At 42.1% G+C, this 52,146-nt stretch overlaps 8 protein-coding genes across 13 annotated transcripts; 2 read left to right on the top strand and 6 right to left on the bottom strand.

Moving 5' to 3' along the window:
* Positions 1-522: 522 nt before the first annotated feature.
* On the bottom strand, positions 523-6,703 carry LOC131892833 (guanine nucleotide-binding protein G(s) subunit alpha-like). Of its 5 annotated transcripts, none has more exons than XM_059242724.1 (2): positions 6,550-6,703; positions 523-2,830 (listed from the first exon to the last, which is right to left on the bottom strand). In XM_059242724.1, the coding sequence occupies exon 2, from the start codon at positions 2,425-2,427 to the stop codon at positions 1,219-1,221; it is 1,209 nt and encodes a 402-aa protein (XP_059098707.1). In that variant the 5' UTR covers positions 2,428-2,830; positions 6,550-6,703; the 3' UTR covers positions 523-1,218. The 5 variants fall into 5 exon arrangements, with proteins under 5 accessions (XP_059098707.1, XP_059099025.1, XP_059098862.1 ...); XM_059243042.1 differs by lacking the exon at positions 6,550-6,703 and adding an exon at positions 6,392-6,532; XM_059242879.1 differs by lacking the exon at positions 6,550-6,703 and adding an exon at positions 3,293-3,585.
* Positions 6,704-19,085: 12,382 nt separating this feature from the next.
* Positions 19,086-23,517, top strand: LOC131881941 (uncharacterized). 2 transcript variants are annotated; one of them, XM_059228947.1, is made up of 8 exons: positions 19,086-19,318; positions 19,408-19,530; positions 19,645-19,825; positions 21,491-21,700; positions 21,777-22,085; positions 22,152-23,066; positions 23,125-23,160; positions 23,230-23,517. In XM_059228947.1, the coding sequence occupies exons 1-8, from the start codon at positions 19,157-19,159 to the stop codon at positions 23,466-23,468; spliced, it is 2,175 nt and encodes a 724-aa protein (XP_059084930.1). In that variant the 5' UTR covers positions 19,086-19,156; the 3' UTR covers positions 23,469-23,517. The 2 variants fall into 2 exon arrangements, with proteins under 2 accessions (XP_059084930.1, XP_059084921.1); XM_059228938.1 differs by having other exon boundaries at positions 21,774-22,085.
* On the bottom strand, positions 23,457-24,799 carry LOC131881955 (aquaporin-11-like). Its single transcript, XM_059228958.1, has one exon. It carries the CDS (start codon positions 24,342-24,344, stop codon positions 23,526-23,528), a length of 819 nt encoding a protein of 272 aa, XP_059084941.1. The 5' UTR covers positions 24,345-24,799; the 3' UTR covers positions 23,457-23,525.
* Positions 24,800-30,317: 5,518 nt separating this feature from the next.
* Positions 30,318-33,347, top strand: LOC131885404 (uncharacterized). Its single transcript, XM_059233441.1, has 3 exons — positions 30,318-30,791; positions 30,999-31,286; positions 32,977-33,347. The coding sequence occupies exons 1-3, from the start codon at positions 30,615-30,617 to the stop codon at positions 33,145-33,147; spliced, it is 636 nt and encodes a 211-aa protein (XP_059089424.1). The 5' UTR covers positions 30,318-30,614; the 3' UTR covers positions 33,148-33,347.
* Positions 33,306-34,396, bottom strand: LOC131885415 (uncharacterized). The gene is made up of 2 exons (XM_059233450.1): positions 34,056-34,396; positions 33,306-33,986 (listed from the first exon to the last, which is right to left on the bottom strand). Exon 2 carries the CDS (start codon positions 33,970-33,972, stop codon positions 33,433-33,435), a length of 540 nt encoding a protein of 179 aa, XP_059089433.1. The 5' UTR covers positions 33,973-33,986; positions 34,056-34,396; the 3' UTR covers positions 33,306-33,432.
* A 1,636-nt stretch (positions 34,397-36,032) lies between these two features.
* Positions 36,033-37,268, bottom strand: LOC131883682 (peroxisomal membrane protein PEX13-like). The gene is made up of 2 exons (XM_059231202.1): positions 37,040-37,268; positions 36,033-36,951 (listed from the first exon to the last, which is right to left on the bottom strand). Exon 2 carries the CDS (start codon positions 36,944-36,946, stop codon positions 36,125-36,127), a length of 822 nt encoding a protein of 273 aa, XP_059087185.1. The 5' UTR covers positions 36,947-36,951; positions 37,040-37,268; the 3' UTR covers positions 36,033-36,124.
* Positions 37,269-38,590: 1,322 nt separating this feature from the next.
* Positions 38,591-39,826, bottom strand: LOC131883691 (keratin, type I cytoskeletal 9-like). Its single transcript, XM_059231214.1, has one exon. The coding sequence runs from the start codon at positions 39,652-39,654 to the stop codon at positions 38,851-38,853; it is 804 nt and encodes a 267-aa protein (XP_059087197.1). The 5' UTR covers positions 39,655-39,826; the 3' UTR covers positions 38,591-38,850.
* Positions 39,827-48,661: 8,835 nt separating this feature from the next.
* LOC131877380 (keratin-associated protein 19-2-like) lies at positions 48,662-49,570 on the bottom strand. The gene has a single exon (XM_059223024.1). The coding sequence runs from the start codon at positions 49,412-49,414 to the stop codon at positions 48,872-48,874; it is 543 nt and encodes a 180-aa protein (XP_059079007.1). The 5' UTR covers positions 49,415-49,570; the 3' UTR covers positions 48,662-48,871.
* Positions 49,571-52,146: the final 2,576 nt, after the last annotated feature.

The raw sequence follows: 52,146 nt of genomic DNA, 5'->3' as shown, positions 1-52,146 counted from the left end.
ACACAGTTAAGTTTCACATTCACTCAAAATGAGAACAAATTGGAAAAAACACAAGAGTTTGATTTGATCATCATCATCAATCAGTTAGTTTCTTCTTATCTGATTCGTGTTCATGTTGCAGATGAGGAGGCGAAGGTTGCTATTGATGCTGATGATGTCGCAAGCAATGTCGCAACCGATCGGCGATGCGCAATGAACTCTCGAGGTGCCCCTTTGGCAAGGGTGGGAGCTCTCTAGTTTTGAAATAAACAAGGAGTCGAGAATCACCTTTTAACAACGATTTCCAGGCGTCCATTCCATATAGGTAATATATCACACTACCTATCTTCTCGGACCGCTTGGTAGGACTTGAGAGTTAAGGTCGCTCAATTGGGGTGAGAGATCTGGAATCTGGAATCAGGATGGGGGACCAAGGTTGTGATGGGGATGATGACGGTTGATGGCTCACTATTATTGTGTTATTAACTGATGTGACTTGGAAGTTTAGAGAAATAGCATAGCCAATTACTAGGGCTTACACGATATCACCGACGATTCCTAAGTGTTCGCTTCACGGGGGTCACAGAATCGTCAATCATTAAGTGGTCTCTCACATAGGAGATACAGAAGACACTTCCACAATCATTGGAAGAACACCATCAATTTTGTGCTAGAAATTCGAATGTTTCTTATTGGGAAGGAAAATGTATGAGTAGTTTTGTCGTTCGATCTTCTGTAAGAGGGAACAGGATGGCATAGGTAAGGATGGCTCCAGGGGATGATCGAAGTCGAAAGCGGCGAGAAGTAGGGATAACTAAAACTTTCTTAGATTCAGACTCTCGGGATGGCGGTGGAATCAGAGCGCCACATTGCTTGGATGGAACTGATGCTAATGGTATGGTGGTTGTTCTAAGAATTAGCATTTGACGATGATGATCAATGAGTGGTTGTGCATTTGAATCATGATTCACTTGGCGGGAAGAGAGATGAGGGGAGGGCGTCGTGTGACCAGGGTTTTTGTTGTTTGCTGATGTTGATGCAGATGCTTCTTTTTGTTTTAGCTATGGCTGCAGAAATATTAATAGTCATAGTAGACGTTTTTGCTCTTGTTTGTAGAAGAATTAGCACTATAATGATCATAGTAATTGTTGTCGGTTCCTCGTGTATGTGTAGGAGTGAAAGGGCCACCGGTCCTTTTGGGGGAAATTCACGTCAGATGACTTCAGTCCTCTCTGGCCACTACAGGATCTCGTACATCCTCAGGTGAACTCGTTGAATGATGTCTCGACAGTCATTGAATACCCGCCGAATGTTTTCCGTGTCCACGGCGCACGTGAAATGAGGATAACAATGATGTCCACTATGTTGCTTACTGTCTCCTTGACTTGTCTGTTGGGAGAGCTGGAGGAAATTGTCGCGGATGAAATATTTTGCTTTGGTGAACTCTCGATCCGCGCCCGCGTCTATCTCGGGTTGGGCCTCTGGTGGAATCATATAGTGAACGAATTCGGGGAAGTAGTCTTCCAATTTTGACTTTCCTGACTTTATTTTCTCCTCTAACAAATCTTGCTTGTTGAGGAACAAGATCACAGATATGGTTCTCAGCCATCGATTGTTCCAGATCGATCGGAAGAGGTCCAAGGCTTCTCTTAACCGATTTTGAGTGTTGTCTTCCCGCAAGACCATGTTGTAGGAGCTCGAGGCCGCTACGAAGATGATTGCTGTCACATCATTGAAGCACTGAATCCATTTTCTTCTCTCATCCCTCTGACCGCCCACGTCAAACATGTGGAACTTGACCTTTTCTACTCGGAACTTGGTCTCAAAGATCCCAGAGGTCAAAACACGAGCACGGAGAATGTCTTGTTCCGAAGGAGAAAAGCCCTCTTTGCGCACTGTCGACACTTTATCCAAAAAGTATTTGGCACAGTCTATGAGCTGGTACTCGTTGGAGCGCTCGAAACACTCTCGCACCCCTGGATCTTTCCACAGATCTTCCACATGGTCATAAAACTGTTCTGTGTACTCAAAGTCCTCGAGATTAGAAAACTGCTCCAACACCCACTCCCGCTTGGCCTCGTTCTCGGGCAGGCCCACACTCACGGGCGGGTCTATGTTGGGCATGGCTTGTAGTATGGTGGACATGGAGTCCTTGATGTTGCGCTTGATTTCGTGGATCTTCTGTCTCTTTTCCTCGTCCGAGAAAGGCGTGTCCTCGTGCAAGATTCTCATTTGTTTCACCAGTGTCGATTTGCCCGACTCTCCCGCCCCCAAGAGGAGTAGCCGATGCGTGGCACGATAGACTTGTTTGTCCTTCTGGATCTGTCTCTCGATCTCCTTGTTCGTCTGTTTCTGCTTCTTGGCTTCTTCTGCGCCGTCTTTCTCATTGATGCCGCAACAACCCATTGCCTCCAATGCAAAGAAAGGGATCAGGGACGGGCAGCTCATAGCTTCCTGCCCATCCAAGTAGGCAGAGATGGGGGTGGGTGATAGAACAAGTCACAGCCGATCAATCCGAATGACACGCACGCCTCCACAACGAACGAACTACAGAGACGCTGAAGACGATAAAGACGTTGACTACTACTACTACTACTACTGGGATGAAACTGGGCTGAACACGAGGAACACACGGAGGCCGCTGAAACAAAGTCACTCGGGGTGGGCTTAGGGAACAGCCGTAGTTTGAGATCCTGGTCAAAAGAGTTATCCAGTAACTGGAGGTCAAGGCTCATTGGAGCCCCATAGCTCTTCTCCATAGGAATAATGGAACCTCTTCTCTCGAATAACAAGGAACTTGTTGGCCTTTGAATGTGACTGAGGCAAGCGACTCGTCCAGGCGGAAACTAATCTGAAAGACACACAAAAAAACAGAAATGTTAGTGGAATGTACGCCATTGGAACATGATTCGCTCGTATACAAGTATAAGTTTGATTGCACTTCTTTGAACGAAGAGAGAAGTGCGCAAATGAGAGGCTGTCGTCCTCTGGCTCATATACGCCCATCCCTTCCTCCACAGTTGCAATAAAATAAACAAGTCACAAATCTTGATTTCTTCGATGCGTCCTCATCACCAACACCAATATGACCGACCACCAACACCACTACCACCACTATCGCCAACAGCGACAACAACACCATCTCAGCAGCTCCCCCATCTTCAAGTGCTACAAAAACGATGGCTTCTACCTAGTACTAATGCAAGTAGTACTGTACTCATGGACTGGACTGGACGTGCTAGCTTGTTTGGAAGTGTGACAAATACCGAGCTCGTTTTGATACGAGGATATTCCAGCTCCGCTTTGGACTCACTCACAAAACAAAGGATAAATGATTCGCTCAGGGTGCAATAAACCTTGATGCTTGTCAATCAATTGTGATCCCCACCGAACGAATGAACTCGCCCCAAACTCCAGGCATGATGATGGTGAAGACGATAATGCTGATGATAAATTGATAATGATGATTGTCTTCTCAATTGGAATAATAGCTATTAGATCTCCATCAGAATTCAGCTGTGGAGGTCACACAACAAGACGAAGAAGAAGAAGAAGAAGAAGCAGAGTCAACACGTCTCCCAGTTTCCTACATACACCCTCTCAGTAGTTCTAGCTGGAGCTGAAGCTGGAGCAAGAGTTTCAGGTTATGTGGTGGCCATAAGTTTGGACTTCCATATCTGGGCAGCAGAGCAGGGCAATTCTAAGAGCATGTACGACGACTCTTAGGATCTTGAGTCTCCGACTACAGTGTGTGCCACCAGGACAAGTACCATCACCAATTCGGACGCAGCAACAAACTTCCAAGGAAGAAGAAGAAGTCAACAGGAGAAGGTCCGTGAAGCATTACTAGGGCGACTACTACGATACTACGATATAAGTTGTTTCATGGGACCAGAAGGCGAGGCATGGATGGAGTAGAAGCGGCAGTGGGCCATTTGACTCAATCGCTGCCCAAAGTCACCAAACAAAATGACGACTTGGACGTCCATTCGCAGACTGAAAAGAGGACCATGATGGAGTATTACATGACGATGATGATGATGATGATAATAGCGATGGAGATGAGGGAATGGTAGGTTGCAAAGAGGGACAGTAGAAAAAAACTGGGTAGGGCGTCCGCAAGAGCTATTGGTGTTTGGCATATTTGGATTGCAGGGTCTTTGAAACCACAACCAATAGCACCAACAACACAACATGGTTACAAGGTTCCGTCGTATATGGTAAAACTGAGCTCCTCTGACGGTCAGGATCTAGACACGAAGAAAGTTTGCCACTATTTACACGCAGACATACACCTGGCGTCAAAATGACCTGATATTCGACAGCTACAAAGGGGGATGACACATTCATATCCAGGTCTTTACAGTGAATGAACCACACCGTACTACACAGTGCTGCTTATTCGCAACCCTGCCGGAAAAATTCGGGCAGTTCTAAAAATAGATTTGAGAGAAGAAGCCGCAAGCCAGCATTGGTGGACTGGGCTCAACAAGGCCCATAATCGAATGAAGAACAACAGTTCGACTTTATAACGCAGCATGTACTTCGAACTGGCTCAAAATCTCCACTGGTGACCTTAGTAACATGAATGTTTTGAGAAGCACAGTGGCGCCTGAGCAAGGCAAAATCCATCGCAAGGCTCTGATAAAAAAGTTCACGTTTCTACTGAGGTGTTACTCAAAAGCACACGACACAACTTGTGATCAGTCTTGAAGTAGGTCTAATACTTTGTGTGCAGAGCTAATCATTTTTCAGCTCATTGACGTGGCAATGGGCTCATTTGGCGATTCAATGAGAAGTATGCTCAAACATGGATTATGTGCAGACGAGCATTCGTGGAACCGGCAGGAGCCCTTGGAAAGACATACTAGAGCCAATGCACCTTGCCTTGGAGCCAATTAAAAAGCATTTCAGTATGATTTCCCTTTCCTGAGAGTAACAGTTCGAGAGAAAACACGCTCAGGCAAATACATGAACGTATGTCCTGACCATTTCTAGCGCAATCATCAAAAGCCGCCATCATACTAGTCGATATGAGTCAAGCATCTCTTCCTCCCTCCTCCATTTGCCGTAGTTGTCAATGACAACATAACCATGCTCTTCCATCCGTACTACTGGCGAGTGAGTATGTCAGTCGTAGGCCGTGGTGAGGTGGTCCTCCTGTTCTTGTTCCACCATTGGAAACCGAGGTTATCGAAGAGGATTTTGAACCACACAGCAAGGCTCAGAGGAAATTCTTCAGGTGAGAAGACGAACGAGCAAACGAGTGGCAACCTTAGAAGAGGCTCTGGTACTCCTCCCTAACTGTGCGTACGGATGGAGGGACGGACCAACAGTCGGTCGGCATGGGATTGAAATGTGATTATTCTCCAAGGACGAGCACAAGAGAACTGGCTGCGTATGCGAGGAGTACAATGAATAACCGATTCGAAGCAGATTCTCCCCTAAATTGTCTCGCAAGGGCACATTTGTCTTGATAGCTCGTCAACGAGAAGCGACAAGATAGGCAGAAATACCCAAAAATTACAGCACAACCTGCCGATTGCTTTTCATGATTTCCAAAGAAAAAAAGGCATTCCATGCATGTCCCGTCCCTTGACCGCTGAGTCCGGAGGGCAGCGTGTGTTTGATGAGCGAGTGAGCGATCGGGTCAAGGTGAACAGATCAAGAAGTTACGGGCGCAAGAGCCAAGTACTTTCCTTGACCCTGAGCTTAGGCCCAAAGGATGCAAATAATGATGAATTCATAATCATCCTTCCAGTAAAATGGCGGCTGCTGCATGGCTGAATCGGCACTCGACACAGAATACGAGGTGCTAGCTAGTAATACTCGCAGTCTGTTGTTTCCGCATACTGCCGCATCTCTGACCAAGCTGTGGCCTCGCACACCAGTCTCTCTTTCCCTCTGTCAAGCCTTCCTTCCCTTAGTGGGGCTATCTATCTATCCATCCGTCCGTCCGTCCGTCGGTCGCTCGTGGTGGTGGAGATGGTGGGTGGTGGGGTGGTGGTGGTGGTGGGTGGGTGGGTGGGTGCTTGTTTAACATGGCCTAATACTGCTGTTGCTCCACTGCTGCAAGGCTAGTTGGCCTTCTCAAAATCCCGAGTCTTGTCGGGAAAAAAATGAGGTCTGGCCAAGTCCGAGGAGCTTCCCGCCCCACGGGCAACAAACAAGCCATCCCTCTCCGGACTCCGGTCTGAGCCTACATCTGCCTGCATCCCATGGCCGTGAGCACCGCCCAGAGGGTGGGTGGACACACTCAGTCAAGGGATGATGTGTTCAAATGTTCCCGAGTTGAATCCCTCTGACTGCCGCTCTCCCTTGCCTCGGCTGCTGGCTGCTACCGAGGTCGATGCTGTTACGTTTGGCAGCTCCGTAGATAGAGCTAGCTAGCTAGGAGTGGGGCGGCTGCTACCTTTTCCAGCCTTTTTGAAGTAGCAGCCAAACTTGATGAAGGTTCGGATTCCTGGAGACAAATATCACTTCACAACGGTTTCCGTCACTTTTCCCAGCACTTCACTCTCACTGACATTCCCATGGAGCTGTAAGTCCAAGTATTGGGACGCAACTTACCGTCTTTAAGCGTTTCCAAAGTCGGTTTTTCCATGATTGCCTGTTTTCTTGGGCTTTACTTTTGCACTAGGGTCTGGGTCTCTCTCTCTCTCTCCTCCTCTCTTCACCACTGTTCCTCCCTTCCCTTCTCACCCACCAAGAGCCAGCCAGCCCCACTACACACTACACACTAGACACGCGTGCACACCCGACTCCGCCCCAACTAGCACAAGATCTTCTAACTCACCAGGAACACACTCACACACACACGCTCATCACAACAGACCCGCCGAGAAACGTACAGAGACAAACACGTACCTCTCGCTCGCCTACACCCACAGACTACTCGCTCGCCCAGCCGACGACGCCGCTCACCAAAGAATCAGAGAATGAACGCGCGCGACAGAGAGCTACGGAGAGCCACAGAGAGCGGGAGAGAAAGAGTGAGAAAGAGATGGAGACAGAGAGAGTGAGAGGACGACAACGACGACAACGACGCACGTGGGCCTGTTGGCTGGATCTCTATCCACGGCGAGCCGGTCGAAGAGTTCTCCCCGTTTGGCTGGTGGCCGAGGGATGCGTCCTCAAAGTCAGCTCAGAGTATGGGCAGAGGAGGACGAGGGGAGTGGAGCTCTCCTTTTGGGCATGGTTCGAAACATACAAATGACGGAGAGTTACAAAGAGACACATGGACACGAATCCATCGCGGGAACGCAAGAGATAGGGCCAGAAAGACCGGGGGAAAGATGGCCAGTAAGCACCGGCAGGGCCTTGCCTACCTCTAGTCTTGGGAACAGGCCTGTCAGGTCGGATGCGGTCCTGAGACCAGAGAAGGAATGTACATATCCTCCATACGTACAGTACAGTTGTCGGTGGTATAGTTGCCAGATATGTGGTGAAACAGTTGCCAAACAAGTTGCCATCGGATAGAAATAGCTGCCGCATTTGGGCAATACACACATACCGCGGTAAGGGTTCATTAAGCACTCTTTGATTTGATCTTGTCATTACTTCCTCACTTTGGTACCATGGCAATCGTTTTTGTTTTTAACAAGAGCTTTATGTAACTTAGGATTTTTTCAACCAAGTGATAATTTTAGAGAGGGCTAAAAAATTCGATCAATGTGAAAGAGCCATTTTTCAGTTTTGGAGTTGAACTTGTTTTTACTAACAGAACACCTATTAAATGATAGACTGTTATGCAATATACTTAGCTCTGCGAAATGCGTTGCAAATGATCAAATGCCAAATTCTAGGATTTCTTGGCTCCTCAACTCCTTCCACCAACTTAAAATTTCAAGATAATAAGGCTTGAGCCAATGAGATGCATTTCTTGCTTATTGCCACGAAATAAATTCTTCACCCACATCCAAACTTCACGAAAAGACGAAGATGGTCGGTCATTTGGGCAAAAACACATGTGAGATTCTCATCTTTGACACTAACTTTTCGCATTATTAAGGCCAAAGAATGATAGAGCTGCCACACAAATGCCCCCTTTGATAAAAAAATATGCCAAGGAAGAATAGTTGCCTCCAAGTTCTCAATCAAAGTTGAACTTGCCATGGACTGAGATTAGCTGGAATTTTGTCCCCAAAATGGCACCCAAAGTTGTCATCTGACAACTATGGTCGGTGGATGGATAGATGGAAACTGCGGTCCATCAGGCCTTGGAGAGTGCTTTTACCGGCCTGAATCAGTCTTTCAGCCTGTCCGCTTTCAATCGAGTTGCCCAAGAGTGTCTATGGGTGGCAATGCTTGAGCCAGACCGAGAATGAGAATGAAAGAGCAAAGTGTTGTTTCTTAGTCATGGAACATCAATGGCCAAAGGCAAGCAGCGAACCTGACTCGGATCGCTCAATAGGTGTGGAAACATCCATGATCATGGTCTGCCCAATCAGCCCGCTCGCTCGTTGGATGATTTCCTCAGGCCATCCGTGTGCAACACAAGAGAGCCAGTCAATTGGACGTTAGAAAGCTGTCTGGAAAGCCAGCCTTTGCCTTGAAGGTTGCCTCTTCGCTCTGTCCCTGAGTGGGGCGTTCCTAGATTTGATACTGGCAAAAGCGAACCAATCGAATCCGGAGTTGATTAGTTTTCATTTCCAAGTTCGGACTTGCAGAGGGTGCGCCCTTACACGGCCTTACCTTTGGGATAACATTGGGAGCAAACAGTGCCCGTAAAACATGGTATTGGGTTCCTTGGCATTGGAGGCCTTATTTCACATAACGCTCTTAATGAATCTAGAGTCTGAATCAATTCTGGCCTTTTTAAGAGTTCCTAGAGCTTTTAGAAGTCAATGCCCAGGTTTTGATGTAGCTTCGATGCCCTTCAGTACCTTAACCCTGACCTGATCGCCTTGCCAAGAAGGACTTTCATTCTCGACCTTCTCATTTTGTAGCTTGGCCTTGGTCTGAACGGAATGCGTGGCATCACTGTTCCACGAGGACTCCAAGGGTGGAACACTCGGAGCATAAATTCCTTCTTTCTTTCCCACTCACCTCACCCTATTTATTTTTCACTCTCTGTGGAACCTGACATGATTGGTCGTCAATATCCTCTCCAGGTGAAGACAAATATCTTACAAGAACCAGGCAATATTATGGCAAAGACAATGATCATTTCTCCAACCCTCTGAATATGGATGTCAGAGTTTTGTTGGCATGGAACTTGAACTAAAGAGAGTAACTTCCTTTTAACTAGATGGCACACTATAATGCGGATAAATTAAGAGTAGGAGAACGTAAGGAGATCCCGCTGTCGTTTTAATTTTTTTTAGATAAATCCGGCTTACGGATGAATCTGACCACCAAAAGCGCAGTAATTGCTGAAATGCCACCGCTTTTATACTATGATTGGAGACATGTTCATTACACATGGTGATTTAAAAAATCAAGCATCAAACCATGTATTCATTGCCGAACTGAATTTATGAAATTTTGAAGACGTGGTCTATCGATGTAACTGACTAACCAGTTGATGCCATTACTTGCTTTATCATTGCGTCAACGTCACAGATGCAAACTAACAATGACAGAGTGACATGAGTTTGCAGAAAGTTCCAACTATGACTTAATGGACGATATGATTTAACGCTTCATTTATTTTGAATAATACAGTTCAACAAGAAATGTACTTGACGCGCGCCCGCTGTGGTAAGTCCTGGGTTTTAAAGGTTTAGTTTATCCTTTTTTTCTTACCGCTAGCGGCAAAAAGAGTTATACGGGCCGTTACATGTGTTTTAGCCCTTTTTAGCACTGTCATGGCTGAATCATGAATGCTATAATATTGAATCAAAACATAGGTACCCAGGTGTACTATTCATTTAAAAAAGATATCAATTACTTGCCTGAAAATGTTTGCGCTTCCAGTATCTTAAAGTCGTTAAATTAATGGAACTGATTCCCGAATTGAGTTGAGTTTTGCTGCTCAAGACAATGAGGTCAGTTGACTTAACATCAAATAAAACTTTGAGGTTGGGTTGATGGGCAAGTAGTTGATATTCGTTAAATAAAATATGTGTCCAAGCAGGGACCCCTGAAAGGGATAAATGGAGACTCTCTGTCTTGGAAGAACTGATGTGTCCAATGACAGTTTGCCAAAATAAGGAATGTAATTTTTTATACTCATGAAACACACAAGGTGGTTTTTTGATGTCTTTTTTTCCTTGCCTTGGGAAATTTATAACATAGAATTTCAATCTAGCTCTGGCTCAAGAGGGATTGATCAAACCGATCAGTAATGCATATGTCTGTCAATTGATCAAAATTGTTCCAATGACAAAATAAAGCAGATATTTTAGGTCATGGCTTATCCTTCTTATAAACGTTCTCAAAATCGGGATTTTCGCAATATCATTCGTTTTGTTCACTCCTGTAATTGTCAATACCACAAGACACGGCTTTCACTCTCAACATATATTGTGACTTCAAGTCACCCTGGTTATTACCAACCAACTAGTCAATTCAAACAACGATCAACAAGAAAGAAAGGTGAAATGGCGAGAATTGGATATACTGAGAGACTCAGAATCCCTAAACTCGGGCCACTAGCTACCTTCAAAGCCAGATCTCGGGCTAAAGCCTTCGAAATGGTCACCGTCCAGACGAGCTCTCGAGCGGGGCTATATTCAACGTGATGTCCGTGATGTCCACTTTGACGTCCTCAAACTCGGGATATGCACACAATACCACAAAAAGATGCGAAAAAGCTGGGAAAATACGAAAATAAGTTTTTGTTCACTATTTGATATTGGTTTTTGATTGTATCAAACAAATGTTAGCAAATATGGCTAACTCAACTGAAACTCCATTTTTTGCTGACGTTCCCAAACAGAAAAAGGGATTTAAACTTGATACAATTGCTTAACAATTAAATGATCTATCTGGCTGGGAGTTTAATTGTTCATCTGACCATGCTGCATGTAAGAAAAAAAGTCCCAAAATAAGGTGACAATATCTTACCAAATGACCAAACAGTCAAAAAAATCAAGAAATTTGAATACGGGTGAAGAAAAAAATGAGCAAGAGTCAAAAAAGCGTCAAAAAGTGGAAAAAGGCGAAATCAGTTGGAAAACTGGAATTTCTTTTTCTTATTTGGTTTGGGGTGCTAGAGTCGGAGGGTGCACCTCGCCCGGCCAACGAAGCCAGCCATCACATCATCCATGTCCAAATTCCAATAAGCAATCAATTTCAAGTCCGGTATCAGTTTTGGTTCTCCGTCTGTGGGTGTAGCTAGCGTCTAAAAGTTTCATTGAGAAGGGTCGAGGGGGATTTCGAACTGGGGACCGCTCTCATATTAGGCGACTGCGCTAACCACTACACCACGTTTTCACCTTAAATGTGATCCGAATTTTTTTTAGCCTCAAAAAACCATAAAAAGTGTTTTTCATGTATCTACTTTCTTTCAAGGTCTGCATACTTACAAGCAATGAAATTTTGTTGAAATAAGCATTTGCACCTCCATTGGTGTCTTTGGGGGAAGTCATAACTTGGCCCATTTGGACATTTAGGCAAGCGCCGGTACCAGCAAACAAACTTACCTGCCAATGCCAGTGATGCAAAATTGGCGTTTCAAACTAGTTTTAATGAAGCTGACCTTTGCTCATAATGCAATGTGAATGAAGGGTCAGCTTCTTGAAAACGTGTTTGAAGCTCCTAACTTGCATCACTGGCACTGGTACCAGCAAACAAATCAACCTGCCAAAGCTTGCCAAAACGTCCCCATTGCCAAAGAAAACCCTTGTCTAAGTGGAGGAGAGCACAAAGACCTAGGTATATAACACCTAAAACAATTCGATTTGTCTCAGAGGTCCTCAGATCTACCAAAGAAGAGGTCAACTTGCTTTTGATAATTTCGTTAGATCTAGATGAGTCATGTGTTGTGGGATATGGTTAAGACAATATGCAATCTGCTAGGATTAGGGGTTGGGTTTCAATGGCAGGTGGGCAGGTCCTCCGGAAAATGATGCCCACCTCTTGGACTTTTCTGGACTCAGGAGGACTGAACATGTGAGGACGGACAATTGGGCCATTCAGTATATGGTACCCCCATCTCCATCATGATATTGGCTGGACGCCCAAGTTATTATCATCCGTCCGTCCATTTGTCTAAATGATTAAAGATGGGCAAATTTCAGTGGCGGCATATGGCCCAAGATCAAATTGGATGAAACCATCTCTCCCTCTGGCAATGATCCAACTCCCTCAATCAAGCCATGAACTTCCTTTCAACAGAGAAAACCCGAATGCGTTTTGGGAGGTGCTGACAGTTATTGGATTTGGGAGTCAGTCGGACAGGTGGTTACTGCGGTGGCCAGAGAGGGCCTTCAGTCTTCAAAATGTTGTAGGGCCAACCTCAAGGTACGTGAATGACGCAAACGACGTGGTTTGTAGGCCAACTATGTTTGTCTTGGATTTCGATTTGAGACCTGGCCCTTTACGCCATGCAACCAGATGCCATGTCAGGACTTTTCGGACTCAGAGGTTTGAGGTTGCATGACCATATTTGGCCAAGTTTGCATACACTTCGTGTAAAACGGACCGTGCCATTCTTTTTTGGTGATTGGATCAAATAAATTTTTAAAATCAGTATCGCCAGAAAGCTAGGAATCTCAAAGCACCAGCCGTTTCCAACGGAAGGAAAAAGGTTAGGTTTGACCAAAAAATCAACCCTGGTTTGGTAAAAAAAATCAGGGTAACTTTTTGTGATTTACTAACCGATCTCCGATATTCTGCTTGAGATGCCATATGCCACTGAAAATGTAAATTTGTAGCCCTAGCCGCAACCTCCGGAGATTTTTTATTTGATCCCAACGTTGCGCTTTCTGAAAGACTTCAAATGACTTGAATATTGCAAAGCCGTTTGATATTGTGATAACGTCAAACTCACCTTACTATCAATCTGTACAATGTTTCTGGAGCAAGGGGTATTTTTGGCAATTTTCCCTTGAGTGGTGAAGACGGATGAACGGATCTTCGACTTCGAACAAATAAAACTTCAGAAATGACGTCGACGAGGTTTCGTCTACCGTTTTTTAACCTTTTGCGAATTTATCAAGCAAGCCCGATTTTGACAAGTCAATCAATACCTTGCGAGTCTCTGTTGGACACATAATCATTGTGTTTGCTACTTTTGATATTTCAATTTGGTGTTTTAAATCTTAGTATTTTAGAGTCCCAAATGTTTTTTGGCTAAAATTAGGATACTCCTCTTGCAATGCAAATGAAGAAGAGTTCCAGCGTATTCGCATTTATGGACAAAAAAAAATATCAATCTTCTTAAGCAAAAAAATCAACACAAGTCAATTTACATTCATCTTGAGACAAATAAGACTCGTAAAACTGCAGTAATCTGTAAACGACGTTTTTAGGGGCATGGGTCCAATCACGCACCATACTGTATTTGATCCACCGAATCCACCAACAAATTAGAGTTGGTGGATCCGGCCAGCCCTTGAAGATCAAGAATTTTGATCAGAAACTGAACCAAATCTGTCTTGAAATATGCTATTGCATCAACGCAGCCCACGTAGTGCATACGTCTATTTAGCGCAAGAAAAATTAAAAATGAAGAAGCCACCCAAAGAAGAGAGAAGGACTTCATTGTTCTAGGGTTCTCGAGGGACTGCAGTTGCTCTCAGCATGTTAAAGTTGTTCATCTTGAAGCTAAAACGTTAAAAGCTCATGTATCTGAAGCAAAGTGAGCTGACGATTCAAAATTTAAGTTGTTATTGCCGTACAACTTTGAACGCCTCTCTTGAGTTCCCTAAGCCGAAAATAGTTCCATTTTATATTTGGAAAGACTTTTTGGCCTTACAGGGCGGATATGAAGATTGAATACATTCCTTGTTGGAAAAGTAAGTATAACTCTTCATAGAAATTGCTTGAAAGAGGTAAAGGTGTTATTGCTTGGGCTCTCAATTTCGTAGCATGATTTGCAGAGCCAGATGTTTAAAAGAAATGTTTTTGAAACTGTCAAAATAATTTGGGCGTTGCTTTGCTCACCCGGTATTAAGGGCTTAATCTGAATAAAAGTGAATTATTCTGGAGATAAGAATTTTTCCCGTCTATTGTTGGTCTATCTCTCAATTTCTGTAAGTAACTCCACAAACAGAAAGCTTTTCAAATTAGTCAACATTTCTTGAAACTTGGTCACCCCGAAGAACAATGTATTTGTTTCTATTCATGAACAAATAAGGTTCATAGCTGGACAAAATTTGTCTTTACTTTGCCATTACCTTGTTTGTGTATTTATCTTTCCCATATTCTATCTCATCTGAATGGACTATGTAAATTTTTGGGTGACCTCGTTATTGTTATGGATTATTGAATTTTTTCACGAGGTTTTCCAAATCATCTAATGAAGTTGAACGACCTGAACAGCATTCAAAATCAATATGGAGCAAATCTTACTGAGCGTTATATATATTTTTGCCAAATATAAAGGTGCAAAGCATGCTTCAAATCTTTTTCCCCAAGCTTTTGCGAAATTTTTAGAATCACATTAACGCGAATAGTCGTTCAGGCATTTCTTGAAGGAAAAGAGCGAATAATAAGTTAGCACATTTGCTAATCGGGATTGTTTATTTCTTTTTTAATTAAAGATGACACTCAATGACACGATTTATAAAACAGACTATGGGCATGGAAAAACACGTAGAGTAAAAAGGAAGGAAGGAAACAAAAAAGCACAAGCAACGGACAATTCAGACAGGAATGGTCCTTTTCATTCTCCTCTCTCTCTCCTCTCGTGGCAGACAAAGAAACGGAGACATACAAAAATATGCTCTGAGATCCCTTAGAAGAACGATTTTCACTGAAAAAGTTATTGCTGATTTATTTTAAAGCCATTGATAAACCACCAACCCTTTTGAGAGACCTTTCAAATCCTATAAGGTTATAACTACAAACACTTTTGACATCCAACTAGGGATAAACAGAGATATTTATAGTGTTTCCTTGCAACATTGCAGCGAGTCTTAATCAATATCTTTTTCAATTAAATTGTTCTGAACAAGCTAATGGTAAGTTTAGAAAAAATGATGTCTGGAAATTTAGTCACCAAGAACTTGTCAAAATGTACCTAACTTCTTGAAGGACGAGACAGTTTGAGCCAAACAAGTATTCAGAGGAAGAGACTTCCACCGATCCATTCTTGGAACCAAAAAGGAACTTTTTGGCTGGAAATCCTTGGCAAAAGCCTCACGAACCTCTCACTCCACAACACACAGGTCTGATAATCTTTTCTGTCACATCACTGACCATGTAATTGAGATGCCTGACGGAGATGCTAACATGCGTTGCAGGATTCATAGAAGCTGATCAGGTCGCTGTGAATCCTCCTCTGCTCCAGCCAAAACAGAGCCCGCTTGTGCAACCGATCCGGATATTCCAAACCTATGGACTCCACCAAACACCTTTTCATTCTTCCCTGGACAAACTGCAGTACTTCAATCCCAGAGACCAAACAGAAGAAGCATATTCAAGAACTTGTAATAGGGAGTGTATATGGGTTTGAGAACGCAAAGACACTGGGTAGAGAACGTCATCACAATGGATCCCTAGGTCCTTTTTGTGTTCCACCTCGGAAATTGGACAGTCACCCAGGACGTAAATGGGCATGACCCTCTTACTCATCACTAGAAAAAAAGTCACAAACCTGCACTATAGAAAGCCTTTTTTTGACCTTATTGACCGAAAAAAACTTGAGTCAAATTTTCAATTTTTCCCCTTTTAGCCATTTTTTCATATTTTCGACTGTCTGATTTTTTTTCTCTATTTTTCACATTTTAAGACATGCCTTGCCTTTTGCTGTCATTTAGGTCCTTATCTGCTTCCTTCTTAACTTGTTGTTCTATGTTTGGAACTGTATATTTACTTCTGTGCAGCATGCAGCATTTTTAGGGATTTGGGTTTTCACTGGCTTTACTTACCGGGGCAAAGAATGTAATCCCCGGGCTAATTGAAATGAGAGACGATTATTTGTCAACTAGGTGCCAATTAAACTTTATATAATATTTGTTTACCAAATTCAACTCCCCTTTTTCGGTTTGGAAAAGTATGCAAAAACGGGAGCTGCAACTCGGAGCTACATCTGCCGTCATGTGTTGCATCCGACCCAAAATTATTTTGTGAATAAATTTACCCTAAGTAGCATTAACAGTAGGCTTCAGAGGAGCATCAATCGTATACCATGGCATCTGTATCAATAAGAGCCCTTATTTTCAAAGTCAGACAGCCCAAACAAAACGGGAAAACGCAAGGTAGATTGCTAAAAAAACTACTGGTGACGTGCCATGAAAGCAATTTCTTTTCCGGTCGTTATGTGACCCTGATCACTAGTTATACACAAGAATTTGAAAGAATTTGCCAAAAGCAACACAAACGCATTATAATTCAAAAAAGAGAAATCGGCGTTGCCAAGTTTATCAAGTAGATACAATTGTTTTCCTAGAAATTGGCAATAGAAAAAGGCAATAAATAGCACTAACAATGACCTTTTGGCCATGGCAGCAACGTTTTTGCATTTCATGGCCTTTTTCCGTTCATTTCCAACATTAATTTTATTCATTGTTTTCTCGGCTTTTTCGCACTTGCTATTTTTATGAATTTTTGTACTTTTTGGCATATTTTCCAACTTTTTCTCATTCTCTACCAACTAACATAAAAGTTCGGCCAGAATGACTACTGGTTTTTTAAGGTCTACTAATCAGGAGCCAGTATGGACATGGCAAGAATCTGCTTCTTAGGGATGCCAGTTTCAGTTACCGGTGGTGGAAGATATTATAATGTAATATTTCCTTTCATCTTTGGTGTTTGATGTGGAAGACAAAAATTAAGCCCCCCCCCTCGAACGTGTTGTTGCTTATGTTTTGGAAATTTTATTTGCATTTTTTTTAACGAAAAAAAAATTATGCAAATTTTCTGTCAATAAAGACCATATTTATTTCCAAGTTTTGGCCGGCCCTAGTTTTTATGCTAGGAAAAATAAGCGGGAGAGAAGCAAGAAACCTCATATATCTCATTTTATATAAAAGTTGAATTACCTCAATGAAAACGCTTGAATTTCATGAAATGTAAGAGTTGACATAGGTTCATATCCTTAAAATTGTCCTTGACAGCTTGGTTCAGGGTTCTAAAAAATATTCGGTTATTTTTTTTTATACATTCGCTTTGTTTGGTTGGTTTCTTCTTTTTTTGTTTTGGTTTTTCACGGGCTTTTTTAACCGCTACAAGGAATGCAATTCCCAGTAGTATTGAAATGAAAGGTTATTACTCGTCTATTTATTACTTTGCAATCCCTATTTGATATTTGGTCTACCAACGAATTTGAGTGGGAAAACCGAGCTAGTCCTTGAATGTAGGGTTGATCTGGAATGCTACCTAAAAATTTGTCCAAGTCTGACTGGAAAGATGCAACCGGATCTACAAGGCCTACGTATTCCCTACGAATATTAGAGGTAAGCAAATAAAACAATGAAGGAGCCCGAGAAAGAAGAGATGTGGACTTCATTGTTCGAACTAGCCTGGATTCTCGAAGACTTGAAGGTGCTCTCAAAACGCACATTAAGCCTCTACGGTCACTAGAATTGACTCTAAACCCTGGGTGGGGACAAAGCTCATGTATACTTTTGAAAATGTACAGTATCAGATACCTTTCGTACCTTCTCTGAGTACTGTACAATCCCAACCTTTCGAACCTCTCCCACTATGGGAGCTATTTCATACCTGTGATGTTCCTAGTGAAACATCTTTGGATTTGTTCGACCTGTTGCAAACCTGCTGAATTTATTGGAGACCAAATGGGTGAACCATATTCAAGATATGGCTGAATAATCGAATTGTACGGAGTTAGCATCGTGACACTATGTCTGGACTTAAACGGTTTCAGGGGGAGAGGAGACGTGTTGTAGTTGTTGGCGCAGTGTCCAAGCATGGGAAAGTTGAAACCAGCTATGGCCAGTCCCTAGCCGAAGCCAGGTTTCTGTTAAAGAGATGAATGAAATCTCTCTCTCAACGACTAGTTCCTCTAAAATCTTAACTTTTGTGCTGTCTTTTTTAGAAATCGGACAATGTACGTTCAAATAGAGCCCCTTTACGGGCCTCTCTTTTGACGGAGCAAGTTCACAAGATCTTGGACCATCCTCTCCAATCGTAAAAAATCCCACTTATCAACAATGTTCTATTGGAGGCAAAGCATGGACTGATGGGGTAGGTTGGTTTTGGGGTATGGATTGGGCAGCTACATTTGAATTGGAACGTCTTTTGGGAATAGGAGTGGGGCAAGGGATATTGGTGAGGAGAGTGCTTATAGGAATAGGAGTGGATTGGGATTAGGTTTAGGAATAGGGTCAGCTCTAAGGCTACGAAACTGAACTTTCTGTACCTTTGCCTCCTTTGCGTCCCCTCTACATGGACCGAGGTACACAGTGCGTTAAAGCCTTAAAGTCTTAAGTCTCATGGGCAGACGGCAAATGTATGGGTGAAAAAAAGGACAATCTACCTTTGAACATCCCTTCCTCCTATTGTACTTCTCAAGGCCGAACTTGAGAAGCTTTTGCCACCATTTAGGGTGATCAAACTGACAGCCTTTTCCTTCTTCAGGCCAAGGCTGCTTCCGGTAAACACGACTTTTGGTTAGTTGATTAATCAAATATTTTAGAAACAGTATTATCCATTCCTGTAATCAGTTCTCCCATTAAGTCACGTCATATGTGATTCTGTCAGAAAATGCCGCTGTTTTTACCCAAAGCAACGATTAGCGAATAATGCCTAATTTCCGTTACTTTTTGTCAAATTCCAAAGATTAACGACGTTAAGGTTTTCATTGACGAGGCCTACGAGGGAATTTTAATGGATACCCGAATAGTTCGCAGTAATAGGCTTTATTTATCTGTTGCAATTTCAGAGAGCTTCTTAATACTCTCATTATAAGTCGACTTGACCATTCATGATGAATATGATGCATCTGAACCTTTTCCGAACCCATTGTTGGGCAAGACTTGTTGATTCATTCTAAAGCAAGATAAGATATGGTGCTAAACAACACTCTTATCTCTTCTTGGCTAAATCAACCCCATTGATCTGAACCGTGCATTAACAATACTTTAGAAACCTTTTGCAACTCCTTATGGTTAACTGTTACCCAGAGAAAATGTTGCGGTTGTTTTGCTTGGTATTGACGACACATGAGTCATTGGCCTTTATTCGTGCGACTGATTTGATAAAAGCTCAATTTCAAACGCAAGAAAACATCGTCGATTCAGTTAGAGGTTCGTCATTACCACCAAGCGTAAGTGTTAAAATCGTATTGAATTTAAGTTGAATTGGATTTTTCTGCATTGGCATAGTCCTTCACTCTAATATTCATTCTCAATCAAGATTGTTGAGGATCAATGGTATAAAAGTAAGGTGGAGACTTCAAACTGGAACAAAGTCACCGGACTCGAATGGGGCGACGATGTGGATTATTTTGTGAAGACCCATAATGACCATGAAATTAGGGTGAGTGGAGTGACATTTATGCACGATATATTCAATCTTATTGCATTCAAGGGAGCTGACTCATTCGTGCATATTTCAATCACTTTTATATTCTTACTTTCATTCTTGCTTTAGACCATTGAATTGCCTTGGTCGGTGCCATTTTATGGCAGATCAGTTAATACCTTCAACATCACCACTGCCGGTTCCATTATCATGGACCAAGGATCGCCCTTGGTTTTTCCCAGTTACATCGCCCCATTAATGACTTTATGTACGACCACGGAGACAAAAGTCACGTGGACGGCAATAAAGGGTGAGACCAAACAACACTTTATCGCATTATTCTTCTTCCACTCGCAACACATGCTTACTAGTCCTAGGATCAATTGCAATTAAAAAAGCCAAGTAAGGCTAGGACTTAAATAAATAAGACCTAAAAGGTTCCGACAAAGCACAATTGGCAACGCTTAACACTCATTGTGCTTTTAATGCTCCAGGATAATGTTTCAGTCCACACATACATTTATTGGAATTTGATTCCCAGCAATAAACCACGGGCTCAAATTTGAGGAACAAACGTGTTAAAAAACAAGGTTCACTAGGAACACAGGTTTTCTGTGAAGAAACGTGCCGCGCAACAAACATCTAATGACGGATACGAAGGGATACATGTGATTTATTGTTAAACCTAAAGTCAACTACAATTTTTCAGTTGCTGGTTTAAATTCAAAGATGTTCGTGCAGTCAATATTGATTACTCGCCTAGTGGTATTTTAAAAAGAGCTTTGACCAAAGGCATCAAAATGGTCATTTTCAGTTTAATGTTCCAGAAAACCATAAGCCTCTTCTGTGCAGGAAATAGCTATCTGTCATCGCAGGGGAGGGTAACCTGGCCTGAGGTCTGTTTTTTAAAGCTCTTATCTCGGAGTTAGGGTCTTGAACGTTAACCGGTATGAAAATACACACGCCGAAGTGGTGAGCGGATACTCATTCTGGGTAACGGCCAGGCCTTAACTCGGAGGCCTGTACGAGGGTTTAAAAAAACTCGCCTCCGCTCCTTGTCCTCCCCGTGTCAACTGTGATCGAGTTCGTCGTAACTTTGAGGTTTTGGTGGTGGCAAATGAAGGGCAAGGGTCGGCCATTTCGAGTGAGACGCTCTGAACTTCTTCTTTGGATAGTTCTTACTCATTTTTTGGATCCCATCCCTATCGGATAGCGGGCTTAAATGGCATACCAATCTGCAGCCGGTATTTCTTGCCACTCTGTAATCAATAATTTTGAGAAAGGAGTTGAGGAATTCAGGAAATGCTGAAAATACACGAGTATCGGGATGTATGTATGCATGAAAAAAGTTTAAAATACTGGATGATAGGAATCCAAACATGTTTACTCTCAAGCTGGGGATATTTTCCAGTCTTCTGTGCTGCTTTCTTGTGTGCTGCTTCTTCAAAATTTACAAATAAACTTGAAATTGATCTCTTGGGTCCCTCATTGCTTATCTGTGTTTTAAATCAATACAATCTGAGGCTTCAAGGCTTAGGTAACGTTTGAAATCTAATCGAGACAACTTCTTCGCAAGATCGTCTCCAAATATTGTTCAAGTTTTCCCTACTTTAAGAGAAATGATTGAATGAATATCTTATCAAATCAAGTGAGGCTTTACTTTGATGTGTTCATGGCTCCTTCGCTTGTTTCAAAATTCATTTTCATCCCAAATTCCAAAACTCAAAACACTGTAGTTACCAAGGCTACTTTTCTTTTCTTTGACACTCTTCAAAGCTTTACTTGTGCCAAATGACGTGTCATAACTCTAAAATGGGAAAGTTGTTTGATAAGAAAACGTCTGTTTTGTTAAAGCTCGCTGTAACTTCATTCACGAATTTACTGATAATTCCAATCCTTGAAAGGAGAGTTTGAATTCCAAAAACTATGATGTTAAATGAATAACTTATTAATCATTGACAAATTTATTTTTCAGATAAAAAACTTAATGTAAGGTGGGAACGACACTTCAAAGGTCATGAAAAGACACCAATCATTGTAGAACTACATCTACATGTGGATGGTTCAATGTCTTTTTTGTACAAAGACATCAAAAAGGAAATCATTGAAGATTGCCAAGCAAATGGATATTCATTTGTTATTGGTGTAATTGATTCCTTCGCCACCCAATCAAACCATCAAAGAGGTCAGGAAATCGAGACTATAATATTTCAACCAAAACCAATTCATTCAACTACTGTCTCTTTTGAATTGATTAGCAGAAGTGAAGGTTGGAATATACCCTCGCGAAAATATTGATGTGAACCAAATCCTAGACCAAACTTATCAGGTCATCATTTCACGTCTCCAATCGGACGGCTCAGATTGTTTGGCCCGAACGACTTTGCAAGCATGCCGCTTGAATTTTGATTGCACCTGGTGCTCCGATCAATGTTCTTATTCTTTGGAGCGTTTAAGAAACCGGCAAAAATGCCAGAGAACCATTGACTGGTATTTTCGATTGGGTCATGCGAACCGGGATCACTATAAACGTGACAGGTACCACCTGTTTCAGTCACGATGGTCGAAACGTAAGTACAAAACAAATATGAACCACTTTTTCTCGCCAGATGCAAATTTTTTCCATTTTGTTTCAGAGCTCAGCCCATGTGAATCTGTGTGTATCTGGGAAGGTAGGGACTTTGTTTGTGGATCAGACGGAATCATTTATCAAAACAAATGTTATTTGGAACGTCAGCGCTGCTTATCTAATCCAACTCTTCGAGTAGTCAGCAACGATACCTGCTCTGCTGAATGCCAAGCAAATTGTCCCACGGACTATCAGCCATTTTGTGGTTCTGACCAAGTCACTTACCCCAACCTTTGCAAGCTTAACCTGAAGAAATGTGAAGAGAAGGATTTGGTGGAGCACAGCCCAGGTACTTGCGACCATGTCTCTACAGAAGAGTTCTACACCTATGACGAGTCTCAAACCGACCCATCTGATTTTGAGGATGATTACGATCTAGATCTAGAACTTGCCCAAGAAAAAGGTTGTAACACCACGTGTTCCAAAGAGAATCAGCCTATTTGCTTGAACGGGGATCGGGATTTTGCGAACAAATGTCTTATGGAACTAGCCATTTGTGCCCAAAACGTCACGAAGATCTATTGGCAAATGGGCTCTTGTTCGTCTAAGAACCCCGAGAAGCTATGTTCCACGGAAGGTTGCACTAAAGAGCTCAAACCAGTGTGCGGCAATAATGGAAAGACTTACGGGAACCTTTGTATCCTTGAGCATTTATCGTGTATGCACAATCTTAACCTAACGGTGGTAAAATTAAGTGCGTGCGAAATCAGCCCTGGATCTGATTCTGATTGCCCTTTGGCTGCATGTACCAGGGAAAATAATCCCGTATGTGGAACGGATGGAACAACATATAGAAACCGTTGCTTACTGGATGCTGCCATGGAATGTGATTCAAGTCTGAACTTCGAGAGACTTGGACCTTGCAAATCAGATTCCATCCACCTTGGGCCACCATCCAACATCCAACAACCTATTCCTCAAGGTATTTTTCCAAACTTACAATTATGGCATAAAGTAAAATATATTCGTTTTTTATTCAGATATGGAGCCAAATCATCCAGAAGCATCAAGTAAACGTAAGTGCTAAGTAGCTCGAATTTCGTAGATATTTAAAGTAATGATTATTTCGATATTTTTCTTTTCAGCGGGCAAGCTTTTTCGAGGTTTCATCGTAGTGGGAAGCTTGTTCATTGTCCTTCTTCTGGGCATGGTATTGTTGCGACGGTATAATAAACAGCAGCGAAGTAACCTTGTTGGTAATCAAATGCCTGAGTTTGGTCAAAATAATTTTTCAATTCCCAACAGTGAGTATAATCCTATGCCTACCCCTGTGATCAGATCTCATGCCGCTGGGGCGGAGCTTAATATGATGACTAGGTCATGATAAAATTTATTTGATCGATAATACGTGAAAAATACAATACCAAAACCAGCTTTCCATTCAAAGATCTTTCTTTGTTTCTTCTCCAATTTGAAAGTGAACAGGGTAAACCATCTCTTTGATAGTAGGATAAACCTTAAAGGCTGCCAAAGTTCCCAAGGCTGCACCAATCCAATAAACCAAGATGTGTTGAATCCAGGAGTGACCAGTGCAACCACCCAAGAGGATTGAGGCTAACATGGGGTTGAACATGCCTCCAGAAATATCCAGTACAGCCACGACCGTGACCGTCACCAAGGCTGCATTGATCCCAGCAGTCACGACAGGATCGTTATTGGAAAGGGTTGGATTATCCGAAACTAGTTGGGGGCCAATACCCAAGACAAAGGAGCCAATCACCTCGGCCAGAAAACACTTGTAGGTCTCTAGTTCTTTCCAAGGAATCGAACAAGCAGCCACCTTTTCAGGCCTTTGAGAATGAAAAGTGGAGAGCTCCAATCGCCAGACAGCACTGATGTACTGATATGTCATCCATCCGGAGGCCAAGAGAACGAGAGTCCTCATAGCTGCTTCTTTCCAAGTTGCATGACCGGTGATGCTATCCAGAAAATGTAGGAGAGGTGTGGGCATGGTGAACCCTTGCCACCGAGAACACTGGTAAAAGGCTAGGAGATAAAGGCCGACACTCCAAACCCAAACTCCATAATTTTCCAAAATCACTCCGAGCTCAAAAGAGCCCGTACACAATTCAATGGTAATGACAAAGTCCAAGACCAAACTGCGGCTCAAGGAAGGCTCAAAGTAGTGTCTGATTGTTCTGCGCGCGAAATCACAAGCCAAGAGTGTGACAGCAATAATCAAGATTGAAATCACCGCCATGACTTCTAGGTTCAAGGTATGCTAAGTAAATGAGCTCTTACGTTAACCGAACTATCACAGAGAGTTCTTGAATGACTCGGTTCTCAGGACTGTTGTCGCAGCTACATGTATCTCCAAACGAAAGATTAAAGGTCAGTAAGTCAATCCACGAAGCAAGGAAGTCGTGGACAATAGAGGAACTACATACACTCTACATACGTACACTCTCGTTTTTCAAGCTATGGTGGGAAGGCAATCAACATGTTGCAGCGCGAAAACGAGTAGTGGGCATGACTCGTGTTCTCCCACATGTAAGGCCTATTTAGCAGGGTGACGGATTTCAAACCCTTGGAGATGGATTGTGCATGGGCGCAGAGAAGCGTTACCCTCATGGTCTTGATGTTCATGGCCTTTTTAAGTATGTTGATTGTTTTATACTTGTGATTTCTGTATTGCTTCTGTGACTAAAGGTCAAGTTTAGGAAACTGCGATCCAAATCAGAAAATCTTCAGGTTTTTACATTCAGAATGAAAATATCAGCGCTATGAGTGAAAAGCAAAATTGATCAACCTCTCCAAGCCAACGTGAGTTTGATAACCCTTTCCGCATGAAGATTGGCTTCAAACTATTGCACAGATGTGTTGAATGAGCTCAGGCCATGTATGGAAACCATGAGATGAGCAAGTCATTCTGACTAATTCTGCAAACGCAGTTTTCATTTGGGAACCAACGGAATATATAACGGTCTGTTTTGGGGACAAAGAAATAGGTGCCTGTAATCAAGAAGGGTACCTCCTTTAGCCAGATTACTATATGTACATCTTGTGTTTGGCCAAATCAGGTAAAAATCCCTTGACTTAAGTGGCGAGTGGCTTTTCTTATTGGGTAACGACCATACAATATCACCCGGGTAAGAGCTTTAAAAATCGCTCCTCAGAAGTCAGAACTCCAGAGGAAATTTCGTTTTTTGGAAAAAAACGCCTTGAAATTTGAGAATCACTCTCTAACGACTCCTTCAAGTTTTTTAGTGTTTACCTAATGATTTGGTAATCTTCAGTTTGGAACAATTAAAGGTTTCTATCACCGAAAGATCAAAGAAAGGCCTTCCTTTGATCCTAATTAAATGTGAATACAATACATTGAAATTGTATCATCTTTACACTTTATCGTTTGTAAATGGATAAATACGATCGCAGCGAAGGTTAATTCTTGGTTCACCTTACTTTGATCAAAATCATTTCAATGTTTCATCTGAATAAGTAACCATTGTTTGAATTGTGTTCGAGTTTTACCACTTTTACTTACTTTTACTCGGTTTTACCGAGGTGATCGAGGACTTCACCAAGTATGGAGGAGGAGTAAACACAAATTAGAAAATGCGGATGTTCATCAATGTGTTTATAAGCGTTGATAAAGCCAATGACTGCCTGAAGTTCAAAATTCCGAATTTCGTTACCTATCATACGTCCAATGGGGTACCCCAAGGTGGTTTTGTGAAAGCACATTTTGAAATGCGACAGTACTAAATTTTGCTCAGTCTCATTTCAAAATGTGTGTCCACGAAACTGTCTGATACTCTCAGTAGGGGCAACTGAGTAAAAATTGCATCTCAAAATATGCGTTCACGAAACCACGTGGGGGTACCCCATTGAAACTGATTACTTGAAAGCCTATAAAGACCCTCAGAAGGTGGCAATTTTCATCAGAAGTTGCACCATAACCAAGTATATTTGGCCTTAAACACCCATGAGCCCTCTAATCTGATCTATTTAAATTTCGTCAAATCCGTGGCTTTTGCCCTGGCCCATTCAATGATATTTATTCAATGACAATAGGCTCTCGAGATTTAATCACAACAAAAAGAAGGATGCCCCTTGCGGAGGTTGAGGGCATAAAGAGCGTCCTCTAGAGCCTGTTGTCGCTCCTTCATTCCGGATCGACTGCCCTTTATTTTTCTGTCTTCGTAAAACCCTTTTTCATTCACACAGAACCTTTCATATGCTACAACATCCTCCCCCCAAGTTTATGTTCTATTGATACAATTTGACATTACCGTGATCGTTTTACAATGGTTAAAAAGATCAGTCTAAAAAGCAGATTGGTTTGGAACGATTTCGTGGACTACTTCTTCTCTCTGGAGTGGCCTCTTGGTCTTGTGGGGGAGCGTGCTCTATGTCTTCCTGCTTCAGTTCTGGCACAGGTCAAACGAACCGTCGATTTCGCCATAAGATCCTCCCACAGGTTGTGGAAAGGAGGGGGAAACAATACCTAAACTTTACATGTTGAAAGATTCAATATTGTCCCTTTATGGTCTTTGGATATGAACATGGAAGTGGTGTGTTGGGCTTGCTTCAATCAAATTTCTACATCAATTAACCCGATGGTATCAAGAGGTAACCCGTTTGCTGCCGTGAGTGATATCTGGGGTTTTGAGAGGGCACCAGTGGGGATTCCGAGTGTTTGAAAATCTTCAAGGCTCATGACGTTTGTAGCAGATCCAGTGTCAGGTAAGGCTCTTTTTATCAAAGTGAGAAAGGACCCAGAGGGTGTCTCATAGACCTCTAAGTCCACGTAACTTAGTTGGCATGTTCCAGCTTGGCTGCCTGTCACATTGTCTATTTGTACTGAGCTCACATCATCTACCCTATAATTATAACCATAGCCTTTTGAGTGTTTGCTTTTGCAATATTTGGAGAAATGGTTAGGCTTTTGACAAGCATTGCAGACTCTCCCAAAGGCAGGGCATTTTTCCATGTCGTAGTGAGGTTCTTCAGATCCGCATCTGTTACATGATGTTCTTTTGAGCTGGTTTTGGTGTTGACGTGCCGTTCTTGACATATTATTTCTTTTAATAGGTTGATTTCAGCTTGTTAATCTCTAGTTCTTCAAGGGAGTATTGGTGGTCTTGAGAGGGCGAGTTCAATAAAGCCTTGCCATGGCGTTCAGCGTTTTCTTGAGCTTGACACAGATTATGGATTTCTACGAGAGCTGGTGGAGGGTTCTTCTCCAGAATTTTTTGTCATGTTTCTTCACTTCTGATGCCAACCAGTATAAAGGTTGCTAACCATGATTTGTGATTCATGATGTACAGATCTGTGGCTTCTGCCGCTTCTCATAACCCAGTGTAAAAATCTGCATATGCTTCGTTGATGCCTTGACGCCTACGTATTAGGTTGTATTGTTCAAGGCCTAGGTTTTGTTGGCTTTTGAGGTCCGCTTGAATTTTGTCTAAGACTTCCTCGACCCCAAGTGTTGTATTGAGGGGAATTTCCATTGTGCGGATGGTGTGGGCTAAGAACTCTGGGGTTTGAAGGGCCCTTAATTGAGCTAACTGCTCCGATTTCGAGAGGAGGGTCAACTTTGTCGTAGTTGCAAATTTGTCCCCCCATTGTCGCCACTGCTTAAAGGTCTTTAGGCCTAGGGATACTTGCAGTGCGGTGGTGACTTGGCTTGCGGACGAGCTCCCTTGGTGGGTATTTTGATCAGAGCTGGTGTTGCGGTGGGTTGGGTAGGAGTGCTTTGATCCGCATTGGTTTTGAGTGCCGCAAGGCGCTCAGCCAGGTCGGAAATAGTGAGATCCATGGAACACAACCATAGCTCGTGGCCATCTGATGAAGTTGCTCCTTCTGGGATACCTTCCAATGGGGCACCCCCACATGGATTCGTGAGTGCATATTTTGAGATGCGATTTGTACCCAGTTGCACCTACTGGGAGTATCAGATAGTTTCGTGAGCGCACATCTTGAAATGCGACTGGGTAAAATTTAGTACTGTCGCATTTCAAAATATGCGTTCACGAAACCACGTGGGGTGCCCCATTCCTGACATTTCATCACCGAATTGGCCACCTTTTCAAATCTGTCTCGGTGATGAGGGATCTGGCTGGCGAGCACTTCGATTTGATTGGATGGGGGTTGGGGGTCTTGCTCTAGTTTCTCGACACCGTCGCTCATTGCTTTGATGCCATTTTCCATCAACCGAAAGAGTTGTCCTCGTGCTCCATGAGCCGTTTTTAGTTGTTCTTGAGTGGGTGGAGCCATTTTTGGGCTTCCTCTTGTTAATTGCTAGCACCTAGAACACTAAAACTTCGGGGTAACTTCGGTTTCAGACCAATTGCGCCATGTTCTCGCTCCTTCATTCCGGATCGACTGCCCTTTATTTATCTTTCTTCGTAAAACCCTTTTTCATTCACACAGAGCCTTTCATATGCTACAACAGAGCCAGACTTTAAAAGAGGACGCTCTATCTTGGTCCTTGAAAATCATTGAAATGGGGCCCTCTGTTAAAAAAGACTACAGCCAAAAAGCAATCCGCATTTGCTAAGCGAGCCTCAGGCAATTGTTGTTTTATGTTATGGAAAAAAGAAAAAAGAAAGAGAGTGCACTAAGATGCACGATGTAAAGGGATAATCTTGTCAGATGCGGCTTTTGCTTACGCTGTTTGACAGTTATTTACCGCTTTTCTTCGCCATTTGTCTGGAAGCATTGCTCTGGAAGCACAATGAAGCTCAGTTCTTAGAGGGCGCTATTTTCCTTTTCTCGAGAGCTAATAACAGGCACATTTTTTGCGCGAAGTTTTTATGAATGAGGGTTGAAGAAAGTTCATATGGTCAAAACACCTTCAATGCTTTTGCCGTTTCATGCCGTCAAGTTTGAAGTGAAGAGCAAGGGCTTGCCCGAGCTTCGCTTCATACGAGAGGGCTTGACGAAATGGCGAATGCGTTTTAGGTGTTGACCGTGTGGAATTTTTGAAATCCGAACTTAATAAACTATTTGTGAAGAGAGAACCGGCTATTGAATACGTATTGAATACGCTATCTTTTGTGAGAACCTGTTTCCACGGTTTGATTTTCACTCAAAACCACTCAAAGTCAAATCTGACTTGTGGAACTGTTCTTTCTTATCAAGAGTGACCAGAAACTTGAACACAGAGCTATGAAAAAACATTTCTAGCCGTGGCGTTTGGTTTCCTTTGCGTGCATGAGAAGAAACATTATACCCCTGAAAACCAGTCCTCAAAAAAGAAATGTTCTTTCTCTATACAAGTGACTAGAAACTTGCTTTCCAGCCACTCGTGAACACAGAGCCAAGAAATGAAGTTTTGTAACCGTGGCGTTTGGTTTAGAGTAAGTGTTTTACTAATGTACCTGACCATTTCTCGTTATAGTTTGTTTCTAATCAGTTAGAAATGACATTTTTTTAATTGAATGACATTCTTTGAGTCGGTTACAATGTCCGTAGATCTTAGCTCCAAAAAAAAAATCAACAGTATGTTTCTGTGGGTAAAGTCTATATTAGGGCGTTTTAGTTTTGGCCGAAAGTTTTATGCCCTAATTTTCATTTGTTTTTGGCATATTTTTGTGTATCTTACCAATTGTATTTTTTTATTGCCATCATTAATCAATGACCTACCTTTCCTTTTTAAGGAGGCATCTTGACAATGCTCATGGAATGAGGTTAAGTGAAGGCATGATTACGGCACTTACTTAATTAACTTTAATCGTTGTCGATTGTAATTGTTGCGTCCAAATGGTAATAAGCAAAAACTAGTTTATATTCACACGAATAGTCTCGACTCGATACAACGGCAAGGGATATTGTCTATTGAGATTGCGAAAGCACGTCAAAGCGAGATCAAGTTATATGTAGCCACGTTTATTTGCAGGAGCATAATCCTTACATGTATAAAGTAATCTTGCTTACAGTAATCTCCATGTCAATTCTGATTAGTTCTTTGGACTTTATCCATAACATACATACTTGCTAACGCTACCTCGAGCCGAGAAAACATTATTCTAGCGTTTTAACCCAATTTTACTCCAACAGCAGATTCAAATTATGTATTTTTCGATGGAAAAGATAAAAAAGTGGCTCATGAAGTGTTCAAAACGTTCAATGCGCTTAAGGCTGCCTGAAGAGTAACTAAAACCGAGGCATATTTTTTTTTATTAAATGTGATTAGTTTGGATGTGGGACCCATATGAACGCATGCATTGTTTTGGAACGGAATTGAAGATTCAAAATTCCACTACAATGATGCACTGAACTCACTGTCGTACTCTTCTAATATAGGGTACTAATCTACCCATCCCAATACTATTTCAATCCTTACTATATCCTTACCTACTGATCCTTACTTCCCTTACTATGTATCCATCTATTGGTAAAGTTTAATGTCATTTTGACTAAACTCCTTCTACGAAATGAAATTTCAATCAAAAAAGTCGAAACATCTTTTTCAAAACATGACTTGTTGAAAGGACTTCCGTAAGCATGTTGAACACATGTTAAAATGAGACAAACATCGTTTTGGATCTTGATGATCACATTTCCGAATATTTGTGTGGGGAACATTGGGAATTTGTTCCTAAATTTTCTTGAACCAGATACCCTGGCGAACCAACCATTCGTGCCTTGCGAGGAGAACATTTTCAAGCATTTCAACACCCTTAATGGAACAGGATCTAAGGTTTGGATGCTGTACATGCACTTTTGAATCAGTTGAACAACGATGATTTGGCTCAATGAACCCTGGCCAAGAAATTGCACACATTTGAACGTTCAAGCATTTTCGTTCCACTGATTGCTTCCCAATTTGCTCGACAACTAAGAAACCAAACCAGACGGTGAATCTTGTTTGTTGCATATTTAACCAGACTGTCCGATTCCCCGATAGGCTTATGTGACGTCCGAAATGCAAATTCAGTTGTGTCCGAACTTTTGCGACAATGCCACCACCATTCACGATTTCTGCCTGACCCATGAACCCGATTATGTGCAGGCCTTTTCGGCCACAGTTCAGAGCGATCGTTGCTGTGATGCCCGTCGATGCCAATGTGTTTGTCACTTTCATTGCCATACATTTCGGACGAAGGAAATGGAATTCAGAACCGAAGGTTTCAGACATTGCGTTTGGGCTGGAGATAAATCAGACCTGTTACGAAAGTCGAAACTAGTTTGCCAGGTAACCTTGCAAAATATTCACTTGATGTGTGGAAACGTTATGTAGAGTCATTTCAGTAGGCATATGTCACTTTTTTTGAGGAATTCGAAGCAGTCCAATTCATATTATTTTCAAGCAAAGATGGGCGCTAAGTCGGTAAGCGATCGCTAGTTAAGGGATTGAATGGGTTTATTAGTTTTTGCTGACTGTTCTTACCGCCACAGGGCATGAATTTGCGAGTAGTTTTTCAATGACAAGCACTATTCTGATAACTTAACACAATGATTTGATTCACTTGAATATATAATTGATGAATGATCACCGATCAGGAATTGAATTAAAAGTTTTGCCCGGATCAGATTGAAAAGCTGGCATTTCCCTACTTTTTCCCATCGTAATTATCGTCAGCTTAGAGATGAACAAGATTTAGAAACGGTTTAAAGACCGCACTACCATTAGTCAGTTTGTTTAAAATCATGCTCGTCATTCTACCCCGTACTTTGCTACAAAAGCCAAACAATGACGCAAGTACCTTTTGAAATGAAATTCGCTTCGATCTCATTGTGCCTGCCTGAAAGCCCAACTAAAACATGTACCCATGTAGATCAGATTGACTGACCACTCCATGGGTCCAGCTAAAGCTGACGTAATAAGATCAATCTCAACAACGATTGTTACCAACGGTCAGCTACCTACGTACACAGACTGCAGACAGAGAGACACCGCAGAAAGATACGGGATTTCCCCTTCAGTTCGTTGCCTTAAGCGCCTTCTGAATCATTTTCGAGACCAAGGCAGTTATCGCCCGATCTCTATCATTTTTGCTGACAACGTGAAAGAACGTTTAAGCTCACGGGGGTTGTTTTTATTGATGTTTCTGGGGTCTATTGAAGCCTGCAGCTATCAAACAGGAAATTCGTCCCTCTTAGGGTGTTACGTCATCACAGCCACACGGATGATGCCCACCTGCGGACGTGTCTTACGAATTCCTAATGATTGATTCGGGCGTTGGCTGAGGCTAAACCAGCTCGACCTTAAACAACAAAATTAATCCTTACTATGAGGAAACTTTAGAAAATGTAAATCAGGCTCAAGTTTGGGTTGTTAGAAGATACCTTTAATTTTTAACGAAAATTCCAGTCCATTATTACGCATCATTCAAGCACTTCCGTGCATTCATAAAGACCAGTAATCACGATTATCTTAGATTTAAGTCTGGACTAACAAAACTCAAATTTTACGAGCATGTTACGCTTCTCCACCATTATCAGGGGTCTTTGTACTCGACCCATCACTATTCAACTCCATCCTTGATAACGAGCCCTGAGAGACCCGAGCGGAATAAAATAAATGCTTGAACAAGATATTGGCAACAGGTCCACAGAACAAGGGCAATGTTCAAGGGACCATAATAACTGCACTTGTTTGCACCCTAAAATTGTTTGTTTGTCTATTATGGAGCCAGATGGCAGCTCTCTTACTTGACTCGCCATCGAATGATGAGTGTCCAATGAAGAGACATTCGAGCTCCATTATTATACCTAGGTTAGCACCCAAAACTTATCCAGGGTCTACTTTTGCCAGTTGGCCAGTTGCCTGTTTGATCCCATGTAAAGAAATTATTGAGGCTCATTTAATATTCGGATTAGGGTCTTTTTTGCCATGTATTTTTCATGAGATGTCCGTATTTGATAATGCTTTTGCTTTCTAGCGTCAAAAAGATGAATTGGCTTGCGGACAAGCTCATGAGCGTTTTCTCTGTCCAAGGCAATATGTTTGTATTGGAGAAACATGTTTGGCGTGTGTGAATCCAAATTGCGTGTCAAAACGGGACAAGAAGATCACCAAATTCTTGATTGCATCACAAAAACCGACTTCTTAAGACAATTAGGCGTAGAATTGAACTTACATCAAACTATCTCCAGATAACATAACAATTGCATTAAATGAAGGGAGAGGAAACAACATTTTACATCATGTATTTGTATTTGTATTTTGTATTTGTATTTGTACATTTTGATTGCAGGAGCAAATGCTCCAGGAATTACAGTGTTCGGAAACGTGTGTTTCTTTGTTTCTAGAGCTGGTTTTTTTTTTGATTCATGACATATTTTTCTAAGTTTGCTTCTGAATAGAAGGCTGGTTTGGTACTTGCTTAGCATCAGATTTAAAGTTGATTCAGAGTTTCAGATGAGGTGAATTTTCCCTCAAAAGTTTGCAGGAGTTGGTCGTATTCCATGGGACAACGGGCATAGACGGTTTGACATTGCTCGGCTCCGGCCAAACGGCCAACGTTGGCGGCCAATTGGAATTCAACATCGCTCCTGGACACGTCAATGGAGGCGTCCTGACCGTAGATGGCCAAGAGGGTTTGCTCAACACTATCCATGGACTCGATAGACTTGGTGTTCAGTTGGCAGACAAAGTTCTTGGCACAATCGTCCACATCATTGACAGAAGCCTTCAAGAGAAGATCTTGGACTTTAACGCCCTCAACCTCAACGGAGCGGCCGAAACGTCGCCCGCGGCTAAATCCACGGCGTCTGCCGTAACTACGACGACGGCTACTAGAACCGATGGCAGCTCCAAGCTTGAAAGCTCCAAGCTTCAAGAGACCCAATGCCACAAGCCCGCCAAGGACAGGCTCGGACATGACCACTGTGGTCGTGGCGGCCACGAGGGAGAGCGCGATCAAAGCTTGCTTCATTTTGGAGTGGAGGTCTCGAAAATCAAAAGGTCTTATGAGAACACTGGATCAGTCAGCAGTGTTAAAGTCACTGGAACACTTACTTGGGCAGTGTGTTTCGAAATGGAAACTGATACCTAACTGGATCAGCCACCCGTCTTATATAGCAAATCCTATTCTCGTGTCGGTGGCCTGGCCTGGTCAGGTCAAGACGGTCTGAATGTGGGCCCCATCTAAATGGAGAAACAAGCTCAAGCTTGCTTGATAGGTGATGTTTAAGAAACAAATCTGTTGTCAGTGGTCTGGATAGCACCTAAAACCAGCACGCGATCAGTCCCTTCAAACGACGACTCTCCCAACATTAAGGAGAAATACCGAAAGAAACGCTAAAGGTTGAGTAACCCAAGCAACCTGCGCAGGGTCAGATTTCGGGCATGTTGATTGAATGTATTCTCGCTCTACTTTACGTTCGACCTTCGCTACATTGGTTTTTGTTCGTTTGGAGAGCGCTAAGATTACAGAGGAGGGAGGGAAGCATTTCGTGTTGTTCTGGGGCGAGATTTGCGCTCCTTGGGGATGACCATGTCATGTTTTTGAAACGACGGAGAATGTTCGGGAACAAGTTACGATAGTTGAAGAGGTCCAGAAGAAATCGGCGGGCATTTGGGATTGGGCATGTCTTCGTTACCTTGAATTAGGTAAGATGATGAACCAACGGGGAGAGATGGCATCCCCGTTTCGAGCTCCTGAAATAGATCGAGGGCGTGGTGGTCGTCCCACAATCCTCGTCTTCAAATGAAAGTACGAGTTTAACGCGTAATTGTTATGTAACAAAACTAGACTGCAGAATTCTTAACCTGACATCTCAAATGCCAATTTGAAATTGGATTGAACTATCTTTTTCATGTTAGGCATAGACTTTTGACAATGCCTAATAATAATGATAATCCGAATTCCTCGTTGATATAACCATCTATCCATCTATCTATCTGTCTATCTTGTAAGGCATAACGTATAACAAACCTAATGGCAGTTATTGCTCTTTATCAGCAATTTAATGTCTCTTGTTGAACCTTCAGCTCATTTCAGGCCCTCCGTCCAAACAAAACGTTTCTGTACGTCAGGAAAGAAAGTATTTGTACCTTGTCATCATAAAGAATGAAAAGAGAGAGTGAATGAAGGGCCAGTTTCCATAGCAACAACTTCCGGCCAACCATGTTGCTTGTGCGTACTCAATAGCACCCTCAGAGGCGGATGAACTCTTTATTGCATTTAGTGCAGGTCATTCAACCAACTTTATTGGGATCATTTCCGAGCAAATGAAGGTAGCCTTTTGAAACATGGTACCTTTGAAAAAGATTGCCTGAATCGAGCCCAAAGTGTGGAAAATACCTATGCATAGTTACTCTTTTGCTCGAACTGACCATTGTCTGCCCAAAAGCCAACAATATTTTATTTTAAAAGGAGAATTGGCCCTTTTCAATCCGACCGGCCCAAATGATCAAAAAACATGACATTGTTAGGCTGATAACTTAAATCTTAATGGGTGTACTTGTAACACTTTCGTTCATTTGGTGGTTTAAATAATTACCACCAATCAGCGTTTAGTATCTTAATTCAAGGTTATTGTTAGGTTACGATGTTTGTAATATGAGAGACGGTCCAAGCCACCCAACCTTTCTTACGTTACAGATAATTTCGCAGAACGCTTTGATATCCATTGAAATTCAAAGCGACAAAACGAATCAAACCTAAGGCGCTCTAAGCCATGGTCTCGATTTAGCTCGTAATTATGCCGAATCAAAAATATGCGCATCATAAAAGTCAATTTATTCATTATGGATTTCTCCGAGAATGAATAGTCATTGTTTTCAAAGGAACTTTTTCCAATATCGTGCATGGTGCGACTACTAAATTCAATTGCTACATTGCACAGAGAGTCAATGCTTTTGAAAAAATGCCAAAAAAAAAACATTCCCCCAGTCATTTGATTATGACCGTCCTATGAGCTCATTGGGAAGTGGCTTTATTTCGACAGACTCTCTAGCTCTAGGTTGTCAGCACCAACAACTTTCCCAAAATTTGAAGTGACATCCTTGAGCATTTATTCATTAGGATTAATACTGATGATGCCCCCGTAAAAATGAGGCGCAACATTTTAATGCATTGAAAATTAAAGCAACTGAGAGCCAGTCAATTTCTTAAACTCGATCTCCATGGGAGCTTTGGTCTCTTCGTAGCTGCTGGAGCACCGAGCATAGACGGTCTGACATTGGCTAACTCCAACGCCCTTGCCAATGAAGGCGGCCAATTGGAATTCCACATCGGTCCTCTCCACGTCGATGCCAACCGAGTCGTCGAACAAGCTGTAAATGCTTAGTTCCATGGCATCCAAGGACGCGATGGGTTTGGCATGGAGCAGGCAAACGAACTCTTTGGTACAATCGTCCACGTCAGCAAGAGAGGCTTCCAAGAGTAATTGGCTCATCTCTTCCGTGGGGTCAGTGTCCACCGAACGCTTTTGGTATCCATGAGAAGATCCTCCAAATCCACCGGAGGAGAATGAATGGCCAGAGCTGCCGAAGCCACCACTGCCTCCGAAACCACCGTTGCCGCCGCCGAATCCATTGTTTCCACCGAAACCTCCGGAGGAGTATCCTCCATTGCTGTGACCGCTGTTGTAACTGGGACGATGGCTATTGTAACCACCGGAGCTTCCAAAACCACCGGAAGAATGCCCATGCTTATTGTGGTTCTTGTTGTTGCCAAAGCCGTTGTTGAATCCACCGTTGTGCCCGCTGTTATACGAGTTTCGTCTTCGGTTATTTAGAGCACTGCCTACCACCAGGCCTTTGATCAAGGCCAACTTGGCGACCTTCAGAGCCTTCAAAGGTCGGATACCGCCTCCTCCTCTATTGTTACCGACTTGATATACGGGCTCGGCCAAAACACCAACCACGCAAGCCATCAAAGTTAAGGCCAAGAAGGTCTTCATTTTGTCTGCAATGAACGAAATATGTTAGGATTCGATGATGCTCCGAGTTTCTAACTTTCATGAAGACTTCAACATAAGTGTAATGTTATTTACCTCAAGTTTCGTTGGGTGCTAAAATATTTTGTGATAGATGTTCACGGATCTGGTTGTTGTGTTCAACTGTATCAACAATGTTTCTCGCCAAGCATTTTATATGGCTAGGAGCTTGGGATTTCTTTTCTGGAAGATCTTTAGCGGTGAAGGAAACGGCACAAAGACACGAAGATGCTTCCCCATCCATCCTCCATTGAACCTTACGGTCCGAGCAGAGCTGAAATCATTACGAGTGATCGCCAGTAGGCCCCACCGTACATACAGTGTACATGCATGTAGTGTACTGTAGGTACCAGTACGCACGTAAGTGTACGTAGAAGTAATCGTTACCAGGCGAATTAAGGCCTTGACGGAACTCGGCCCGGCTTTTTGGAAATCCCCCGATGTAAGGAAAATCACATGATCAAGCACTTTCCCGGAGGACTCATTCCAATCTTGTAATTTCCAGTGTGTACCGGAGTCGTCGTTTCTGATATACTTTGTTCCAGAAGAGTCATCCCCTTCCTTTTGCCCGCATCTATCATGTTACGTCATAAGCCTAAGAAATAGATCAAGATACAAAGCAAACCTCAACCTTTTGCATTGATCATGATATGTTATGGCCTGGCATTCTGAAGACATTAAGTTTCCTAATGAATAGCCAATGATAGCAATATCAACAGGTTAAGAAACTTCTATACATATATAACCATGAATCTCCCTTAAGTAAATCGATTTTCTGTCTGGCGTCCATGACTTTTGAGACATAGTACAAAATACACTTGGTTGTCGATTCGATCCTATATCCCAACAATAGCTCCATTTTTTAACCTTATCTTACCAACCACCTTGCCATGTCATTATCAGAATCATGCATCATAATGATTTGACACTTTGTTATTCACTCACCAACGCTAAAGTCTTTCTTTTCAAACCCAAGGAGAAATTACGAACAAAGGCGATCGGGCCTAGGCCCAACTCAATAGAAATAGCGTTGGATCCAGATTTTTAGGATCGGATATACCGTACATCAAAAGCGATAATCCGTCCAAAGAAAAATTGACTGGGTGGTACATTGACGCCATATGTTCATAACACAAGAAGGGGGCTTATTGTTTTGTTCAAAAACGTTTGACTGATTTTCTCGTTCCATTTTTAAGCATTAAATGGAGTCATCCGAATTTGTTTTTTGGCCTCGATCGACCAGACTAGACGGTTCTTCCCCTGCTAATGTGGTTTTAAAAGAAGCAGGGGAAATTGTACCCGTTTAATCTAATATTAATGGTATTTTGTTAAAAAACCCAAGACTAAGAGACAATTGATATTTTAAAGGACATAGAGTTGAAGCAAATTTAATCGGATGCTTGTACTTTTTTTGGAGGGGGGAGGGTTGCAGACTGTCTTAAACGCCACAAGAATATTATCCGTGAATAAGTTCTCTTTGAATGGTGGGTTTTGACCCAACGACCTCTAGGGTGTTGAATGGCGATTGACGACTCGGGTTCCATGATTAAGGCTCTATTTCCCGACTGAATGAGAAAATGTAATCAAAATCGATCAAATACGCAAGACTCCAATTAATCCTTTGTTTAATTCAATTGCACGGCAATATTTCCCACGTACATACAAATGTCAGGAAATACGGTATTCATCATCGAGGCGTCTCCAATAAAGGGCAATTTTGGGATTGTTTTTGATTCCCTTCCGAAAAAGACAAATTCATTGATTTAGAATGTGTTGAGTGATCCATGGGCCCATTATTCTCAGACAGCTTTTTTCTTTAAATCACAACACTATTTGTGTTTAGACGTCGGATGATTAGAAAAGAAGTATTAAGGTTCTTTAAGGTCATTTTCATTCGATTCCTCGCGTTCAAATCTCTGCTTCATGGACACCAAAATATCTTCGTACGATAAGTTGCAACGGGCATAGATGTCCTCACAATGATCAAAGCCCGCCACGTGACCCACAGCATGGGCCAATTGGAACTCCACACTCATGTCCTCGACGTCAATATCCGTTCCATGGGAGCCAAACACCTTGTAGATGAACAGCTCTGTGAAGTCCATGGCCTCCATGGGTTTAGTGCTGACTTCGCACACAAATTTTTTGTCACAATCATTCTCATCCTCGATACTGGCCTCCAGGAGATGTTGTATCCAATCCTCGTCACGGCCGGCCTCAATGGATCGTTTTCGATGATGTTTGGAAAACGAATGCCCAGCACTGCCAAAACCACCACCGCCAAAACCGCCGCCTTTACCACCTCCAAATCCTCCGCCCTTGCTCCCGCCAAATCCTCCTCCACTGTGTCCACCACCGAACCCTCCAGCACTGTGTCGACCTCCATAACCTCCGGAATGTCCTCCTTTACTGTAGCGAGAATATCCGCCCCGGTAACCTCCGCCTCCTCCGCCTCGATGACCTCCATAGCGACTTCCGTAGCGTCTGTAGCGACCGAGATGGGGACTCTCTGAGGGAGTTTCGCTGGCGTGAGCAAACTCAGCCCCTTCCAAAGGATGCAAAGGCTGGATTCCACCTCCTGCACCGCCTACTCCGTTTGATTGGTAAGAAGTGGGCTCACTGAGAACGCTAGCCACGCTGGCCAACAAAGCTATGGCCAGGTAAGCCTTCATTCTCTTGAATCCGGCTTGACGTGAGTTTGGTAGAGGACAGAAAATCGAATAGGTTTAGATGTGGATGGAATGTGATGGAAGCGAGGTGCTTTCAGGCAAAGACAAAGATTAATCCGGATGTTCACTGATGCTGTGGATGAATTCAATTGTATTGGTGATGATTTCGATTAGCTTTATATAGAATGAGAGGCAACAGCATTTTTTTTGTTTTAAAAGGTCTTAGTTCCTGATTGGCTGAGTTTTTTGCTTTTATCAAATGGTCCTGCTCTCCTGAACAAATTGTATTTCATTGTGGATGGACGATGTTAAACAGACAAGAGAAGACAAACTATGAAGCGCAATGGAATTTTGTTCCTTGGCTGCCTTTGATTCTGTATCTACAGTCTGTTGTCCATTGTAGAAACTTAAAAAACATGAACGATACAGCTCATTTATTTCTTTTCCATCATCAAAAGTAAGGTGCGTGCCATCGATAAATGAATTCTCATAAAGTTTGAAATACCTTGTCAATATTTGACAGATATACCCAAACCATTCTTGGCATTTGTCTAGCTCGTAAGACATGGGAAGCAACAATCTTATTAATTTTTGAATTTCCAACTCAGATAAAAAACTGAGCTTCTTCTCTTTGTTAAACCTATTTTATGGAAATCAGCACCACACATGGTTAGAATTTGAATACAAATCAGGCTATGATCTATTCAATCCTATCTGATTTATTTGTTATGTAATGGTTCTGTTTTCATTCGTACTAGCTCAAAAATGTTCCCATAATATCTAAACTCAATTTCTAGACAAATAATACCAATTTTCAGCATTGCAACTATTTGAATCCTTTAAAGACCCTGCGTTTCTTCTTTTGGTCTCCTTTCCTTTATTCTCGAAGAATTCTCACTGTTGCTTTGTGAGGTCAGGTTTAACTCGATATCTTGTTCCACTTTCTCTAATTGTCTTCTTCAACACCAAGACACCCGTCTTGTTATGAACTGCTTCTGGGGTGGGAAGCGTTACCAGAAATGGACCAATCCTTGCCCTCTTCCTACTCTCCCAATCTTGTCATCGCAGTAATATTTCGGACTTCACGTACTTTCAGAACCCTTGTGTCACTTTCGTCTGTCCAGGGTTGGCTTTTGGATTCACCCCTTTGACGAGAATTTTTCCTTAAGCAGGTCTCTCCTGGCTAGTTCTTTGACCACCCCGGATGTTCCTTTGGCTACCACATTGATTGGCACAGGTTGTTGTTTCGTTGACAATTTTCATTTTTTTTCACACAATCATTTAGTTCCTTTACCTCTTGTGCTGTTCGTTCGTGCAAGGACTAAGACGCGAACTTCTAGAACATGTCTAGGAGTCTGCGACTGAGACTACATTGAACACATATGACCATTGAATCTTTCTAAATATGCTTTAGTATTGCCCTACCAAACCCTTTCAAAAGAGTATTCTCGTTTTCCTGTCTTTTTTAACTTCATTTGATTCCTCCTCTCCGCCTTTGGTTGGGCGCTTTGCTTCAGAAAACAGAAACATTTTCAAACCCGATGGTGCTGTTAGATTTCGGGTATTTAACGATGATTTACTCGTGTCATAAATCCTTCAGTTAGCTTAAGTCTCAAGGGAGTAAATGTCAGCACGTCCAATTTCCCTGACTCTCTTCCAGTCCCTGAAGGCAATTGAATTTGCTTTCGATGGATAACAGCTCCTTGGTCTGTCCTTTTTGTTTGGTCTTGAAGGAGTCACAACTGTTTTTATACTACATTTTGTTGCATCCTGATTTTCGGTTCTTGCAATATTTTGAAATATTAGTCAGACCCCTATGCTTATTGACTCTAGCCCATTCTTGCCTGAGCTTACGTTTCAAGATGCTCGCAAGCCAAATGGAAGTGAGAAGTGGGAAAACCAAAAATAGAAACCTTTCCAAAGTTCAAAATGGTTTCTGTCTAGAGCTGTTTCAAAAGAGCTAGTGTCCAAGGGGCAGCGCAAATGAGACAAGGATCTTATCCCAGAATGTTTGGTTCAAACTTTGATGTCAAATATCAACGTTACAAAAAACTAAAAGTGAATACGAAGGCAATGATCCAGTAGTATGTTTGAAAGCAGATTTGGTCAAGTTTTTTACGAAAAATGTCACATCCAGATAAAAGCCAAAAGTTAGCCAGGTCTGCCAACTCTAATTTGTTGGTGGACCAGACATTATTTTGAATAAGAATTCGATAAGAATGATTTCAATTTCGATCTTGAAGTACTTGGGATTGTATTCCCAATAAGTGTAAGGAAGCTCGCCAAAAATAACCAAAGTGAATGGCAAAGAGGTTAAATGAGTGTACTTATAGGGATAGCATTGTCTTGTGGCGCCTCGCCAACCTCACTCATTTCTCATGCTCAGGTCTGTCTTTCATATTGGCAAGAATAGTGAAACGAAACCATTCTAATACTTGAACTCGCTTCAATGGTGACCCCGACGTGATCACCGAAACATAATTCCCGCGTTACTCTGCCATAGCAACGAATGAGAGAACCATTAGCGGCGGAAAAGGAGGGTGTTCCAGTAGAGGCAGCTTACATTGTATCGGGGACGGGCAATATGCTAACTTGAGCCCCGGAATCGACTAGGTAAGATATGTTATTCTTTTTCTTTGTAATGAATAATAGACGGCCACCAAGGTTACTTTTTGGGGGCCGTACTCCTCGTTTCCCTGGACGGTGATGACTAGATATCTTGTAGTTGGGAGAACGGGATCACAGAAGGTCTTACTAAAAGAACATTGACCTTCGCATCGGAAAGACTTCTTTCCCCAACGTTTGTGGAAGCGGCAATCACGGTCCTGGTGGTCTCCCGGAGTCGCTCCATGGTTGGATACCGCATGAACGAAAGTTTGACGAGCCACCAAGAGTTTGTCCGCAGCCAATGCCTGATTTCTAGGAGACGAGTCGTCTAGTTGAGGAATCAAATGGGTTCGTGTGCCCTCTGGCAGTGAATCCATAAATAACGTCTTGAAGAGGAAGCAAGCCTCATGATCACCTAACAGGCCTAACATCTCGTCCATCAGCTCCAAAGGAGTGCGGTAGCCCAAGGGAGAGACGTGAATAAGGCAACGTGCCCGTTGATAAGATGACAAGGTAAACGTAGACAGTAACCTGTCTTACAGGATCTCGTAGCGGGGTTCTTTCGAAAGGGGCGCAGCGAGAAGATCCACCATGCGTTTAGCCATTGACTGGTCCAAGGCTGACACCACGTGATGATATTTGGTCTCCTCAGCAACGATGCCTTTTGGCACGAATTGAGATTCCGCTTGAGCAAACCACGCTAAAGGGGCCTCAGGCCAAAACGACGGCAGTTTGACCGTGGCAGCCGAGATCATTGTAAAGCTGGAGGAATCGGAAGATGCTTTGATTGAAGTTGCCATGGCAAAAGATCAACAGCACGAGTTGAAGACGCACGTCGGGGTCAGCATTGAAGTGAGTTCAAGTATTCGAATGCTTTATTTTCACTATTCTTGCCAACATGAAAGACAGACCTGAGCGTGAGAAATGAGTGATCCTTTTGGAATCCTGTGGGATCCTTTTTGGAATCCGATGCGCTCCCAAAGACGACACCAACTTGTCACCTACCCAATTGGTTTACGGGATATTGTTGAGGGTACCTGTGACCTTGTGCGTTCATCCTGCCGCCCTGTCTACGCCCGACAAACATTTTCGGAGCCTTCGCGACCGGTTGGCCAATTTGGTCCCACCTCAATCCAAATTCCATGGGGGCTCCGCAACTCTCGTCCCCGGCGGTTTGTCTTCGTGCCCTTTCGTTTGGGTAAGGGTAGACAGGGTTCGCCCGCCTTTGGTGCCGCCTTACAAAGGCCCCTATCGTGTCCTTTCTCGTCGAGACTTAGTTCTTAGTGGACATTAATGGAAGAGCTGATAAGGTATCTATTGACCGCTTGAAGCCAACGAATTTCGATGCTTCCAAACCTCCTCCTGTAGTGACCCGTGCTGATCGCGTCGTTGCCCCACCTCAGCGATTTCGACCCGCATAAATCCGGATCTGGCCCGGAGGTTATGTGACGCCTCGCGAACCTCACTCATTTTTCATGCTAAGGTCTGTCTTTCGTGTTGGCAAGAGTAGTGAAAATAAAGCATTCTAATACATGAACTCGCTTCAGTCCAATGCCTAATTATCATCCCTGGGCATTTAACTAATGAATCACTTGAAGTCTTGTCTTCTTCGTTGCATGGCTGGAAAGTTGGGTCGTTGTATAGTAGTTTATACGATTCTTACGTTGTTAAAACATCGTAGATTAGGTAAAGTTGTAACACTATGTTGGCTTATTTGAAAAATCAATCGTTATGAAAACTGGTTGGCGGGCTTTAAAGTTGTTTTTTAATTATTGTTTGCAAGCTTCCTCAAAAACACTTGCAAATATAACAAGTCTTGATAGCTATAAAAACAAAATATTGTCCACTTTTCTTAAATATTTAGCTTGCTTTCAAATACTTTTTGACATAATTTGCGTTCTTTGGATTATTTACTATTCAAATAGTAGATCTCTCAAACTTGAATGCTTGCGGGATCTTTTCAGTTGACTTTGTAACCCAAAGCCAAAAATCAAAGACCTGACCCAAATTATGAAAAAGTAAATTGACCAACAAGTTTGCGATTAGATAAATTCGCGCGGTTGTAAATTGTTCCCAGAAAAAGGACAGACGTAACGACCTACCACAAACAGCGAAGCACAAAGTAGCAAAAAATATTGGTTTATAATTGAAACCAATTCAAAAATCTTAAAAAGGCTAAGAACAATTAAAATACAGAAACTATCTTTTTACATTTAGAGAGGCTTAATTTCAGTTTTAGGGCGGCGTTTTTGCCGTAACAAGCAAAAATCTTAGTAACATTTTCATGGTGACAAATCATTAGATTATGGATTTATTTGGCATTTTGTAAAAGGGCATGAGTAATTATAAAGGTCATTAATTATCCTTCAAAAACTTTAGGTTAGACTTTTTACTACTTACATTGGGGTCAAACTTGCTTTAAACTTGGATTCCAAACGATTTTTGCCATTTTCCACCATTGACCATTTTTTAGGTTTTGTTTGCTTTGGATTTCGTGTCAGAGTATATATTGAAAATACATAGCACGTGATAAAAAACCGTCCACCTACATTTCCTAAAACAAATTGGTTTGGAAAAATTGCATTCTTTGGCGGGCAGAAAATCTGCACAGTTGTCACACTGAACTATTGTAATTAATGGTTCTCGTTTCTCTTTACCAATATTCTAAGCCCTGGATTATACCATTAAAAGATTAAAATCAAGTTGTGACATATTCTCAATGTTCAAACTTATTTGGTCTCCCACGACAAACTCTTCAATTCAACCCGACACACTTTTAGCGTAATAAACACGAATACCACAACCAAAAACATCTTTTCTACTAATAATGGATCCAAGCACAATTTTGTGGATGCTACAATATATTTTAACTAAAAACTTTTTCGCGATTCACATTTTTCAAGCAATGATGCCAAAAAGAAAAAGATGTACAACTTCAAAGACATAGAACTAAAAAAAATCAGCATAGAATTTAAACATTACTCCGTTTGCCAGTATGAATGAGGTGTGAGAATTGGGTGGTTGAAATGTCTATGACAAACAATAACAAGAGGTTGAGGCTTTTAGGTTTCTTTAAGTGAAGAAGGTAGTAAATTTTACAAGCAATGAAGGCGAGCAATACAATACTTATTTAGGTTTAGAATTCAGGGTCTTATTAGCTATTTATCTCTCTGATTTCATTTAGCCCTTATTTGCACGTTTTCATCCCTGGTTTGTCAGTATTGCTATACACAGTGTGTTACACACTACGTATATTCAGTTTCTTCGACGGTTGTAATAAACGCTGATCCAGGGAAATGTTAAAGCAGAGTTTTGAATTAACAATAAAAGACTTTTTTGAGTGGGCTTGTTGTCAGATGATGAGCCATAAAGCTAGTGAGTTTACCTACTTCATGAACTGGGGTCTTGGGCCAGCCTTTACATTTATTCACCAAAATGTATTGACATATTTCCTCACACTTCATGTAACTAAATATAGCCAGTGACTTGACTCACCTAGCGTCCTGTATTAGAACAGCTTACACACATCCAAATGGTACAAGGGAAGGTCCCCAAGTACAAATTGTAGAAATATTGGACAATTGCACCTCAAATTTAAATGATAATGGCAAAAATGAAAAATAGGAGATTCCTTCTCTCGTCTTCTTTCAGCATTTTTCTGCGTTTTTTGTTGTGCTTGTTGGCATTTGAAAAGTTCAGGACTGCGAATGTTTTTTGTTGGGAGAGGTAAACGTTATTCTCCACCGATTAGTTGGCGGTACTACTTTTTTAAACTTAACCTAACCTTATCAAACCAAACCTAACCTTACCTAACCCAACCTAACCTAACACGATATTAATAGCCTTTAAGGTCTCTCTCCAAACCCTTCAAACAGTTTGTCACAAATTTAAAAATGAGCACCGCCAACTAATCGGTGGAGAATAACGTTTATCCAAAAAAACCCTCTGAATAATATGGGTTGTTAACAACGTAACCTCGTCTCAGTCGGGGAAATCGGTATTTGAACAAGGCATAGCAACGGCAAACCTAGACAATAGATAGGATTCAACAGGTGGAAGAAATTCCCAACAATCAGGAACTCACACATATCCTTTACTTTCGAGGACACGAATTCAAACCAATTCACGAATCATTGATTCAAAACCTAATGACGAAAAAAGGAAGCTTTCCAAGAAACCAGCTCAGTAAACCAAGGTCAAATGAATAACCTGTACAGTGCGCTTCAAAATTTTTGATATTGAATTCCCACCTTTGGTAGTAGGGCTACTAAAGCTCCTTTTCTATTGGCCGGAGGTATATGAAGATTCAGTGAGAATTGAAAGTTAGGGCTGCCGTCACAAACGGGAAGTATCTTAACCTCAATGTTTCTAACAACTATTTTCTTGCGACATCCACATTCATAGACCATGATTTCGCTAGTTTGAACTAATATTACACAAAAATTTCATGTTTTGAAGTCGATAACGTTTATTTCAATGAGGGGGTGTTTCGGCCAGTTCTTTCTTTAAGTTTAAAAAAAGTAGCACTGCTAACTAATCGGTGGAGAATAACGTTTACCGTTTTTTTGTTGTTCTGCAGACGGATTCACATTGCTGTTGAAGCTTGATTACAAGATGCCGAATCAGCCTGCATTTCAACCTACCCCCTACTACCAAATAAGTTGATACTCCATGGCCGATATGAGGATCGTAGAAGAAGTAACATAGAGGAGAGTAAAAATCAAGTTTGTTGTGTTTTTTTACTGCAGCTGAATGGGTAACCAGTGGACAGTGCAACTCTGGCCGATGGAAAGCAGCGCCTCTACAACCAGAAATTATACCCTAGTAGCCGGTCAGCGGACATTAATTCGCTCTGAAAACTAGTCTGCCTGGCTAGCTCTCATCGCACTCTTTAGGAGTTGCTTCTTCTATGTGAGGATGTTCTAAAAAAAAAGAAATACTTTTTTACTTTTAAAAGGGTTCGCATGATAGCAAAGTCGATTTGCTGCCTAGATTATGTCACAACTACAATGGGCCCTTGCACATACACCAGGATAAGTATTAACCTTTGGTGGAAGACTGATATGTCCCTTCTCCTTCTACTATCTTCCCCTTCTCCAAATATGTGACAGTCTATGACGAATTATTCGGCCCAGTATTCCTTTTCTCAGTTTCTTCGCGAGCTACCTTCCTGTCTTCACTTGCTAATCAATATATTTTAAATTTAATGATTGACCTCACTGATATACGGAGCGACCAGGGTTAAGCGGAACAGTACACTGTTTTATACCTAATTTATCTGTTTGAAGCCTGCACCAGTAAATATTACTGGTTTCGGATTGATTGAACATCGGTTTAACACCTTTGCTAGAAGTGTAATTCTGTGTGATGGGAATCAGTCCCAGAACATGGATCCAAAAGAAGTAGTAATCGAACTTCATTAACCGGGGAACAGCACCTGGAAAACTTGCGAAGAGTCTGAACAACCTCATAATGAGCAAACAGCAAAGATGCTTTGCAATTGGATGAAATCTTGGAAGCATCTTCATGTGATCTAATTGGATGAGAAGATTCTTTAAGGTATAAGTGGTTTCCAATGCTCCCAATGACCAAGTTTTGAGCAAAACCTGGAGAACATTCTGGGAACCAGAGCCCAGCTTTTTAAAACGAGGTAGGGAATTTTAGATCGCGAAAAGGTCGTACTATACTAAATGAGTTCGATCTTTTCTCGATCTAAGATTCACTCCTCGGCTTTAAAAAATTGGGCTCAGAGGACGATATTTGGTCACAAAAAACTAGCCTCTGTCATAGTGGGGGCTGATGTGACATCCAATGGCCTCATACTCACACCTGAGGGTGTGAAGGTCAAAAGATCACCACTAACAGGAAACAATTTTAGAACCCTTCCTCTCCATACCTCAACGTCATGGCCTTTTCCATTGAGCGCATTATTGAGAGGAATGTCGGGGTCCAATCGTCCTTCAATGTTGGTCCGCTCCAACCAGCGTTAGAGGCTGATTGGGCCGACCTCGATCCTGACATCATCCTTCCCTCTTGCCATTCAGTTAATGGAAGACTTGATGCTGTTGCGAGAGACAGGGGAGGTTATTGAGAATGTATCGAAACGCTTTCTTTAAACATCTGGGTTTACTTATCAAATTCTGAAGTTCCTACAATGCTGTAAGATTCTTATTTTCGAAGATAAATAAAGTTAAAGTTGTCCCGCTTATTAGTGGTCGCCCTGTATGTATATCGGTATATCGGTCCAACTTAAGCAATATCCGATCCTCGAGTTTGAGAATGGTTCGTATTATTAAAAAAAAAGTAAACGCGAAAAGAGCACATGAAATAATGTTAGGGAAGAAGTTCCTATTGATTTCATTCGAGCAAACGAACAAACCTTTTAATTTTATTTATAAGCATCTCCAATTCAAAGCACTTTATTTGAGAAGTGTTCAGTCGGTCCTGTTCCAATGTAGCCAATGCAATACGCAGTATTAATGTCAGAATGAAACAAAGAACGCCAAAACATGAAAGCATTCATGGCTCGAAAGTAATTGAACCATTCACACGAGTTTTGATTTTCAGTTGAAGAGTGGAATGGGTTTGAACTTCACCAACCATGGTGTCCACGTCACTCTGCACTGGGTGCTACGGAACGCTTGTGATAGCCTCCAGAAGATCCTCCAAATCCACCGGAGGAGTGTCTAGAATTTCCGTATCCTCCACCGCCTCCAAATCCACCGTGTCCACTGCCACCGCCAAATCCACCATGTCCACTGCCACCGCCAAAACCACCATGTCCACTGCCACCGCCAAAACCACCATGTCCACTGCCACCTCCAAAGCCACCATGTCCACTGCCACCTCCAAAGCCTCCATGCCCACCGCCAAATCCACCTCCCGAAGATCCTCCGTGGCCCTTGTGATAAGTTTGCTTGTAGCCTCGTCTACGGTTTCCTTGGTGTTTATTGCGACGACCTCGGTTGAAACGTCCTCTACGCCCTCCACCGCCAACAAGAAGCCCTTTCAGAAAGGCCAACTTGGCGACCTTTATGGCCTTCAGAGGTCGAACCCCACGTCCTCCTCGTCCTCCCCCTCCTCCGCCGTGATAACCGGGCTCGGCTAAAACAGCAGCCACACAGGCCAACAAAACCAAGGCCAGATAAGGCTTCATTGTGGAAAGATGAGAAGTTTGGTTTGGATCAAGCTTTCAGTTTGGATTCAGGATCACCAGAGTACATTAAATGGTGAATGCTCACTGATCCTGAAGATTGTTTCAACTGTATTGATTTTCGGAATGGATGAGCTTTATATAGAGCAACAAGTTTGAGATTTCAAACCCGGACTTATGCATGTAGGGATCGTCCTCATCAAACCATTTTCGAATTTCAAAAATATAAAAAAAATGTGATGCTGTTCACAAAAACTCTTCTGAACTGTGATGACGAAAAATATTGCGATTGGAGAGGCTAACTTTCGGTAAACGTGAATCAGTGGTACAATTGAAATCCGAATTTTCGGTCGATCTCTAGTTTCGGCAAAGAAAGAATCCGCACCATATCGTTGAAGATGTTTCCCCATTCGTCAACACGAGACCTGAAACCGAGCTAGTTTCATTAGAAGTGATCATGAGTAACGTTGTCAGGTTTCAAGCAATTTTTACTCGAATAATAACGACCTCAACCAAACTCGAGCTCTTGCCTACCAAGCAACGCTGTTTGTACTCCCAAAACCACCGTGAAATTATACTGTTCAGGCATACTCTCCATATTAATGTGCTCATTTTTTTGCCATTTTTAAAAGCTGGAATCATGTTGTAAGCAAGACATCTCCATTCAAAAAAGCTCATTGAAATACAAGGCTTCTTGCGTTGCCAATTGTGTTTGCAATAGTCAGTCGGAAAAATAATTTAATGTGAAGTAAACGTCTTGAGGGCGCTATCAATCACACCAGACAAACCGACGATTGTTCCCCTTCGAAACCAATGGCATGGCCCCTCGTTCACTTCAAGAAAGCGGGAGAATTTTCGTTTTCTCGAGAAAACAGGTAGAGAGGCATTCTAGATCATTTTGGTAATTCTTGGCTTGGCAACACGAGTTCATTCCCATGAAGACATCGTTTTTGCTATTGTTGCTACCTTGCAAGACCACACCGCTCTTATACTTCAGATGTATGACAAATGGTATTTGCATAGTTGTAAAGTATTTGAAACTAAAAGTTAAAATCTTTCAAGCCAATAATTAGATGGGTATGTGTGGATGCTCTTAAATATTGGATAATTTTACTGCATAGTTGTAATACCTAATACAATAATTGTTAATACTTGGTAATACTGGAGATGACATACATGGAACCATTAAACATACCATACGATTATGCGTCGAAAATGTTCAGTTTTTTTTTCAAATTTTGCCAATTTTCAAGCACCACAAATGTGGGCCGTGTACATTATTGACTACGAAAATACAAGTAAATTTAGTCGTTCTGAACATGTAATACGACTCGTACGTATCTAAAAGGTTTCAGTAAGAATTTATTCAGGTAATTGATAACGCTTGGTATTCTTACCAAAATTATCAATATTTCACCTGCAGTCGTAACGATCTTCAGCTATAATGATATGATCTTTGTGAAGATAAGATTTGAGTGGCTAATCAATGATCTTAAAAACTGAGCAAGGGAAATCATTGAACAGGACAACTCCTCTGAGTGCACTCTCTACATTAAGCTTCATGTGTTACTTGTAATGTTAAAGGACAAAGTTTTGAGTTGTTTCACTGTAGGACATATTAATGGGTAAATGATAAATAGTGCTGTTCAATTTTAAAGCTTGTTTATTTTTATCCAAACGTTTTGGATCAATGTTTGATGGTCAAGCGAACGGGCGGTAGTTTGATTTGTTCTTTTAGCACGATCAATTCGATGAAATGATTATGCCTGAGCTGTGGCCTAAAATGACATATTAATACAGATTGGTATTGGCGTCGGCTATAAAGTAATTAATTCATATAAAGTAACTTTTGGTCTCCAGTTCCACATCGTGCACAAAGCTCAAAGGCCGTTGACCGATTCCTCCTCCGTGGATCCTTGTCGTTCAAATCTCCGTTCCATTGAAGACAAGATGTCAGCGTAGGGCAGGTTACATCGGGCATAGATCATCTCACATTGCTCATATCCTGCCAAATGACCCACAGCATGTGCCAATTGGAATTCCACACTTGTGTCCTTGACATCCAGATTGGTTCCCCGATGGCCGAAAAGGTCGTAGATGGCTCGCTCAGTGAAATCCATGGCTTCCAAAGGCTTTGTACTGACCTCGCACACAAACTTCTTGTCGCAATCAAACACGTCCTCAATGCTGGCCTTCAACAAGAGCTTCTCGATCTGCTCCTCGGCCGACTCGGGAAGGTCGGGGGTCACAAATGAAGGCTCTTCAACCGATCGTACGTTACGTCTTCGTTTTGATTTGTATCCATTGAACCTCCTTCGATTTCCAAAGTTATTTTTCCGTCTTCGGTTTGACAAAGCATCGCCAATAAGAGCGGCCTTTTTCAGGCCCAACCCTACAACAATGGCTGTCCCCAGATTGATGGGTTCGGTTAGGGCAACTCCAATGCCGCAGAAGACAATCAGAACTGTCAGTTTGGTGAAGTACTTCATGGTTGTTTCAAGGGATGTGTGTATGTCTTTGAGATACTAGAACTTCTAGTGTCTTGGCCATGTCTTTTATACCTCGCAATACTTTCACCAAAAGGCAGGGGGCGCAGCAGCAACTCGGCTGGTTTAAAGAGGGCACTCACTCTTTGTACGGTTATAGAAAGACAAGAGGGATGCTGGGAAATTTCCTCGCCTAGGAAAAAAAACCAAGTCGGCCCGCCAATTTGTCTGCATCCACTCAAATGGCAT

The sequence above is a fragment of the Tigriopus californicus genome, chromosome 1, assembly GCF_007210705.1.
Source record: "Tigriopus californicus strain San Diego chromosome 1, Tcal_SD_v2.1, whole genome shotgun sequence".
Lineage (NCBI taxonomy): Eukaryota > Metazoa > Arthropoda > Copepoda > Harpacticoida > Harpacticidae > Tigriopus > Tigriopus californicus.
This window is presented reverse-complemented; position numbering and strand designations above follow the sequence as displayed.

Excerpts from the sequence above, each read along its gene's own strand:
- LOC131892833 (XM_059242724.1), bottom strand. The coding sequence starts at position 2,427 with ATGAGCTGCCCGTCCCTGATCCCTTTCTTTGCATTGGAGGCAATGGGT.
- LOC131881941 (XM_059228938.1), top strand. The coding sequence starts at position 19,157 with ATGGTTAACTGTTACCCAGAGAAAATGTTGCGGTTGTTTTGCTTGGTA. Across the intron at positions 19,319-19,407 it reads GTTCGTCATTACCACCAAGC|ATTGTTGAGGATCAATGGTA; the intron begins GTAAGTGTTAAA and ends TTCTCAATCAAG. Across the intron at positions 21,701-21,773 it reads CCAATCAAACCATCAAAGAG|CAGAAGTGAAGGTTGGAATA; the intron begins GTCAGGAAATCG and ends TGAATTGATTAG.
- LOC131881955 (XM_059228958.1), bottom strand. The coding sequence starts at position 24,344 with ATGGCGGTGATTTCAATCTTGATTATTGCTGTCACACTCTTGGCTTGT.
- LOC131885404 (XM_059233441.1), top strand. The coding sequence starts at position 30,615 with ATGAGACAAACATCGTTTTGGATCTTGATGATCACATTTCCGAATATT. Across the intron at positions 30,792-30,998 it reads TTAATGGAACAGGATCTAAG|GCTTATGTGACGTCCGAAAT; the intron begins GTTTGGATGCTG and ends ATTCCCCGATAG. Across the intron at positions 31,287-32,976 it reads AGTCGAAACTAGTTTGCCAG|CGTCAAAAAGATGAATTGGC; the intron begins GTAACCTTGCAA and ends TTTGCTTTCTAG.
- LOC131885415 (XM_059233450.1), bottom strand. The coding sequence starts at position 33,972 with ATGAAGCAAGCTTTGATCGCGCTCTCCCTCGTGGCCGCCACGACCACA.
- LOC131883682 (XM_059231202.1), bottom strand. The coding sequence starts at position 36,946 with ATGAAGACCTTCTTGGCCTTAACTTTGATGGCTTGCGTGGTTGGTGTT.
- LOC131883691 (XM_059231214.1), bottom strand. The coding sequence starts at position 39,654 with ATGAAGGCTTACCTGGCCATAGCTTTGTTGGCCAGCGTGGCTAGCGTT.
- LOC131877380 (XM_059223024.1), bottom strand. The coding sequence starts at position 49,414 with ATGAAGCCTTATCTGGCCTTGGTTTTGTTGGCCTGTGTGGCTGCTGTT.